This window comes from Harpegnathos saltator, unplaced genomic scaffold (assembly GCF_003227715.2).
Source record: "Harpegnathos saltator strain DR-91 unplaced genomic scaffold, Hsal_v8.6 scaffold347, whole genome shotgun sequence".
NCBI lineage: Eukaryota > Metazoa > Arthropoda > Insecta > Hymenoptera > Formicidae > Harpegnathos > Harpegnathos saltator.
Genome location: NW_020230147.1, coordinates 22,439 through 93,761, shown reverse-complemented (window position 1 = coordinate 93,761; position 71,323 = coordinate 22,439). Strand labels below are relative to the sequence as shown.

At 50.6% G+C, this 71,323-nt stretch overlaps 3 protein-coding genes and 1 pseudogene across 3 annotated transcripts; 3 read left to right on the top strand and 1 right to left on the bottom strand.

Annotated features, from left to right (window-relative positions):
* Positions 1-31,261: 31,261 nt before the first annotated feature.
* Positions 31,262-33,274, top strand: LOC112588923 (uncharacterized). Its single transcript, XM_025300286.1, has 5 exons — positions 31,262-31,280; positions 31,484-31,983; positions 32,067-32,108; positions 32,173-32,370; positions 33,209-33,274. The coding sequence occupies exons 2-4, from the start codon at positions 31,484-31,486 to the stop codon at positions 32,267-32,269; spliced, it is 639 nt and encodes a 212-aa protein (XP_025156071.1). The 5' UTR covers positions 31,262-31,280; the 3' UTR covers positions 32,270-32,370; positions 33,209-33,274.
* Positions 33,275-34,447: 1,173 nt separating this feature from the next.
* On the top strand, positions 34,448-41,233 carry LOC112588921 (uncharacterized; annotated as a pseudogene).
* On the bottom strand, positions 39,740-40,202 carry LOC112588920 (Kv channel-interacting protein 2-like; the record flags this gene model as incomplete). The annotated part of the gene is made up of 2 exons (XM_025300283.1): positions 39,740-39,864; positions 39,981-40,202. Coding segments are annotated over 2 exons (270 nt in total), but the record flags the coding sequence as incomplete, so codon positions are not given.
* Positions 41,234-64,291: 23,058 nt separating the features above from the next.
* LOC112588919 (uncharacterized) lies at positions 64,292-64,810 on the top strand. Its single transcript, XM_025300282.1, has one exon. It carries the CDS (start codon positions 64,292-64,294, stop codon positions 64,808-64,810), a length of 519 nt encoding a protein of 172 aa, XP_025156067.1.
* The last annotated feature ends 6,513 nt before the right edge of the window (positions 64,811-71,323 follow it).

Here is a 71,323-nt window from a genome sequence, read left to right as displayed (position 1 = left end):
GAGTGGAGGCAGCTCTACACACGGTAGTGGGAACTATCAGTAACCTCGGGCTTAAAGTGGCCCCCAGAAGACTCAGGCCATGTTATTTCACGGACGGGGTCAGGGGAGGCCGCGAGGGGCCCGGGTCCTGGTGGACGGTGTCCGCGTCCGCGTCAAGTCCACGATGAAATATCTGGGCTTGACGCTGGACAGCCGGTGGGAATTCGGGCCAGATTTCAGGTGCCTGGCCCCCCGGGTCCGCAAGGTAGGCACGGCCTTGGCCGGCCTGATGCGGATCCAGGGGGGCCTTGGATGGCGGGCACGCCGCCTGTACGTGGGCGTTGTGTTCTCGGTCACCCTGTACAGGGCGCCTATATGGGCGCCCCGACTCCTAACCACTCGCCGCAACAGTACCCTCCCTTATTTTTGACTTTTTGACTTTGAGAGACCACCAGCTTGTACCACTAGGTACAAGTAAACAAAGCCTCTCTCTGTAGTTGCCGTGCGCTCGGGATAGCACTAGAGATGTCACTTCTGGACGACATCTCTCAACGTTATCTAAGGAGAGGAGAGTGTCGTGAGCGTGGAGCGTCAGATAGCTCAGTGGTCTAGAGCAGTCGCCCGGCAAGCGAAAGACCCGGGTTCGATTCCCGGTCTAGCAACTACCGCGTTCTCGATACTTTTCTCTCTTCGGAACGAAAAATGAGATGCAGGTCCCAAACGCACGGCGTCCCGTCGCCACCTAGTAAGTCCTCCTTCTTTTATGGTACCCTCCGTGGCCTGCTGCGGTAGGTCACAGAGGGTACCTGCACCGAATAGGGAAAGAACTCACCACTGTGTGCCACTACTGCTCGGAGCCGGAGGACTCGGCGCGGCACACCCTCGCAGAATGCAAGGCGTGGAGCCAAGAGCGCCGAGTCCTAGCCCGGGCGATCGGGTGCCGTGTGGAGGATCTCTCGCTCCCGCGCATGGTCCGTGCCATGTGCGGGAGCGCGGAGGCATGGGGGGCGGCGGCCTCCTTTTGCAGAGATGTCATGTCCCAGAAGGACGCCGCCGAGTGGGTGCGTCGGCCCAACCCCGATCGCAAGGTGCGGCGGGGTAGAAGGCGGCTCTCCCCGGGAGATGGTAGCGGCCCCGAGGTGGCGCCGGCAGAGAGGGAACGGCGACCGATCCGCCGGAGACCGCCCCTTCGGCCGCCTCGGGGCCGACTTCGGACGCGCGGGGGAGGGATGCCGGGAGGGGGGTGAGAACCCCCGTCCGCGCTCCCTCGCTCGTCGGTAGAGGAAGGAAAGGGGGGAGCGAGGCCCTCTGGGAAAGGGCCACGCCGTGGCGGGGACGGTCTTTGCCGGCCCGTAGGTTAGGAGCGGTGGGTGACTACGAGTTCCGTGGTGGGGACGGTCTTCGCCGGCCCGTAGGTGAGGAGCAGTGGGCGACCACGAGTTCCGTGGCGGGGACGGTCTTCGCCGGCCCGTAGGTTAGGAGCGGTGAGTGACCACGTGTTCCATGGCGGGGACGGTCTTCGCCGACCCGTAGGTTAGGAGCGGTAAGGATCGGTAAGGGTATTGCGAACGGTGTCTCTTCGTCTCTTCGGTCTTCTCTCGAGGTGGCCCGGTGGTCGAGTAATCTCTTAGGCTGCTCGGTTGCCGGTATTTATACTCCCGGCCGGGTGGCTTCGGGTGCCTTCGGCGGCTTGCTCGGCTATTTTCGGCCGGAGGCTCGCGTGCCTGTGCGATGCTTCCATCGCTGTTCAGTCGTCTTCGTCGGCCTGCTCGGTTACCTTCGGCCGGAAGCTTACGTGTCCGCGCGAGGCTTCCGGTGCTTGCGGTGTTCGGGCGTCTTCGGCGGTGTTCGGCCGTTTTCGGCGGCGCCGAGCGTGTTCACCGGGTTGTCGGTATTCAGCAGCCGTGCCCCGTACGGCGGTTTGCCGCCTCTTCGGCGGTTGTGCGCTTTTGAGCGCGTAACGAGGGAGCCGCAGGCTTATTCGTTACGCCATCCCATTCTCGGCGGGGTCCATCCTGCCGGAAATGACTTGCTCCTTTCCCACCTTGTGGTGCATTTGGTCGGTGGAGCAGTGGTGGCGGAACGGAGACGCGGTCTGTCCCTGCGGCCGGTGACCACGGCGATAGAGGAGTCCCCTAGTAGTGTGGGCCCTGTTGTTTTGTCGGGGCAAGTGCAGGTGCCCTTGGGTGGCTGGTGCCTGCCTGCGCTAGCTCGTGCCGTATGTTCGATGCCGGTTGGTACCTGTCCGTGCTCGCGCGCAGTACGTGTTTGGTGCCGGTCGGTGCCTGTTCGTGCTAGCGCGTGCTGCGCGCTCGGATGTCCACATTGGCAGGTTTGCCGCAGCTGGTGGTGCGGCCCTTCTCCGGGTTCAATCCGGGATACTTTGGCCCTAGTGGCGGCGGTTGGTCGGCCTCGTTCGTCCTTGTGCGGCCGGGTACGGAAGTCGGCTTTGCTGTCGGTGGTTCTTGTCCTCGGTGTCGGCAGTGTCCGCAGGACCGCCTTACCCCTCCTCGGGCTGCCGAAGGTCGGTGCGTCGCACGGAACATAGGCTGCCGTCTCCGGAGAAGCGGAGGTCCCAGCGGTACTGCCCTTCTTTCACCCGATAGGAGCGGGCGTGTTGTATTTTATGCACCGGGTCCTCCAAGGTGACGGCCGGTGCGACTTCTACTGGTCAGGTCTTACCCGGTGGACGGGTAATGCGCAGGACTTACGTGGCGGCTGCGAGGGCGTCGTTGGTCTGCTGGCGTTTGTCCTCCAGTTTCGGGGAGGTCCCTGGCGTGGATGGCTTAGTGGCCAGCCCTGCCGGCTGGTGGTCGGTGGCGGGCTGGCTGACGGGGACCGCAGGTCCACCACTTGTGGTGGCGTGGTGTCCCTCCGGCTCTCGCTCTTTCGATTGGTGGGCCGACCCGCTTGCGCAGTATCGACCGCATCGCCGTTCTTTTCCCTGAGGTGGTGTACTAGGTTACAATCAACGCACGTATGCTTTGCCCTAAGACGTCAATGTTTACACGCTCCGTCGTTTATTGCCATGCTTTTTTGCTGAATACTTCGAGGTCAGACGTATCATTTCCCACTTAGTTATTCAGCCCGAATGTAGACTTTCGCTTGCCGTGGAGACCATCATTTGTGTGATGACTCCTTGCAAGCTCGTTCGAATATTTTTGGGTAGCATACCTTTGATTCAGAGCCTATTTTCTAAGTCCAATTGCGGCGTGTTGCTTTTCATTTCTAACGAGGCTCTTTGATAGGAATGTATTGCTCATGTATATTAGCTATATTTGATATGTACAAATTTACATACGAATTTCGTATGATATGGAAGGCAGGTACAGTTAAGTACCTGAATGGGAAACGTCATGGAACGTTAATACCATGGCGCTTGAGCTAGGTCGCGGGTTACCCCTCCGCTTCCTTGGCTACGAGCAGGCAAGCTCTTGCAGACCAGACCCCGCCTTCCTGTCTTTCTTCCTTGGATGCTATATAGCTTAGTTTTGCTTAGATTTGCGGTTTCCTTATAACATCTTCATTGTGAAGTGTTTGAGCAATTCCATTTGAGCAATCATATTTAAGCCTTTGTTTCGCCATGCTTTACAATTTGAGCCATTATTTTGCAACTTGTGCCATTGGTCGTTCAATTGTTCGAAGTTTACTCTTCCTCTATATGGGAATGATGGGTATAAATCTAGTTTATCCCTTTTGCGTCACTGATCAGATGACGCAAAAGGGATAGCATTTTGCAACCCGTGTGTTCTTTCTATCTGACACCTCTTCGCTTGTATACCACCGTTTCGTGCATTTCAAGTATTTCCCGACGCTAGTTCAACATTGCGACCAGCCACGTCGGGAAATCGTATTTCGTGTATCTCACGATACTTTGTCATGGATTTCAAGTCCATTGCGAGTGACGGGCGAGGCAATGCCTCTTTCCTCGATCACTCGACTCGACTCGTGAAGTAGATTCGGAACGCGCACCGCACCCCGACGGCTGCCAAATCCAGCGCGATCGGTTTTGCTGAGTGCGACTAACACCCTGAGGTGCTCGCCACATAGGAGCCAATTCGTCTAACGACACAAATTCGTGGCAATACTGTGATGAAAAATTACGTCGCGACAGAAGGAGGCCGCTTCTCCCCACACCTCCTCGCTCCCGCGCATGACTCACACCATGCACGGGAGCGAGAGCTCCTGCTCCCCGCTGCCCACTGCCCGGGCAGGGACACCGCGCTGCTGGCCCCATGCCTCGCATTCGGCCAGCATATGGTACACGGTGTCGTCCCGCGCCGGGCAGTGGTGGTACCCAGTAGTGGGTTCCTTCTTAATCCGGTGTAGGTAATGTCCGAAGCACCCATGCCCGGACATCACCTGCACCAGATGATATGTTAGTCCACGTCCCCTCCTGCCCAGCATCTCCGCCAAGCAGGAGCGGACAGCCTCCGTCGTCTGCTGTCCGAACTTTCGTGGGTCTAACATAGCGTCAGCCCATCGCTCAAGAGTCCGGGCGACCGCCTAGGACTTCAGGGCCGCCAATTACCTGGCCGTCGCCTCCTCACTTCCCACGCGGAGCTTCCGTATTCTCCAATAAAGAACACTACGCTCTTCAGCTAGGAGCTCCACAGGAGGGGAGCCGGCCAGGGTCGTCGCCGCCATGTACGACATGAGGCTGAACCCCCCCCCCCATATCGCCCTCACGACAACCGTCCTCAGCGTCTGGCGCATCAGCTTTCTGCCTTGGACGGTGACTATCAGCCGGGGCGCCCATATAGGCGCTCCGTAGAGGGCGAGAACCACTCCGACGTACAGGCGGCGAGCATGTCAACCCGGGCCCCCCTGGGTCTATATAATTTTGGCTAATGCCAGACCCGCTTTCCTCACCCGGGAAGCCAGGTCCTTAAAGTGGGCCCTGATATCCCATCGGCTGTCCAAGACAAGGATATTTTATCTTGGGCCAGACTTGGACGCGGACTCCGCCCACCGAGACCCAGGTCTCTTGTTGCGCCCCACGGCGGCCGTTGTGGAAAAAGACAGCCTTGTTTTCCTGGGGCGCCACCTTCAGACCCAGATCTTTGATGGTTCCCACCACCAAGGCCAGCGCCACCTTCGCCTGGAGAAAGGCTTCCCCCCAGTCCCTCCCCTCGGCCACCATTAGTGTGTCATTCGCGTAATAGATGACGTGGCCGCCGAGGGGGAAGGGCGTTGTGCACGCCCTGTCGAACGCGATGTCCCATAGCAGAGGACCCAATACCGACCCCTGCGGGACACCGCGTTCAATGCTCCGCCGCCCTTGGAGCCCGCCCTTCTTGGAGAAGGCGAGTTCCCTGTCCCCAAAGTACGCTGCCAAGATACGCCGGAGATAGGCGGGCACCCTATGGTGCTCGAGAGCCCGCCCAATCTCCGGCCAGGGCAGCGTGTTGAAGGCGTTCGTTATGTTCAGTGACACCGCCAACAACACCCCGCCCCTCCCCTCCACGACGGCACGGGTCAGGTCCTGGACGTGCTGTATCATGTCCAGCATCGACCTGAACTCGTCCGGGCCTGAACCCGTATTGCCTGTCGTGGAGGTCCGGCCCCTCTAAGGACAGGTGCTGGACGAGGCAATCGGCAATTATGCGTTCGAGCAGCTTGCCCGCCTCGTCCAGCAGGCAGATCGGCCTGTAGGCCGGCGGCCTACAGGGTGTCTTGCTCGCCTTTGGGAGGAGGACCAGTTTGGCCCTCCTCCATTATGGGGGGAGACCCCCTTTCTGATCTTCCCTCTTATGGCTGCGTCCATGTTCCCCTCGCCGAGGGCGAGAGTCCAGGCCCGGCTAGGAATGCCGTCGGGGCCTTTGCCCTTGGCCCCCAGCTTTCTCATGGCCCTGACGAACTCCCCGGTTCAACCTCCAGTTCCTCGCCTCAATCCCCTCCCTCCGAGGAGGGGGTCTGAGGAGGACGCCCCTCCACCCTCTGAAAGAAAGTGTCGTGGAGTCTCTCGAGCTTCTGGGGGTCCATCGACTCCGTGGGTGGGGGCGCCCATGGACGGATCTTACCGACCGTCCGCTTGTACGGGCGCCCCTACGGGTCGTCATCCAGGAAGCTCGTCAGCCGTTCCCAGGCTCTCCCCTTCGCCTCAGCTATGGCAGCCTTGAGGGCTTCTCTCGCTTGGCGATTGCTCTCCTTTTCTCTCGCGGCATCCCCGTCGCGCTGCCGGGCCCGGGTAAACTCCCGAATGGCGCAGATGCAGGCCCCGCGCAACTCGGCGATGGCCTCTGTCCACCAGTAGATAGCCCGGCGCCGACGGGGATGGGACCGGGCCATCGCGACGTTGCACATCGCCGTCATGATGCCCACCAACTGCCTAGTCCCCTTCTGCGGGCTAGTGTCCCACTCACCTGGCACCTTGTCCAAGTACCAGGTGGCCACAAGGGTGGCCGCCTGGAACACGTCTGCATTCAGCCGACTGAGGGCCCATCTGCTGGGAAGGGAGTCTCGCCTCCCTTTCCCTGGGCGGCGGTCCAGCACCTGCGGAGGGTTGGCGGGACAGAGGGCCCAGACTATGTATCTGTGATCAGATAACGTCTCGCCCTCGGTCACCACCGCCCACTCCCGGAAAATCCGGTCGGCCAACGGGGAGGCCCAGGTCAGATCAATGACCGACTCCACGTTCGGCCGCACACAGGTGCTGGCCGACCCCCTGTTCATCAACAAGAGGCCGAGTCCCGCCGCCCAGCCGATCACGGCGTCGTCCCTCCGGGGATCCCCCTGCCGGTGACCGCAACCCCACTCCATGGAGTGAGCGTTGAAGTCCCCGGTAACCACGATGGGTCGGGGGTGGCACTGATGCACCACATCCCCGACCTCGCCAAGGATTCCCACAACGCGGGGCAATTCGCCGAGACCAGCCTTGTTCCTGCGGAGGGGGAGATATTCCCCGCCACAGTGACAGGCCCCCAATCGACCGCCATGTACCAGGTCCCCTTCCTCCTAAGTTGGCAAGGAGGTGAGCCCGGTAAGGGGTTGACCACCATGGCCACCGAGTCGCCCCGGTTCCCGATCCACGCGGGATTGTTCACCGGGATGAAGTGCGGCTCGGTGACCAACCCTAGGCCAGTGCCCAGTTCCCTCAGTTCCTGTATCAACAGGTCCTGGGCCCGAGCGCCAACGCCAAGGTTGGCTTGGAGCACCCGGAGGAGGGTAGTGAAATCTAGGCTTTTGGCCCCTTCTCCGGGCTACCCACCTCTGCCCCCTCGGTTGAAGCCTCCAGCGACACTGGCGTCGCACCAGCTCCACCCGGGAGGGTCTCGGCCATGGTGACCTCTGCATCAACGGGTGCCTTCGCGGAGTCACAGTGAGTTCCTACCTGCGTGTCCCCCTCTTCTGGGGAGTATGAGGAGGGGTCCTCAATATGAGGAGACAGAGCGGGCGCTTCCTCTGACTCCCCTCCTTCTAGGGCTGTTGGAGGTGAGGCATCACCCTCCTTTTCACCCACCTTTTCGGTCTGTAAAGGTCTGGTCTCTCTTCCCAACTCCGGATCCACTGGTTCCACGATGTCCCCTTTGGCCGCTCCCCTCTTCCTGGTGATCCTCTGTTGGAGCGGCTCCTCTTGATCCGGGTCCCTGTGGACCATGACCTGGACCACCTCTGTCTACGGTTCCAGCTCCATGGAGGAGGGAGTGGAGTCTCGTCCCCCCCCCCCTCGCTCCTGTACCCGGTCCCTCGCTGGAAAGGAAGGGGGAGACCGGGGTTCCTTCGAGTGGTGGAGGAAGGGGCTCCAGCCCCCTCCCCACTCCTTCCTTTCTCTACAGTTCTCTTCTTTCCCCTCCTCCCCCGATTTCTCGAGGGTTTGCAGGGCGGCCCGCCGACCTTATGGTCGGCCGGGCTCCTCCTCTCGGCGTACACCGTGCACTTAGCTTAGGCCGCCCTGCATTCCTTGGCGCAGTGACTGGGGTTACCACAGCGATAGCAAGTATCGCAACGGTCGGCGGTGTTTTTGTACCGCTCATGGCGCGCACATGGCCGTGTTCCAGACACCTGAAACACAGCGATGCGCGATCGGGCAACACCACCACTCTGGCGCGGGTCCAGCCAACCTGGACCCGCTCCGCAGTGGCGACCTTAGCGGCCGCCGCCTGCGGACAGCCCCATAGATCTACTCCAATCTGCATAGGGCTGGTGAGGCCTGGCATGATATCAAAGTCGTGGATGTTCCTAGAGCCTCCTACCTGGATCGGTAACCGTACGGCCCTATTGATGCCGGTGACGGTCCCGTCGGCCAATCGTATCTGCCGCTTTCTGGAGACTTGGCGGCACTGGAACTGCCGGGCTATTTGGGTGGTGGCGGAGTCGATAAAGGACTGCTCTGATCCGGAATCCAGCAACGCTTGGAGAGGTTTATCGCGCAGGTGGACGGTAAGGTATGGTCGGGGTCGATACCTTACATCGAAGCCTCAGGCCGAGGTCATGCCGGTGCCTCGGCCCTTAGAGAGTTTCCCGGCCGGGGGTGGCAGTCCCGGGTCAACACGTCGTCCCGGCCGCACTGTGAACAAAATTTTTGGGCGGGCTGGCGACATTCCGCACGGGTGTGTCCTCGCTGCTTGCAGTGCGAGCAGCAGTTTGCTGGATCGTAAGCGACAGCGGCCTGAAGTGTCCGTCGGGCCGGTTGCCGAGAGGTGGGGTTGGTGTTGGTCCTGATGACGATGATGAACTCGTATGGAACAACCCGGGAGTGTGGGCTCGTTAGCCCTTGGGCGACCGCAACGGAGAGAAAACTCCGTTAAAACCGGGCGTTCGGGCTCGTGAGTCTGGCAGTCTAGACAACCGATACTAGGGGAAGAATAACCCCGAATACTATACCTGGGCGATCGGGTCCGTTAGCGTGATAAACCAGGCATCCGAACGAGGGCAAGGAAAACCCAGGGCAAAAACCCGGAGGGTCGGACTCGTTAGCCTAGTGAGGCAGCCGACTATGTATGGATGTATGGAACCCTTTTTTTTGATGACGCAGGGGAAACCCATCATGGGTACCCTCCACCCCCTGGGAGGGGTGGAGGGTTATGTGAGACTCTAACTCACTAAAACCCCTGCGGGGTGTCTACCAGTCGAACCGAGATGGGGGGAGTCAGGGGAACTACGCCAGTATTCCTTCCACGACACCCCGGCCCCAGGGCTCGTTGCCGAGCCCCACGCCCAGATGCCGCGCCCTCCTTCCCCATGAGGGGAAGGTTTGGGGCGCGGCTCCCCAGTCGGCAGAGCCGACCGGGTTGGCCTTCCGGTGATCATTCGGGAGGGGGGACACCCACCCCACCTCCCCGCCCACACCTCCCCTTGAGTTTTCACTCTAGGGGGGGAGGAGCGAGGCCCTTTCCCAGAAGGTCTCGCTCCCCCCTGTCCCTACCTAACCGACGCGCGGGGGAGTGCGGGAGGAGGTCATTTACCTGCCTCTCCGCGTCCCTCCTCCGCGCGTCCGAAGTCGACCTCGAGGCGGCCGGGGGGGCCGCGGAGCCCGAATTGCCGGTCTCCGCCGCCTCCTCCCGGCCGGCGCCACCTCGGAGTCACTGTCCTCGTCCCCCGGGGAGCGCCGTCTTCTCCGACCCCCTGCACTACGCAGTCCGGGTCGGGACGGCGCTCCCACTCGGCGGCCTCTTTCCGGCACATTACGTCCTTGCAGAAGGAGGCCGCCGCCCCCATACCTCCTCGCTCCCGCACATGGCTCGCACCATGCGCGGGAGCGAGAGGTCCCCCATCCCGCACCCCACCGCCCGAACCAGGGCACGACGCTGCTCGCTCCACGCCTCGCACTCGGCGAGGGTGTGCTGCGCCGTGTCGTTTGGCTCCGGGCAGTGGTGGCACTCGGTAGTGTTTTCCTTCCGTATCCGGTGCAGGTACCTCCCGAAACATCCGTGTCCGATCAGCACCTGCACCAGATGGAACGAGAGTCCGCGCCCCCTCCTGCCCACCATTTCCGGCAGGCAGGGGCGGACGGCCTCGGCCGTCTGGCGACCGAATCCCCGCGGATCGGCCAATTCTGCCTACCACTTATCGAGGACCCGGTCACCGGCCTGGTTCCTAAGGGCCCTCAGGTCCCTGGCCGATGGGCCCTCCCCCCTTTGGCGGAGCTCCTTTATACGCCAGTACAGGAGACATCTCTCCTCGGCAAGGAGCTCCACCGGGGGGGAGCCGGCCAGGGAGGCCGTCGCCATGTGGGAGATGGTACGGTACCCCTGGACCGCCCTGATCAGCACCGCCCGCGTGGCCTGCCTGAGCAGAGCCACGTTGCAGGCGGTAGCCAATAGCCGGGGCGCCCATATGGGCGCCCCGTACAAGGCGACCGAGTGCACCACTCCCACGTAAAGGCGGCGTGCCCGCCATCCAGGGCCCCCCTGGGTCTGCATCAGGCCGGCCAGTGCCGTGCCTATCTTGCGGATCCAGGGGGCCAGGCTCCTGAAGTGGGGCCCAAAGTTCCACTGGCCGTCCAACGTCAAGCCCAGATATTTCATCGTGGGCTTGACGCGGACGCGGACTCCGTCAACAAGGACCCGAGCTCTTCGCGGCCCCCCTCAACCCCGTCCGTGGAATAGCATAAACGGGGTCTTCTGGGGGGCCACTTTGAGCCCTAGGTCCTTGATGGTATTCACCACCGAGTGCAGAGCAGCTTCCACCCTGAGGTGAGCCTCCCCCCAATCCTCCCCCTCGGCTAACACCAGAGTGTCGTCTGCGTAGCAAACGACATGGCAGCCGGGGGGGAGGGGAGTACGCAGCACCCGGTCGAACGCGATGTTCCAGAGTAGGGGTCCCAATACGGACGCCTGCGGAACACCGCGTTCCATTGGCCTTGGACCCCGCCTCTCCCAGAGTAGGCGAGGTCCCTGTCCCCGAAGTAATTGACCAATATGCGCCGGAGATAGGCGGGAACACGGTGGTGTTCCAACGCCCGTCCTATCTCCGGCCAGGGCAGAGTGTTGAAAGCATTCGTTATATCCAACGAAACCGTCAACAACACCCCGCCCTCGACCTCCACGACAGCACGGGACAAGTCCCGGACGTGCAGGAGCGCGTCCAACGTTGATCGTCCGGGCCTGACCCGTACTGGTTGTCGTGGAGGTCCGGCTCCTCCAGGGACAGGTGCCGGACGAGACGGTCGGCAATGATGCGCTCGAGCATCTTGCCCGCCTCGTCCAGCAGACAAATCGGCCTGTAGGCCGGCGGCCCGCCGGTTACTTTGCTCTCCTTGAGGAGGAGGACCAATTTGGCCCTCCTCCACTCTTGGGGGAAGACTCCCTCTCTCAGGCACCCTTCTAAAGCCTCCCGCGTGGCGGCGGACAGGCTTCCGTCGCCAAGTGCGAGAGCCCACGTTCGGCCAGGAATTCCGTCTGGGCCTGGGGCTTTGCCCTTGGCCCCGAGTTTCTTCCTGACCCTGGTGAACTCCTCGGGCGAGATCCCCAGGTCCTCGTCCCAGTCCCTGTCCTGAATATCAGGAACGGGGATTCTGGGTGTCTCCCCTCGGCCCTCGGGAAGAGGGTGTCGAGGAGGTCCCTGAGGTCCCGGGGATCCATGGACTCCGTAGATGGGGGCGCCCATGGACGGATCTTCCCGACCGTCCGCTTGTATGGGCGCCCCCACGGGTCCTCGTCCAAGGAGTCCACCAGGCGCTCTCATGCTCTCGCCTGGGCGTCGTCTATGGCGACCTTAAGGGCCTTCCGCGCATTGCGGTAGCCCTCATGTGTCCTCGCGGCGTCCCTACCGGTCCGCCAGGCCCGGGCGTACGCCCGTCTGGCTTGGACGCAGGAGTCGCGGAGTTCCGCGAGCTCCCGCGTCCACCAGTATGCAGCCCGGCGCCGGCGGGGATGGGAACGGGGCATCGCGACGTCGCAGGCCGACGTCACGATGCCCACTACCTCCTTAGCCCCCTCAAGAGGGGGCAGAGGGTCCCTTGTACCTGGCTCCTGATCAAGGTGCCAGGTCGCCGCGAGGACGATCGCCTGAAACCTGTCCGCGTTCAGTTGACCCAAGGCCCATCTTTTGGGGAGGGGACAGTCCCCCTCCCCTGGGCGGCGGTCCAGCCTCCAGAGGGGGGTGGGTAGTCGGAGAGTCCAAGCCACGTATCTGTGGTCTGACAGTGTTTCCCTCTCCTTCTCCACCACCCACCACCGGAATAACCTGGCGGCCGAGGGGGAGGCCCATGTCAGGTCAATGACCGACTCGCCTCCCCCTCCTGGCCGCACAAAGGTGCTGGTGGACCCCGTATTTACCAATACGAGGCCCAAGCCCGCCGCCCAGTCGGCCACGGCGACGCCCCGAGGGTCCCGCTGCCGGGGACTGCACCCCCACTCCTCAGAGTGGGCGTTAAAGTCCCCGGCAACGATCACGGGCCGGGGGTGGCACCGACGTACCACATCCCCGACTCTGTCCAGGACCCTCGTGATGCGGGCAAGTTGGCAAAGGCTCGACTTGTTGGTCACGGGGGGTAAGTAAACCCCCACAACCGTGATGGGCCACAGGTCAACCGCCACGTACGAGTGTCCCCTCTTCCTGACTTTGCATGGGAGGACACCCGTTGCGGGTATAGCCACCATGGCCACGGAGCCACACTTGCTGTCCACCCAATTTTTATTACTGGGCGGAACGTAGTGCGGCTCCGTGACCAAACCCAGGCCGGCGCCCATTTCCGCTAACCTCTGGCACCAGAGGTTTTGCGCATGGGCGCCTCGGCCCAGGTTGGCCTGTGACACCCGGAGGAGCGTGAAAGCCAGGCTTTCACGCCTCCTCCAGGCGGTCCTCCTCGGTACCCCTCGCAGAGATTTCGGGCGACGGTGAAGCCGTCCCTGTCTCCTCCGAGGGGTCCTTGGCCATGGTGGTGGCTTCTTCTATGGGTGCCCGAACGGTGTCAGCCACCTGCTCTATTGGTACGATGGAGGTCTCTATTTGGGGGATTCCTACCTCCACCTCCCCTTCCTCTCGGGAGTACGAGGGGGGGAGGCTGTCCGGAAGAGCCGGGGATGGCGCTTCCTCCGACTCTTCATCTAGGGCAGTTGGGGGTGGGGTCTCGACGGCCTCCACCCTCCTCACCTTGTCCATCCTTTCCGGCGGCGTAGACTTCTCTCCGGTTGTCTCTTCCGCCAGTGAAGCCTTCGGGAGAGCCGCCTCCATCGCAGTCCTCCTTCTCTTGCCCCTTTGTTGCATCGGCTCCTCTTCCATGGGGATGGTGGGGTCCAGGCCGCGGCTGGTTGCACCATTACTTCTTCCCGCGTTGGGGGAGGAACCGGTTTGGTCTCCCCCTTTCCTCGCCCCCTGTCTTTCCCAGGTCAGTGGGGGTCTTGGTCGTCCCTGGTTCAGAAAGCTTCTTCTTCTTTTGGGCCTCTCTCTTCCTTTTTTGTTTGCCAGTTAAAAGCTTGCACGCTGGGCCCCCGGCTTTATGGCCGGCAGGTCTCCCCGCATCCGCGCACACGGGGCAGTGAACCGCGACCGTCGTGCAATATTTGGCGCGGTGGCCAGGGTTACCGCAGCGATAGCAATTATCGCTGCGGTCGACGGCGCTTCTGCACTGCTCGCGCACATGGCCCTGCTCCATATACCTGAAGCAGAGCGCCGCACAAGCAGGTAGCGCCGTCACCCCGGCTCGGGTCCAACCTACTAGGACCCGCCCCGCGGCGGCGACCTTGGAGGCCGCCGCCAGCGGGCACCGCACCACGGCTGTGGCTGTCCCGCGCTGGGTAAACTGCAGCTCACCCCCGGACACGTCCGTGGGTGGGCAGCCCCCAGCGAGGGCCACAGCGGCCGTCACGTCTTCGGTGTACAGGGCCGGTACAGCCCTGTACATCATTGGGACACGCAAGCTCCCCCACCACGACAAGGTGGCGTCCACGGGGGAGATGTATGGAGCCCTCACAGTTGAATTTGTGTGGTCTAAGTCCTCCACAGGAGAGTGACTAACGAGGCAACACCCGGTGGAGTGCGTCTGGGTCTCTGGGGGTTCTTAGCTTCATCGGAGAATGGATTGTCTCTTGATATCGGGGGGCGGTGGATAGTCGGCAACTGGGAGCGAGCAAGAAATTGCACCCCTTGATCCATCAGGCCAATGTCTGAGACCGTGGAGCCCGCTCATTGGTGCGATCGGAGGAGCCTTCCAGAGTCTCCAGTCGGACTCCTCAAGGGTGGGAGATGGCTAGTCTATCCGTAATGAATGTGATTGTGGCGGTAGGGCTTCCACAGGGGGGCTGGCGACGGCGCTCATCCTCAAAGGAATGGGGCTGTAGTGGTGGCGGCTGGAGCCATCCCCGCTCCAGTGCCAGAGAGGATACGTGCGTCGAATGAACTGGCCCAGGTCGCCTCTGAAGGAGAGTTTTTCTGGGCGCCGGGTGGGCAATTTCCTGCGGAAACTCAGGGGTGCACTCATCGGTGTCCCAATCTCACTCTCGACGTAGGACGGTGACATCGCGGCTGGCGTATGGGTCGCGGTGGCAGCGCCGCTGCGGCGGCTGCTGCTGCTGCCGGGGTTGTGACCGCCGCCATGGCGGCTCCTGTTGATTGTGCCCAGCGGGAAGTTGGTTGATGCCCTCAAGAGCGGTGGCGGGGGTTGTGGCCGCGGTGGTGGTGGCGGCGGCGGTGGCGGTGCGGCCGTGCTGAGGTGCGGGCCAGCTGGAACAGGTGACGCCCGTAGATGGAGGGCTATGCCAGACCCTGCACCTCGTCCGTGTTGCGGTCGGCCCGCATCTGGCTCGCGATACCGCATCGGACCACGGCTGAGTCGGTATGTCTGAGAGGCGCTTTTTGTCGGCGTAGTGGTTGATTGTGGGCCAGACGAGGTCTGGTTCTCAGACAACCATCGTGCAACACCCGCCGTTCGGCGATTCGGATTACGTACACGGTGATCCGTTTGGAGAGGGGAGCACCCCTGGCGTGTGGAGGCTGGCGATAGTCGGCAACGGTGAACACGCAGAGAGCGAGTTCACTGATCCGTCAGGCAAAGGCCGTCATGCGTCAGGGTCCCATCTCAATGACAATACCGCTGGTTGCGCCGAGGAATCGTTCGCCGGATGGGAAAGGGGACCACAAAAGCGTCCCCTTTTTTCCTCCTCGACGTAGTACCACCTTGTTGTGGTGAGGAGGCAAGGCCATCCGTCGATCCATCGGGGTAGTACCTCCGGTCCAACCGGAGGGATGGGGAGGATCGCTTGCAAAGAGCACTTCGGGTTCAGGGAAGGGTGGATATATACAGGGTGCGTGCGGTATTTGAGGACACTCATATATGTGAATGTAATTTCTGGAGAACAATTTTGTTTGTTTTTTTTCTTGTTAGATCATCAATGGAGGACTATAAAATAACGCAAGAAATGAAGAGACATGCAGTTATCGTCCCTATATGCGCGAAACATACCAATTTAGAAATTTCCAATTTTCTCAATTGCGCCCGATCATTCGTACATAAGGTTCGTCGTGAATCATCAGGAAGCATCAGCTGGCGATGTAGAAACTGTTGCAAAACGCAAAAAATATGAAGAATATTCGAACACTACTAGAAATACATAATTTGTCCAACAAGTGCAAGAGATCGTTGACGAAAGCCCTTCAAAGTCCATGAGGGCCATTGCGAGGAACCTGAATGTCTCTGAGAGCCTAATCCGTCGAGTTGCCCACGAAGACCTCCGTTATATGTCCTACGTTATGCGCAAAGGACAGTTTATATCAGCACAAACTCGGGAACAGAGACTTATCCGAAGAAAACGTCTTTTGAACAAGCTTAAGCACCCTGAAGTTCCTAACATGTTGTGGTTTCATTCTGACATAAAAAATTTCGACCAATACAAAAAATAAATCAGAGAAATGACAGGTGGTTATGCTCACATCCTACAGAGGTTCCCTGTGTTATGCACACGAAGTTTCCAGCAACTGTCATGGTTTTAGGAGTTGTGAGCAACGAAGGACATGTTATGCCACCTCACTTCTTTCGTCAGGGGCTTCGGGTGAATGCTGCCGCCTATATTAAGGTTTTAGAAACAGTTGTGAAACCCTGGATTGATAGTGTACGTGGGGACAGACCATACGTATTCCAGCAAGACTCTGCTTTTTCACACAAAGCCATGACGACACAAGATTGGATGACCGAAAATGTCTATGACCACATTACCCCAAACTTATAGCCACCTAGCTCCCCAGATCTGAATCCCCTAAATTATTACGTATGGGGCGTAGTTGAGCGGGAGACCAATAAACATCCTCATAATAATATTTCATCACTGAAGGATGCTATAACAACAACAATGATCAAGACGAACAAAGAACATTTGATTCGGGTATGCAATCGTTTCCGACCCTGGATTGAGTCCGTTATTGCCGCTAATGAGGATTTTATTGAGTAATTGTATAGTCTAGGAGTCAATTAACGTCGTGTAAAAATTTCATGAAATTATAATAAATTTTGAAAAAAATATGAACAAATTAGTTTTAATGTCAATTTGTCCTCAAATACCGTACGCATCCTCGAGATCCTGTATATTTCGGGGCGGGGGGATAGGGGTGAGTAGGGGGTGGGCGTCAGGGGCCAGGGTGTTTCCTGGTTGCATCCTGATACGGGAAATCTAAGTGACCCCGGCGTACCCGAGCCTACTACACCGTAAACACTAGGTCATGTCTCTGGGGCCCGGAGGTCTTGCTTTAACCGGCCGGAGGCGGGTCCTCTATAAAATACAATGTAATCCTACGGTGGGAATCCACGCTTAGAGGGTGAACGGCAGTGCGTGACCAGTCGCTAGTGGGCTCTAACCTGTGCGTACCTGGCGAACCACAGGGACATACTATCCTAGCCCTGGGTAAAGCGGGGGCTCTACCCAGGATAGTCGACCGTTTCCCGCCGCACTCGTAGGACCAACAATGATTGACCCAAAAATTAAAAAAAAAAAACTTTTTATTTTTTTACCACCGGATGCGGACGAGATGCCTCAGGGCATTGGTCCGCCGGCAGCTGCCATTCGAGGGCAGAATTTTTTGCTGAGTTGGATAGACGGACTCTCGCGGCGAAGGACCGTCTTCCGTCCCCGCGGAGGATTGAGTCAGCGGACTTCCTCGGGGAGGGGCCGCAATCTGAGGATATTCCATCGTCCTCCCCGGTAATGCATCGGAAGGGTCGCCTCCACCGGGTGGTTGACTAAGTGAGCTCTCGGGAAGAAGAAGAGCGGCCACACACCGCGGAATCAAAGACCTTGACCAAAAACTGCCAGAGGGGCCACCTCTACCAGAAGGCTGGCGAAGTGAGCCCTCGCGAAGAAGAGGGACAGCTATCCAACGTGGGATCGCCAAAGTTCCCGGGGACGGGAAGTAGTATTCCTGTCCAGGTCCCGGGGAATAGTAAGCCTAGCCCTCTCTCCAGTAAGAGGGGGGCGCAGCCCAAAAAGGAAACCACCACCGGGAAACCGGTGGTGGTTTCCAACATCTCTTTGCCTACAGGTTCCAGGCTACGGGTGGTGGGCCCAAGTGGGGCCACACAAGCGGCGGCAGTGGGGAAGAGACCGAGGGTTGAAAGCAGCAGCGGAGGCTCACGTTCGGTGATGGAGGCGCCGGTGCTGGAGTCGAGCAAGAGGCCGCGAGGACGACCGGCAACCACGGGCCTCGGCGTTGGAATGCGACAGCGGAAGGAAGAGGAGCAGAAAAGGGGGAAAGAGGAGGAGGTAGAGCGCCTGGAGCGGGAGGTGGAATATTTCCTCGGCAGGGGCCTTCTCCGGAGGGAGAAGGACAATCGCCGAGGAGGTGTTTAAGGACCCTGCGACCAGGCCCTCCTTAGAGAGGCGGGGTCAGCAGAGTTGGCCTCGGAGGTCGGCCGTGCGCTCGGTGCGGTGAGGCTAGTGGCATGAAGGTCGAAAACCTTGAAAGGGACTTTCGTGGCGTTGCTGAACTGCGCCGTGGCGACCTTCGAGGCCACGCTGTCGACCCTAATAGCAAGAATGGCGGCCCAGGAAGGGAGGAGACTCCTTGCCGGAAGTCAGAAGGGAAATGGGGGAGCTCCGAAAGAAGCTAAAGGGGCTGAGGGTGGAGAACAGGCGGCTCTAGGAGAAGCTCCAGGCCAGAGAGGCCAATGCCAGTTCTTCTGTCCTGGCCTCCGCCCCCATCTCCTGGAAGGAGGAAAACCTAGGTTTGGAGGTTGTCGGAGATAGCACTTTTGTGATGGAGGCCATATTAACGGAGCCGACGAGGGCCAAGAGGAAGATAACGAGGGCGAAAAGGAGAAGGATATTATTCTCTGCTTCTTCTAGCTCGTCAGAAGAGGACAAGAGGGGGAGCCCTCCGGCAGGATACCGTCGTTCAACGACAACCTGCCGGAAGAGGCCCCCCTCCCTACCCAACTTACAGGCCGGCGATAAAGGGAGTCTACAAGGCCCTAGACGACTCCCTGGCCGCCTTGAGGCTTCCCTCGCGCGAGGAGGCGGAGTATAAACGCATCTCAGAAGAGATCGGCCACCTCCTCGATGCAAGAGAGAGGTTCCGGGTGGCCAGGAGGATAGGGCCTGTAGCTCCAATCCAGGCGCCGCAGAACCCTCGTCTCCCTGCTCCGACTTCTCCTGTCGGGAAAGCGACAGCCAAACCGGCAGAGAGTGGAAGCTCGGGGGGATCACCGGCGCCATTATCGGCGGCGAAGAGGAAGCGGGAGAAGAAGAGGAGGAAGGAACGAAAACAGCAGCGGATGCAGCAGGCAGCTGCGAAAACTGCAACTGCAGCCATAACACCTAGCCAGCAGGGATCCTGACCCAAGCTGTTGCCAAGGCATCCGCTGGTGTCGGAGGAGGACATCGGACCAGAGGGGACCCAGCCCGGGCTCCCTCCCCACTGCGAATAGAAAGAAGAGGCCGACTCCATCTTCAGGCCAAGAGGGAACCAGGACGCCCCTTCCCGAGAAGGCCAAGGTGGCCTCCTGGCCTCTCCTGGCGCCCCCCAGCCTTCGCCTGCTCCGGCAGCAGAGACCTGGGCGAGGGTCGTGAGGAGGAAGGAGAAGAAGAGGAGGACAGAGGACAAGAGGAAAGAGAATCCCTCTCCCCCTCCACTAATCGCAGGACCCAGAGGTGGGGGACCGGCGGCAGCACGGCGAGTGGCGTTGAAGCCGCCTTGATCCGCAACCATCACTATCATATGCCCCCAGAATTCCTATAAGGAATTCATGCAGAAAGCCAAGCGCCTATTCAAACCTGGCGGACCTGGGGATCCCAGGATTCCTAAAGGTTCGCCAGGCCCTCACGAAGGCCATATTGGTTGAGGTGCCTGGCTCCAGCTCGGGGGCAGCCGTCGACGGGCTGGCGGAGAAACTCCGCTGGCTGGCGGCGGAGAAAGATCCCAGTTATAGGGTGCAGAGGCCGGTGAAGATTACTGTACTGCGGCTCACGAGCCTCGACCTAACGACCGGGGCCGAGCAGGTGGTGCCTACGATGTCCTAAGCTGGGGGATGCTCGCCGGCGGAAATCTCCAGCAGAGCAGAGAGTTGAGCGTTTCCCAGCGAGGGACGGTGGCTGTTGTGGTGCGGTGCCCGCAGGTAGCGGCCACTAAGGTCGCTGCCGCGGGGCGGATCCAGGTGGGCTGAACTCGCGCCGGGGTGACGGTGCTGCCCGCTCGCGCGACGATCTGTTTCAGATATCTGGAACAGGGTCACGTGCGTGAGCGGTGCACCAGCGCCGTCGACCATAGCGGTCAATGCTACCGCTGCGATAATCCCGGCTACCGCGTCAAGCAGTGTCAGGCGGCAACGGCCCACTGCGTCGTGTGCGCTGATGCGGGCAGGCCGGCCGGCCGGCCTGCAAATCTCCCTCTGGGCGGAAGAGGAAGAGAGGAGGAATAAGGAGACTAGGTGGACCGTGAACCTTCGAGAGAATCCGTGGAGCAAACGGGGGAGGCCAGGCTCGGAAGCGGCAACGAGGGAACCGGAGCAAATGGAGGCAGAGGCCCGAGACGCCGAAGTCGAGCTGACGGAGGAGCCAAAGATCCAAAGGAGCAAGAGGAAGGCGGGATAACGGGGGATCTCCCCTGTTGCGAGGGAGGAGAAGAACGCCTCATAATCTCCGCAAGAGGATACCCGGGAAATGATAAGGCGGGTTGAGACGAGCACTCCACCCCCAACAGCTCTAGGTAAAGAAGGGGAACCAGACGACGCGCCACCTCCGACTCCCCCATCGAGCGATCCCCCTCATATTCCCCAGAGGAGGGTGTCGCCGAAGTAGCGCCTTCCTGTGTCTCCGCGGAGGCGCTCGAAGTTACCATGGCTGAAGCCCCCTCAGGTGGGATCGGTGCGGCACTTGTGCCGCCTGAGGTCTCCCCTGAAAAGGTAGAGGTGAATCGTCCGGAGGAGGCGTGGAGGGCCTAGCCTTCGCCACGCCCCTCCGGGTCCTACAGGCTAACCTCGGCCGCGGCACTCAGACACAGGATCTCTGGGTTCAGAGACTTGTGGAGCTGGGCGCCGGGCTGGTGTTGGCCACTGAGCCACACTGGATCCCGATCAGCAACCTATGTTAGTTCGGGAGCCGGTGTGGTTTAGTGGCTGTGGCGGTCCGTCCCGCGACAGGGTTCCTGCCCTGTGAACTCAGAGCAATGGGGACTTCGTTTGTGGCGGTTGATTGGGGGCCCATCACTGTCGTGGGGGTATATATCCCCCACCGCAGAAACTAGGCCTCCTTGGGCGAACCCGCCCGGATTCAGAGGATCCTTGACAGGGTCGGGGATGTGGTACGACAGTGCCATCCACGGCCCGTCGTGATCGACGGGGACTTCAACGCCCACTCCACGGAGTGGGGTTGCAGTCCTCGGCAAGAGGATCCTCGGGACGGGGCCTTTGTCGACTGGGCGGCGCAACTCGACCTCCTGCTGATGAACAGAGGGTCGATCAGCACCTGTGTGTGGCTGAGGGGGGAGTCAGTCATAGACCTGATATGGGTTTCCCCTTCAGCCGCCCGGATCTTCCGGGAGTGGGTGGTGAAGGCGGGAGGGGAGATACTGTTGGACCATCGATATATAATGTGGTCCTTCCGTCTCCCTTCCCCTCAACAGGTGCTGTACCACTGCCCAGGGGAAGGGAACTTTCTACTCGGGGAGAGGCGGGGTTCAAGGCCGGCGCACAATGGAACGCGATATCCCGCAGGGGTCGGTTCTCTGCTGTGGGTCATCGCGTTCGACAGGGTGCTTCGCTCTCCCTTCCCCCCTGGCTGCTATGTTATATGCTATGCGGATAACACGTTAGTGGTGGCAGGGAGGCAGGACTGGGGGGAAGCCCGCGTCCGCGCGGAGGCGGCAATGGAATCGGTGGTGGGCACCATCCGAGACCTGGGGCTGAAGGTGGCATCCCAAAAAAACGGAAGCCGTGTATTTTCACGACGGCAGCCGTGGGGCGCCATCGAAGTCCCGCGTCCTGGTGGGTGGAGTCAGCGTCCACGTCGGGCCCACGATGAAATATCTGGGCCTGCCGTTGAACGGCCGATGGGACTTCGGGCCGCACTTTAAGCAGTTAGCCCCCCTCCCCGGGTACGCAAAGCGGGTCTAGCTCTCGACAGCCTGATACGGACCCAGGGGGACCCTGGATGGCGGATGTACATCGCCGCCTGTACATCGGTGTGGTGCTCTCGATGACCCACATATGGAGTGCTCATATGGGCGCCCCAGCTCAGGGTCACTTTTTTTTGGTCACGCAGGGGAAATCCTCATGGATACCTCCGCCCCTTGGGGAGGGCGGGGGTTATGTCGGACTTCTACCGACTAAAACCCCTGCGGGGTGCCTACCGCTCGGACCGTGGTGGAGGGAGTCAGGGGAACTACGCCTGCATTCCCTCCCCGACACCCCGGCCCCAGGGCTCTCATGGAGACCCACGCCTAAGTACTGCACCTCTCCCAGACTGAGAGTCAAGGGCGCGGTTGTCCGGCCGGGTTGGCCTTTCGGTGCTAATTAGGAGAGAAAGGACACCCGCCCTCTCTCCTCGCCCCCGCTTTCCCCCTTCCCTACTGGATGGATAGGGGGGCAGAGGTGCGAGTTCCGGCCCCAACCGATCCTCGCTCCTCTTCTCCCTGCCATCACCGACGCCCGGGGTGGGCGAGAGGACTTACCCCCTCTTCCATCCACCCTCATCGGTACGTTGAAGGCATGTCCGAGGCGGCCGAAGAGGCAGACTAGCCTGTGGCCTTTCCTCTTCAGCTGGCGCCACCTAGGGCCCACTTCCCACCCCTGGGAAGCGCCGCCCCCTCCGTCGCTCCCTGCCACGGAATCCTGGGCGGCGTTCCCGCTCGAGCTCAGGGCCACTGATCGCAGCAAACGCCTAATGCGCCAGGCGCTGCGGTCGGTGTCGTGAGGGCAATCCGGGGGTACCGCACCGTGTCTTACATGGCGGCGACTACCCTGGCCACCTCCCCGTGGAGCTCCTCGCCGAAGAGCGGTGCACCCTCTACTGAAGGATGCGGGAGCTCTGCGAGGAGGAGGAACTAACGGCAATGCTGGCCGACCCCTGTCTGCCCGAAGTGACGGATAGAAGGGGACGTGGACTTCTTTTTTTATAACGGTGGGGAAATCCATCATGGATACTCCCGCCTCTTGGGGGAGGCGGGGTTTATGTGAGACTCCTACTCACTGAAACTCCACCGAGGTGTCTACCGATCAGGCCGAAGTGGGGGGAGTTAGAGGAACCGCGCCTGCATTCCTTCCCCGACACCCTGGCCCCAGGGTTCGTACGAAGAGCCCCACGCCCGGTTACCGCAACCTTCCATCTCCCTTTTAGGGAGTCAGGGGCGCGGCACCCCGGCCGGTTTCCGACCGGGTTGGCTTTCCGGTTTCAATATTGGAGAGAGGGGAACACCCACCCTCCCTCCATGCCCCCTTCTCTCTTTGACCTGAGCCAAGGGTCAAGTGGAGCTGGGGAGTGAAACCCATCCCCAAACGGGCCTTCACTCCCCTTCTCCTGCCAGTACCGACGCGCGGGGTGATGGGAGGGCTCACGCCCCTCCCGTCATTCCTCCCCCGTGCTCCGAAGGCGGGCCCGAGGCGGCCGAGGAGGCTTTCGATAAATCGGGGGCGCATCCTCCTCGGCCGGCGCCACCTCGGGCCCGCTAATTCCGGGGAGCGCCGCCCCCTGCGTCGCTGTCTACAACAGCGTCCAAGGCGACGCTCCCATTCGGCGGCCTCCTTCTGGGACATTACGTCTCTGCAGAAGGAGGCCGCCGCCCCCCATGCCTCGTCGCTCCCACACATGGCACGAACCATGCGCGGGAGCGAGAGTGCCTCCACCTGGCACCCCACCGCCCGGGCTAGGACACGGCGCTGCTGACTCCATGCTGGGCACGAAGTCAGGGTGTGATGCGTCGTGTCCATCCGCTCCGGACAGTGGTGGCACTCGGTGGTGAGTTCCTTCCTTATCCGGTGCAGGTATTTTCCGAAACAGTCATGTCCGGTCAGCACCTGCACCAGGTGGAAGGAGAGTCCGCATCCCCTCCTATCCGCCATCTCTGGCAGACACGGGCGGACGGCCTCGGCCATCTGAAGCCCGGGTCCCCGGGGATCAGCCAACTTGGCTGACCACCGATCCAAGACTCGGGCTCTGGCCTGGGTCTTCAGGGCCGCCAGGCCCCTGGCCATTAGCTCACCCCGCCCGCGAAGCTCCTTCACCCTCCAGTACAGGAGGTGCCTCTTCTCGGCTAGGAATTCCATGGGAGGGAAGCCGCCCAGGGTGGTCGCCGCCATATATGAGACAGTGGCGTACCCCCGAATCGCCCTTAGCAACACCGCCCGCGTGGCCTGGAGGAGAGGGTGTGGACTCACCTTCTACCTGATGCTGATGCTGACCGGACATGGAAGTTTCGGTCGGTACCTGCACCGGATCAGGAAGGAACCTTCCATCCGATGTCACCACTGCCCGGTGCTCGAGGATACGGGGCACCATACGCTGGTCACATGCGAGGCATGGGACCAGTAGACCCGTGTCTTCGTCCGGGCGGTTGAGTGCCGAGTAGAGCACCTCTCGCTCCCGCATATGGTCAGGGTCATGTGTGGTAGCGAGGAGGCATGGGGGTGGCGGTCTCCTTCTACAAGGACATAATGTCCTAGAAGGAGGCCGCCGAGTGGGAACGCCGCCCTGGAACCCGTCGCAGGAAGCAATAGGGACGGAGGCAGCGCTCCCCGGATATAGGGAGTGGGCCCGAGGTGGCGCCGGCCGAGGAGCGACCCCCGATTTGTCGGGGGCCTCGGCCTGCTTCCGTCCGCGCGGGGGGTAACGGACGTAAGGCCTGCCCCCCCGAGCGACGGTGATGGTAGTTAGAAGGAGAGTGATGGCCCGTTTGGGGACGGGTCCCGCTCCCCCGCTCCTCTCGGTTAACGAGGGGGGTTTGGAGAGAGGATGGGTGTCCCCTCTCTCCAGTAATAGGAATCAGAAGGCTAACCCGGCCGGGCGACCGGCCGGGGCGCCGTACCACCAACTCCCTTCGTGAGAGGTGGTGCGTCACAGGGCCGTGGGGCTCCATACAGTCTCGGGGCCGAGGTGTCAGGGAGGGAATGCAGGAATAGTTACCCTGACTCCCCTCACTTCGGCCTGATTGGTAGACACCCCAGTGGAGTTTTAAATTGGGGCCGGTAAGAGTCCAGCATAATTCTCGCCCACCTCCAAGGGGCGGGAGTATCCATAAGGATTTCCCCACCGTTAACAAAACAAAAATAAAGGTGAAAGTCAACTTAATTTTTTCAAATGAAAACCTCCATTTTTTATTATATAATTCTTTCTACCAATTAATTTAAACAACTTTTGTTTAAAACTTCTTTTTACTTGCCCAATATTTTTTGAGTTATTGAAAAGATAACTTGATACTTTTAAACTTTTCTTGAAACTGAACTTTTTATGCATTATTTTGCGACCGCTCCTAGCACTTAGGAAGCGGGCAAAAATTCGCGGCGACCTGTCAGTCGCCCTCCGCCTCTTCGCAAAAATTTTCCTCAACCAAAGGTGTTGGACGCCAGGCACGATTATCGTGCCCACCAACACGAACGATAGCGGTAGCGGCGGCGAGACGACTCGATCGCCTACGAGACCGGTAGCTCCTGGGATTATAGTCAGAGTCGGGAGTGGGTTCTTTCTCTCAGGATCCTCGGGGTCCGGATGATATGAACTGAGAAATAAGTAGGACTCAAGCTGTCTAACATAGAACAACATATATTTCCTGCCGTGCAACCACGGAATTACAGTTCGGTATTCTCTTCCGGGCGACAACGGAATTCCGCCGGAATCGTGACTCAGCGATAACTTTTCGGTATAAGTGACGACTCGCGGATCACGGACAAAAATCTCGTGATTGACTCCTGACGGAGAAGCGATAACGACCTCGATATGTCCCCGCAGCGCACGACTCGTGCTTTCGATAGCTGCTAACACTCGCGTACGAGAGAGAGACGCCCCGCTCTCCGTGTGCCGTGGGAAGACCGTCAAACGGCTTCGGACATCAACCCGCAACACAAATTTTCGCTAAAGTCCGACAGCCGATCGGCCCCGCCGCGCAAGCGGTTCACGCAGACAAAGGCTACTACAGACAGATACTCTTACACTCTCGCACGCCTGCGGCAGCCTCTTTCGGTTGCGTCGCGCTCCTCCGCTGGTTCGATCCCTCGCTCTTCTCCTCGCCGCCTGCGCTCGCTCGATCTCTCTCTCTCTCTGTCTCTCTCTCTCTCTCTCTCTCTCTCTCTCTCTCTCTCTCTCTCTCTCTCTCTGGCTTGCTTCTCTCGCCCTCGCTATCTCTCCGGAATCCGCACACGCACGATTCCCTGCACTCGCGTGCACCCATGACACCAAATATGCGATAGCTGCTTAGGATCTTGAGATCTTTTTCGGTACCACCAATCTTGCGCTCGCTCTAGGTTCGCGTCTTCGCCAGAAGTGAGTCCTTCTCCTCCGATCTCGAGAGACGTTGCTCCAATTTTTTTCCTTCCGGGATCACGCGACAACGAGATGCTGCTCTTTATTTTCCCCTCTGTCGACGAGCATCTTCCGCGTGATCCAAGTTCCTCGCTGTCAGGTGTCGTGCCCCGATTTGTTTTGTTGGCTACGACAATATACAAAAATACATCGACAGCGGTGCGATATTAATGGCACAATCGTTCGGAAACAAAATTAGAAGCGGGCCAATGACATCACCTGAGAGATCCCTTAAGGTGCCAATACATGGGAGCGTCGATCGTCGAGCGTCAAAGCGTCCAACTAATCAAAGTTCCTTGTTTTTATCCGTGAAATAAGAAATGAAAAACTGATTGGTTGGACGCTTTGACGCTCGACGCTCGACGCTCCCATGTATTGGCACCTTTAGTGTTCGCGGCGGCTCCTCGATGCCTCCCTCCTTCCTCCTCGGTCCCACTTCCCTCGTCCGCTGCTCCTGCTGGAGGCTACCCGCGGCGAAGGGGCATACACTTTATAGGGACGCGGGAGTACCACCAAAAAGAAAAGAACAGCAATCTCGCACTCGTCGGTACGAGATCGCTCGCCACCACAAAATATATCCGCGACTATTCCTCAAAATTACTCAGCTCGTTTCATGATCGCGGCCGAGCGCGACAGCCCGGGGACCCCCTCGGAGGCCCTCCGCCTCTTGTAACGGGCGACCCCAAAATCGCCACGTCACAATTTATACATATATACAAGGTATATTTAATTTTTACAGGCAAAATTTCGAAAATGTGCAATTTTATAAAAAAACTTTTTAAATAAAAGTTGTATGATGTTGAGGAGGACGTACAATAGTGACCTTGGTTTAACCTTGGGACATCTACTTAAGGTCAGAGGATGGTCAACCTAATGTCATCTTGACCCGTCGGCCTAGTGTTTGCGAGGAGACCGAGTTATATGAACTTCTGAAAAGATACAGAAAGGAATCGCAGTCATTCTGACGAAGCTCCTATGTGAATATAAGGTGATGTTTAACTAAGAAGTTCCTATGTGAATATAGGGTGATGTTTAACTAAGAAGTTCCTATGTGAATACAGGGTGATGTTTAACTAAGAAGAAAACACAGAGTTCCGGTTTATCTAGAAAAGGCTTAAAGATGAGTAAGGGCTGAGACTTTCCGAACTTCGGAGATTTTGAGACATGTTGAGATTTTAATAATCGTAGAGTCTGATATGACTATATTGGAAAGTTTTATAGCTGCAAGTGTTTGCATTCTTTACGCCGTCGTGAGGACAAGAAGAATGGCTAGTTTTTTTCTGAAATGAGTTCAAGAGATAATGTCTTATAGGGATGCATCTTAGCGAGGTGATTGACGACCGGAGTTGGGTCCCAGATAAAGTCATATTGTGGTTGCATTGGATTTAACGCGGCGATTCCTTTGAAGAATCTCTTAATCAACGGATATGATCCCACGTCAGTTGAAGTGAGTCAGTTGAGATGAGAAAGATAGCTGAACGATAAGTGTTCAGAGTAGAATATGATCTCGTGTTTGTCAGGCAAGAAGATAGGAACTCTAGGACTGTGTTAATTGGTGGAGAAAGGAGGCAGACATTCCTTTCCCCACGGAATCGCCACCATAATCGAAGAGGTTTTGAGTATTGGGCGATTGTGGAGTCCGTGATTGATGCTATTGTCGGCTCAATCGCCGCCGTAGATATACCCTGTCTCAAAACATTTAATGAATAACCTCGCGGTCCCCAGGGAAATCTTGGTCCATTGTGGATGAAAATCTCTGAAAGGAGACGATAACATATCAAGTTTCTATATTATCAAGCTTCCAAGTTAAGATTCCACTCTGTTTTTTCCCAGATCACTCGCGATTCAGTGTCTGCTTCTAAGTTTTGAGAGGAAGGAATATACGCGGTATAGATAAATAAATCGCGAGTCTCACATCAGCGCTCGCTCTTGCGGGCAAGGGCAGACAGTTGAGGAAGCTTAATGGAGCCCATACGATTAACGTAAGCGAGCGCTGTAAAGTTGTCCACTCTTGAAAGAATACCACACCCTCACGAGTGGGAAGCAAAACATTTTAAGCTGTAAAAGATGGCTGGAAGCTCTAGATAATTTATATGGTGTTGTCTGTCCTCTGTCTGTCCTCCGGTCTGTCCTCCGTGGACCAAAAACCATGCATTTGTGTCTCATTGCAGACAGCGCCCCAACTTGTAAGTAAAGCTCCCGTGAATATTTCTAGCTCAAACGTCCTAATTTGATGATGTTATGCTGGGAATAATTAGAGAATATCTCTTTTCACCATAACAGATCCTCTCTCTAGATACTGTAGAAAGGGACATTTGAGCCTCAAAGTTGTCGTCTATCGCGGACAGGGCTAGAAACCTTTCTCTTTCCAGGGTTTTCGTATACAACATATCATATTTTACGGCTGAGCAGACGGAAACTAATGAACCGATAAAATTCACCAGGGAATGAATCTTTTTTACATGATCATTTTACATGATTTTTTGTTCAATATGATAAGAGTTTTATGTAACCACTTTATTAACAGCTCGTTTATCCGGGGAAATCGAAATCGAAAAGCTCTATGTATCGAAAATAAATTCCAGAAAGCGGTATGCTCTCGCTGGGGCAAGTACATTTTTTACTTTGTTAATAACGAAAACTAGAGTGAGTAAGAGGCTAAGGGTGAAAACTCATGGAGCGGAATCGCCGAAGGCGGAACGAGAGCGGAACCAATCACGAGCGTTCCGCAGTTTTTGTTGCGCGGTTCTCAAATGCCTTCCAAGGGAGGGAATAGCGGAAAGCGGAATTAGAGTGGAACCAATGACGAACGTTTTGCGTTTTTCAGCAGTTTCTCCATACATTTTAGCCGAATGTACAGAACACTTTTCGCAGACTGCGTTAAATATGCACTCTTCTGTACACCGGTACAGAATATATAACCTTAGAATTAATAATATGTACGCAGATAGCCAAATCTGTTCTGCCAAATAAAGCCAAAGATTTGCTTACAAGATTTGTTGGCAAATTTAGTACAAATTTGGAATAAACCTTGTTTTATGAAAGAATGTCCACAAATTGGTAGCATTTATGTAGCAAAGTTTGCGCACATAACATGATACCAAATTGACGCCAAGTAACGCCAAGTAACGCAGTTGACGCAACGCTTGCTACCAAAATTTACAGCAAATTGGCGTCAAATATCGAGCACACCTTGGGTACGCCGCTTGATGCCAAATTAATGCCAAATAACGAGCAAACTTTGGCGCCAAGATCCCAGCAAGGCTTGCGGACAAAACATCACACCAAATTGTCACCAAATACCGAGCAAACTTTGGCGACAATACTCCATAGCAAATTGACGCCAAATACCGAGCAAAGCTTGGCGATAAAACCCTACAGCAAATTGACGCCAAATACCGAGCAAAGCTTGGCGACAAAACCTTGCAGCAAGTTGACGTCAAATACCGAGCAAAGCTTACTGACAAAATTCCACAGCAAATTGGCGTCAAATATCGAGCAGATTCTGCCATATTCATTTATTACACCCCTCCCACTTCAACCAGGTAGGTTAGGTTCAAGTAAAGCAAGGATTTTGGCCAAGTGTATAATGTACAATGCAAAAGCAAATGAATTTATTAGAATCATTCATTGTTTACGTACAGCTGGAAATGACTTCTGATAATGCATTTGCTTGTCAATTATATATTATGCACGAATCTGTATTCCCCGCTTAATTATTAAGTAAAATCAAATATGTTAATAAATTTTTATTAATATTTTACAAATTTATTATACTTAATGATTTATTATTATTATTGTAACAATTTTTTTTAATTTGTTACAATGTCGAAAATACACTAAAATATAAGGCTAATATTACATTTGTCGTACGACAATCTTTTCGAATACGTTGATTAGTTAACAAACAGAATATTTCTAGGTTTCCTCCGCATACGCCAATCAATGTATCCGAAAAGCTTGTCGTACGATACATGTAATATTAGCCTAAGTTGGCACTAAAAAGTACCGATTCAGATATTGGCATTCAAAAATGCCTTTTATTGCACTAAGGTGTTTCCGTTATGTTTTAAAAATAGGCGCCGAAAGGACCGATTTACTTCTCTCTCTTCGAGAAGAGAACGTGTGGTATGTGCATGCGTGTGTATGTGTGTGTGTGTGTGCGTGCATGTTGCACCCTCCTCTCTCTCTCTCTCTCTCTCTCTCTCTCTCTCTCTCTCTCTCTCGACCTCCTGCGACCGTGAGTGTTGTCTTCGACCTCATCCTCGTCCCATGCATCTATATATTTAGAAATTTTTTATATTTTTTAATATATATGACGGACGCGATTAATAGATGAGGTCAAATAAAATACTGGGAACGAAAATGAAAAATTGAAGAACATATAACTTTACTACCAGTAATCAGTGAGGAATGATCCCTGCTGTAAATGCTTTGCTACATTTCTCTCTTACATGACTCTATTTCTGTATTATTTCATGAATGTAGTCATTTTTCAGTGATATATACATATTAAACAACATACCGTGAAATGTATTGAATATTACAGAAAACTGTATACATTGGCTGCGTTCAGAAGAACAAAATGATCAGTGAACGGTTAGTGATTCTCGCTCCTGATTGGCAAATACTTCTGGGCCTATGAAAAATATAAAAGAATGCTCCAGTCACAGACACAATAATCACTAAGCGCTCACTGATCACTTTGTTCTGCTGAACGCAGCCATTAACGAAATAATATTGAAATTGCGTCATATGTGAGGGAGAAATTCAGCTAAATATTTCCAGCAGATGTATCACTCCTCACTGTTCAGATACCACACAATATTTACAAGATATTTTAAAAACATAGATGTTGGATATATTATAAATATTCTAATGTCTGAGATTTTCAGCTATGGAAAAAATATGATAAATATCTAAATATATTTATGATATTGTTCATACATCTTTTATAAATCGAAATTCTTTTTATAAACATACGTATGACAAACATGTTTAGATATTTATCATACCCTTTTCATGCCTGAAAATGTCGGACATTAGAATATTTACGAAATATTCAACATCTATATTTTCACAATATCTTGCGTGTTTATTCAACAGTGCTATATACCTTATGTCAGGTCTTGCTGGTCCTGCTCCTCTTCCTCGTCTGCACGCTCGTCGCTTCATAAGTCGCGCTGTATCCTTGGGCCGGCTGCCGTTCTACGTTGATTACGTCCTCTGTGGCGGTGTCGTTCCTTCGCTGTCCGAAGAGCGTCTTGCATCTGTATTTGGAACTCGGGACGTTGAGGCCACTGAAATGTTCTCGAAAGCAATGTCGTTTTGCGGCTGGAATTTCTTTTTCGCAAAATTCATACACCTGTGTTTTGCTTTCCGGTATCTTGTGAAAAGTAATTTTGTATCCTCGTGTACAGATATTGTGTGTGTGAATAATATCTGTTTTACCTATTCATGTATTCATATTCTTAACCTCTTTTTCGCGACAAGTGTCAACAGCAAATGTAAAAAAGTCCTTTGAGAAGGACATATATAACCACCACTTTCTAAATAAAAGGGCAATGATAAGACAATTACATAAGATTATGTTGTTATCATTTGATACAGGCACATAGTTTTACTTACAGATGGAAGAACGACCAAAGCGTATAATTACAAAACCAACAAGCTACCAGACAACATCATCAGACGAGGCTCCTCCAGTATACAAACGGACTGCACCTGTGCCAAACATCACGGCAGGAAGCATCAAAGAGGACATCAAAGATATACGGCCCACCCTGGACAAGAATGCAAACAACGATATACATTTATTTACTAATAGTACACAAAACATATCATCGCGCACACACGCATATAATTCCACACACATTACTCCCACAGCATCTGTCCACCCAGCACAAGATACACCGAATCATACTTCTCACACTACATGTATACCTCACGAAAATGAACACCTGTACTACACTAATGATACATATACTGAGTTGCAGGGTACTTCGCGCCCATGGACAACGCAGAGGCACACGCAGCATCAGTTCCATCAGGAGCATCTATCTTACGAGCAGTACGAAGAGCGGCTACCTTATGGCCAACATGCACGAATAACACAGAAGGCGGACAATCGGTACGTCTTTGTGCGTATTTAAAAATATAACAGTAACGAAAATTGTAAAAGAACATTTACAAAAAAGTTATTTTTGTGCACAGGGAAAACAACGATCGTTGGGAGCGCATGGAAAAGAGACTTACGTGAGTATGTACTATATACTGACAAAATAATTTATAAAATTATCTTTTTACCCTTTCTTTACAGGAAGATGGCCTCAGTGGCCTCAAGGTCCCGAGTTCCAAATACAGATGCAAGACGCTCTTCGGACAGCGAAGGAACGACACCGCCACAGAGGACGTAATCAACGTAGAACGGCAGCCGGCCCAAGGATACAGCGCGACTTATGAAGCGACGAGCGTGCAGACGAGGAAGAGGAGCAGGACCAGCAAGACCTGACATAAGGTATATAGCACTGTTGAATAAACACGCAAGATATTGTGAAAATATAGATGTTGAATATTTCGTAAATATTCTAATGTCCGACATTTTCAGGCATGAAAAGGGTATGATAAATATCTAAACATGTTTGTCATACGTATGTTTATAAAAAGAATTTCGATTTATAAAAGATGTATGAACAATATCATAAATATATTTAGATATTTATCATATTTTTTCCATAGCTGAAAATCTCAGACATTAGAATATTTATAATATATCCAACATCTATGTTTTTAAAATATCTTGTAAATATTGTGTGGTATCTGAACAGTGAGGAGTGATACATCTGCTGGAAATATTTAGCTGAATTTCTCCCTCACATATGACGCAATTTCAATATTATTTCGTTAATGGCTGCGTTCAGCAGAACAAAGTGATCAGTGAGCGCTTAGTGATTATTGTGTCTGTGACTGGAGCATTCTTTTATATTTTTCATAGGCCCAGAAGTATTTGCCAATCAGGAGCGAGAATCACTAACCGTTCACTGATCATTTTGTTCTTCTGAACGCAGCCAATGTATACAGTTTTCTGTAATATTCAATACATTTCACGGTATGTTGTTTAATATGTATATATCACTGAAAAATGACTACATTCATGAAATAATACAGAAATAGAGTCATGTAAGAGAGAAATGTAGCAAAGCATTTACAGCAGGGATCATTCCTCACTGATTACTGGTAGTAAAGTTATATGTTCTTCAATTTTTCATTTTCGTTCCCAGTATTTTATTTGACCTCATCTATTAATCGCGTCCGTCATATATATTAAAAAATATAAAAAATTTCTAAATATATAGATGCATGGGACGAGGATGAGGTCGAAGACAACACTCACGGTCGCAGGAGGTCGAGAGAGAGAGAGAGAGAGAGAGAGAGAGAGAGAGAGAGAGAGAGGAGGGTGCAACATGCACGCACACACACACACACATACACACGCATGCACATACCACACGTTCTCTTCTCGAAGAGAGAGAAGTAAATCGGTCCTTTCGGCGCCTATTTTTAAAACATAACGGAAACACCTTAGTGCAATAAAAGGCATTTTTGAATGCCAATATCTGAATCGGTACTTTTTAGTGCCAACTTAGGCTAATATTACATGTATCGTACGACAAGCTTTTCGGATACATTGATTGGCGTATGCGGAGGAAACCTAGAAATATTCTGTTTGTTAACTAATCAACGTATTCGAAAAGATTGTCGTACGACAAATGTAATATTAGCCTTATATTTTAGTGTATTTTCGACATTGTAACAAATTAAAAAAAATTGTTACAATAATAATAATAAATCATTAAGTATAATAAATTTGTAAAATATTAATAAAAATTTATTAACATATTTGATTTTACTTAATAATTAAGCGGGGAATACAGATTCGTGCATAATATATAATTGACAAGCAAATGCATTATCAGAAGTCATTTCCAGCTGTACGTAAACAATGAATGATTCTAATAAATTCATTTGCTTTTGCATTGTACATTATACACTTGGCCAAAATCCTTGCTTTACTTGAACCTAACCTACCTGGTTGAAGTGGGAGGGGTGTAATAAATGAATATGGCAGAATCTGCTCGATATTTGACGCCAATTTGCTGTGGAATTTTGTCAGTAAGCTTTGCTCGGTATTTGACGTCAACTTGCTGCAAGGTTTTGTCGCCAAGCTTTGCTCGGTATTTGGCGTCAATTTGCTGTAGGGTTTTATCGCCAAGCTTTGCTCGGTATTTGGCGTCAATTTGCTATGGAGTATTGTCGCCAAAGTTTGCTCGGTATTTGGTGACAATTTGGTGTGATGTTTTGTCCGCAAGCCTTGCTGGGATCTTGGCGCCAATTTGCTGTGGAGTTTTGTCAGCCAGTCTTGCTCATTATTTGGCGCCAATTTTCTATATAGTTTTGTCAGCAAGCCTTGCTCACTATTTGTCCCCAATTTGGCATCAGAATATGTATACAAGCTTTGCTAGCAAATTCCGATGCTATTGAGGACACAGATGGCACCGGATTTGACAGCAAACTTTGTACAAGTTTGGTGACAATTTGGTACCAAATTGTTTGCTGGGGATATTGTGAAGGATCATCTTCAAGTGAACGCTTTAATACAAGTAAATATATGTATATACAGGATGGGTGGTTATAAGTTTACAATCTGAAGTGTACAGGTAGATTACATTAAGACAAACATAAAAGTCCCATACCGTTTACCGAGATTCGCAATAATTATCGAGTTATTAATGACAGAAATCTTGAAGAGTGGGAGCGCGCCGGCATAGATGATTGGAGAAACGTTGAAGCTGCTCAGGCTACGGCGCGGCCCACTCGGCCCAGCAACTGTGGGCGGCGTGCGGCGAGACGTAATTCCGACAAGATAAAACAACGAATAGCGGCGCGTTGTCCTTCCCCTCGTCTTCCCGCTATGTCGGCGCGCTTCTACTCCTCAGATTTCTGTCATTAATAACTCGATAATTATTGCGAATCTTGCAACATGGTATGGGACTTTTATGTTTATCTTAACCCAATCTACCTTCACACTTCGGGTTGGCAGCTTATAACCGGCCACCCTATAAATGCGCGTTTTCGTCACGCGTTCTCCTCGCGGAGATGATTATCGGTGCTATCCTTTCCACACCACCTAGCGGTAGATAGCATGGCGCGTTTTTTTATAGTGGTATCCCCAGGAGGCCTAATCCACTGTATATTAATGTATTAAAAACTGCTCGAAGTGCCGTCCTTCTTCTCGCATACAAAATTTGGCTCTTCGTTTAATATCGCGCGTTGCTCGGTGCGTCATTTCCGGCGTGATAGTATTGAAGGCCGCGACAATTGCCTCACGCACTTCTTGTTCTGTACCATCATGCCGCTGTTCAATTAAATTCTTAACGTGACCTCATAAGGAATAATCGAGCACATTAAGGTCAGGAGATCGCGGCGGCCAGGTGATCGGACCACCTCGACCTATCCACCTTTCCGGGAAACGCGTATCTAATATATCTCGCACTTGCCGGCTAAAGTGCGCAGGAGCTCCATCATGTTGAAAGATCAACTCCGCTCGTGCCTGTAGAGGGACGTCCTCGAGTAGCCCTGGGAGTTGATTTTTGATAAAATCGGCGTAAATCTCGCCATTAAGCCGAGGTGGCAAAAAGTATTGACCTATCTGAAAATTATGAAATATTAGAAAATCATTGCGGGAAACAAGTTTCTTCAATCGAATGATACTCACCACTCGGTCCGCAATTACTCCGGCCCAAACATTAATACTCCAGCGGTACTGGAACGCGCCTTCTCGAACGGCGTGTGGATTTTCCTCCTGCCACAATAGGAAATTCCGCGAATTAAACACGCCGTTCGGTGTAAAGGTCGACTCGTCCGTCCACAGGATGCGGTCGGGGAATGAAATATCCCGCCGACACTGCATGAGTAAACCTATGCATTTCAACGGTGATTAATAAAATCAATAAACTGGCAGCAAAAGAAATAACTTGTAAAGCCAATACCTTCACAGAAAAAGACGCGCTTCTGCTCATCTGCTGGGAGAAGTTGTTGCACGCGTTGGAAATGATACGGGCGCAGATTGTTCTCCCGTAATGTGCGCCGCACCAAATTGCGCGAGACATCTAATGCAGTCGCTACCTTTCGCGTGCTGTTGCCGGGGTCTCTCTCAAATTCGTGCAAAATGCGCTCTTCAGTATTTACATTCTGCACTCTTTCACCTTCTTCTCGTGTATGTCGCAGGACCGATCCCGTCGCCCTTAATCTCGCAAAACACGAGACAATTGTGTGTCGAGAGGGTTTGTCGCGCGCGGGAAATCTTTCTGCGTATAAACGTTCCGTTTATATGTGCCGTGAGATGTGATATGAGACACTCTCATATCACATCTCAACGGCGAATCTCTTTACGCCGTCTTCGTCGATCGTCAATTGTTTTAGGCAAACTCGTGGAATGCGGCTGCGGACATGGCCTCAGTGGACGATACAGTCCGAAGAAATAACTATTGGAAGAAACGTGTAAAGATGTTCACCGCGAGTGAATACGCCGATATGATTATAACGTACGATTTGGCGGGTGAGAACGCACTTGCCGCGGAACGTTTATACGCAGAAAGATTTCCCGCGCGCGACAAACCCTCTCGACACACAATTGTCTCGTGTTTTACGAGATTAAGGGCGACGGGATCGGTCCTGCGACATACACGAGAAGAAGGTGAAAGAGTGCAGAATGTAAATACTGAAGAACGCATTTTGCACGAATTTGAGAGAGATCCCGGCAACAGCACGCGAAAGGTAGCGACTGCATTGGATGTCTCGCGCAATTTGGTGCGGCGCACATTACGGGAGAACAATCTGCGCCCGTATCATTTCCAACGCGTGCAACAACTTCTCCCAGCAGATGAGCAGAAGCGCGTCTTTTTCTGTGAAGGTATTGGCTTTACAAGTTATTTCTTTTGCTGCCAGTTTATTGATTTTATTAATCACCGTTGAAATGCATAGGTTTACTCATGCAGTGTCGGCGGGATATTTCATTCCCCGACCGCATCCTGTGGACGGACGAGTCGACCTTTACACCGAACGGCGTGTTTAATTCGCGGAATTTCCTATTGTGGCAGGAGGAAAATCCACACGCCGTTCGAGAAGGCGCGTTCCAGTACCGCTGGAGTATTAATGTTTGGGCCGGAGTAATTGCGGACCGAGTGGTGAGTATCATTCGATTGAAGAAACTTGTTTCTCGCAATGATTTTCTAATATTTCATAATTTTCAGATAGGTCAATACTTTTTGCCACCTCGGCTTAATGGCGAGATTTACGCCGATTTTATCAAAAATCAACTCCCAGGGCTACTCGAGGACGTCCCTCTACAGGCACGAGCGGAGTTGATCTTTCAACATGATGGAGCTCCTGCGCACTTTAGCCGGCAAGTGCGAGATATATTAGATACGCGTTTCCCGGAAAGGTGGATAGGTCGAGGTGGTCCGATCACCTGGCCGCCGCGATCTCCTGACCTTAATGTGCTCGATTATTTCTTATGAGGTCACGTTAAGAATTTAATTGAACAGCGGCATGATGGTACAGAACAAGAAGTGAGTGAGGCAATTGTCGCGGCCTTCAATACTATCACGCCGGAAATGACGCACCGAGCAACGCGCGATATTAAACGAAGAGCCAAATTTTGTATGTGAGAAGAAGGACGGCACTTCGAGCAGTTTTTAATACATTAATGTACAGTGGATTAGGCCTCCTGGGGATACCACTATAAAAAAAACGCGCCATGCTATCTACCGCTAGGTGGTGTGGAAAGGATAGCACCGATAATCATCTCCGCGAGGAGAACGCGTGACGAAAACGCGCATTTATAGGGTGGCCGGTTATAAGCTGCCAACCCGAAGTGTGAAGGTAGATTGGGTTAAGATAAACATAAAAGTCCCATACCATATTGCAAGATTCGCAATAATTATCGAGTTATTAATGACAGAAATCTGAGGAGTAGAAGCGCGCCGACATAGCGGGAAGACGAGGGGAAGGACAACGCGCCGCTATTCGTTGTTTTATCTTGTCGGAATTACGTCTCGCCGCACGCCGCCCACAGTTGCTGGGCCGAGTGGGCCGCGCCGTAGCCTGAGCAGCTTCAACGTTTCTCCAATCATCTATGCCGGCGCGCTCCCACTCTTCAAGATTTCTGTCATTAATAACTCGATAATTATTGCGAATCTCGGTAAACGGTATGGGACTTTTATGTTTGTCTTAATGTAATCTACCTGTACACTTCAGATTGTAAACTTATAACCACCCACCCTGTATATGTGTGATTCTATCTCATAAATTATGAGATATAACCTCAATCTCAACTTTAGATTAACATCAATTCTGGAAACAGAAGAAGGAAAGAAGAAGAGAAAATTAACATCATGTTTTATAATAATAAATAGTAGTATCATATTTACAATAATAAATAATATGTTAGGAATTATATTCTGATAAGCCAAATAACAAATCACCATGTATTTTCTGTTAAGGACATATAACAATGCATTGGGCTGTTGAAAGCATTAGACGAATTCAATACCGAAGGTAGGACCAAAATTGCGGTGTTAGAATCCTCCATAGAGCGATTAGCGTCTGTTGCTGAGACCGAACCAAATGAGAAGAAGAAGATTGAGTTGTTGTCCATCGTTGAGAGCTATAAGGAGCAATTAAATATGTTCTTGGTGGTCTTTCGCAAAGCTAATGTCGTTAGCACTTGTGTCATAGATAAATTAGCTAGGGAGAATCTGCTCTCCTTGCCAGAGGAGTGGCAAAATGCTCTTCGTAAACGACGAGACAAATAAAGTTTGATAGATTCTTCTAGCCAAATCACAGACAAATTATTCAGCATCGTAAGGCATCTTGCTGAGACAACTCAGAGAAGTGCTGATATATTGGACATATTGTGTACGTACTATAGATTTGAATTATTTCATAAAAATATTGAATTTATTAGATATCTATCATGCAGAATGAAGCAGCTATTATCCTATCTTGAATATCTTGAACATATGAGATGTGAGAATAGAAAAATATTTAACAGAAAATACATGGTACTGAAACAATTGTCTTATAGTAGTAAAATTTTATTTTCTAAGTAAATTAAGCTTTAAAATCTAAATCCTTTATCATTTTTTCCTAAGTTATTTTTTAAATAAAATGTTTTAATTAAAAATGTAATAAAATTTATTAAAATGTTTTTTTGTATCATAACTGATTTTGAATCATTCTTTATTATAGGTGATTGTATTTCTTTTAATAACTGTTATCGAAAAATAAACTCAGAAACAGCATTCCATTAAAAAAAGCAAAGGTGACCTTTAAATCTTGAGAATCACCTGAAAAAAAGCGTTACCGCCGCAAGGATTACTTCTGCACCATGTAATTTCTCTTTTTGTTAGATAAATTATTATTTATTATTATCGTCTCACTATATATTGTCTGTTTAAGAATAATTATTACGATTCTACCGATTTTGCTGTTGTTTCAGTAACATCCTCTGACAAGGTTGATAACACGAGAAACGAGCTGGAGCATCAAGAGCAAGTGATAGTGCAATCGGGAAAGCTCTTAGGAAAATATAATAAATGCGAAGTCACTGATGAAGTATTACTTGCATTGGCCTTCGCGTTCTTCCTCGCCTGCGTGTTTTACATTTCACAAAAGAGACTGTTCTGAAAGCCCTTTGTATGTGATATTAATGAAATGGACTGATCATTTACGGTGATATTGCGATTGTAACATATTGCGCAGGAACCCTCACGATAAATGACATAGAGAATGTATGTACTACTTAAGAGGAGAAATCGGGTGAGTTTTTACAAGTATTTTAATGGCTTTACGCGTGTGTGGATAAATTGCTCGTTAATCTCTGAAGGACGTTTTCATTCGGTCACCAAATCTTATTAAATAAACTCAACTGGTTGTATATAATGGTATCCTGTAAGAAGATAAAATATTTATTAAATTTCAAAATGTATACACGTTTCTACTATTCATTATCACTAAAATAACGATGTCGCATCGCGAGACGCTATGGAAATTAATTGCTCGTACATTTTTACAACCGCTTATGAATTCCTCCCTGGTGACTATTCTGTCTCTGTCTGTGTCCATCTCCTTGAAGAACTTGTCCACTTGAATGTTAACTGCGGGCTGGATGGTCTGCGCGTCCTGCACCATCTCATAAATCGCGGATATTATGACCAACATTTCTCGCTTCGTGATGCAACCGTCTCCATAAAAATCGTAGAATCTAATGAAAAGTAGGTCCAGAGAGTATTTCGCATGTTATGACCTTCGAGATTATTGACTTCAATAAGTATCAGTGATCAAATATTTAATAAATATCCAATAATCAAGTATTTCTATTGCATTTCTATTGCGACTAATATTAACATTTTTAAATGTCACTTTTTAACTTTGAATATTATTCCGAGGAAAAATGATTATATATATAAATTTTCTCTGCACAGCCATCATTAAACAGCAAGAAAAAGGTAAAGTACAAAGTGGTCAGTCTGTGCCCGAAGAAGTTACAGAAAATCAAACCGAACTTCTTAACTGACACGAAATAAAAATCTTTCAGGTTGCGCTCGAAAATGAACCTGGAATCAGACAGTCCGTTACTAATCATTATTGCGATTACTGTTCATCCAAATATCTAAGAGAGCTGATCGACCATGCCGTTCACGATCGATGTTGTGAAAGACGAAGATCGCTGAAGCTGACGAAATCGTCACCGTCCTTATCAAAACTGTGGAAGACGATTTGCGTGTATCTGGTTGGGTCGCCCAATGGGAATAGTGTTTGGCGTATGCGGGTTTCAAATCGCTAGGCGTCGCACTGTTTGCGCAGCATCTCCGCCGGTGGACCGTATCGTCGTCAGTCCCAAAGACGGGACTCTTAGCTGAAAATATTTGAGCGAACGTTAATTTAGAACGCGATGTCGTGAACTTCTCGCGAAGAAATGAGAAAGAGATCTTTCCTTCTAAGTATTCTCTTGACGCGTGAAAAATTGGTCGCAGGTTTTGATACTTTTTTTGTAATCTTTTCTCGTAAGTTCTTGTAGTATGTAACGATTACCGTGCGCGTGTTAGCTCGTTTCATGCAGTGAAAAGTAAAAATAAGAATTCTGAATAGTTTTGTATACTAATATTTCTTTCGTAGTCATAACATAAAAACTTATGCAATGTGACTCAACCCTTTCGTGTCTGACTTTTTTCTAGAAATAATCTGCGTCTAATTCACGTCTTACTAAAGGTTTTTAGAATTGCTGATTATGAATTTGTAGTCAGAATTTCAAAATTCAGAATAGTACCTATAGTTGTAAAATATTTATATAGAAATTATATAGAATACACAAGTCAATATGTCCGCATATATTTCATTTCTCACCTTTCGTTTACATGTAAATAACGATAATTACGAATATCGTGATCTTATATGTATATATATTTATATAATAATTTACATTATTTACATTATTAAAAAATTACACAGTCTGTTTTGTCAAATATTTATTTCTATATACACCTTTCCCTTTTTAAATGCAGAATTGTAATTAAAATTTAGCAATATATAGGTTAGGAGCCATTTAAAACCCAACGTACGTCGCCACCATCTCAATCAGCTGATTGAGTGCAAGGCTTGCTGCGGATTTGCTGCCAATTTGCTCTCGTGTCTTGTGCGCAAGTATTGCTCAGTGTTTGGTGCCTATTTGGTGTTAAGTTATGCGCAGCAAAACTTGCGTTGTTTTTGCTGCAAATTTACTGCAAGTTGTCCCGCATCAAGTCTTGACGTCAAAACACAATCCTAAAGAGGACACAGTTGCATATGGTTTTGGCATCAAGTTTTGATCGAATTTGCTGCCAATTTGCGCTTAATTTGCACTCATTTTGCTCATTGGGTATATAGGTTAAATCACAATAAAAGAAATATGTTGCGTACAACTCTGTATAGGTTAAATCTCACTCAGGGGATCAGGAGTAAAACAATGTAAATTAAAATACTTAAATAAAGATTAGGTTATATCTTGTTTCACGAGGACAAGATTTTAGGCTTCTTCATTAGCTATATTTGACTTCATTAACTCAATCGCAATTTTTAAGGATAGTTAGATGTTTGAGAACTTACTCACTATTGACAGCCAAGACAAATGAAGAGCGAGAAATAAAAGAAATTCGAACTGTCACTCTTTGCCCCCTGTCACTACTTGCCCCACTCTCCTTTACAACAGTAAGGACCAATATCAAGCTCGAACGGCCTTATGTGCTCTCGGCGAAGCAATCTCAGGGCTTCTTAAACCTGAGATTCAACAATCGCTCGTTCCAAAAGCATGACCAGCAGTACGAAAAATTAACGAAGGGGCAAAAATTCTGGCAGATCTTTTCTTCCGACTCTCCCTATCTCGACGAGCACAGATCACGCCCATTCTTAATTTGCTCATGAAAAATACGGCGGAGCACATTCTATTTACTTTGATGATTTTGAAATTTCCAAAAATCGGTAAGTTAACAAAAGTCGAGGCGCTATTGTAACAATATATTCTTAAGACTAAATAAAGCAAGAAAGTCTAGTACTACTTTTTCTTTCGACAAATAAATAGCGAGATATCGTAAGTTAAATATTGAAAAAGTCAAGTTTTCCTTAAATATCTCAACAAATATTAGATAAATAAAAAAATGTTTTAGACAAAAGTTATTCAAATTCACTAGTAGAAAAAATAGTGTAATAAAAAATAAGGGTTCCCATTTAAAAAACGCAAGTTGACCTTCAAATGATTTTGAAAATAGAAGTCAAGATCAAAGTTAAGTTCATTATAAGGTAGCTCACTTAAGTTGCTACAACTTTTATTCAGATAATTTTCCTTGAAACTTCAATATTGAGTTATTTGGGGTGAGACTTTAAAATGGGACACCCTGTATACGGACGGTATATAACGGAACTAAAAAAATCATTCCATAATACTTACTACGCAAGTGAGTTTTATTTTTATCTATTTATATATATCTTGATATGTATTTTCCACTATCTCCCCGGCCCCCACGAAGGGGCCAGGGTCCCACTCACCTGGCTCCCCACCCAGGTGCCAGGTAGCCACGAGGACAGCCGCCCGAAACATATCCGCGTCTAATCGACTGAGGGCCCATCTTTTTGGGGAGGGGAAAGTTCCCCTCCCCTGAGCAGCGGGCTACCACCTGTGAGGACTTGGAAAGGCGGAGGGACCACACTATATGTCTATGATCAGACAGTGATTCGCCCTCCGCCTCCACCTTCCAGTCCTGGAGCATCCTGGCGGCCGAGGGGGTAGCCTATGTCAAATCAATGACCGACTCCCCCCTCGGCCGCACACAGGTGCTGGTTGAGCCCTTGTTCACCAACAATAGGCCCAACCCCGCCGCCTAGTTGATCACGGCCTCGCCCCGAGAGTCCCTCTGCCGGGGACTGCAACCCCACGCTTCCGAGTGGGCGTTGAAGTCCCTGGCGATTACGACAGGCCGGGGATGGCACTTTCGCGCCAGTTCCCCGACCCTGTCGAGGACCCTCATCACGCGGGCGAGGTCGCCAAGACCAGCTTTGTTCCTGCGGTGGGGGAGATAAACTCCCACCACAGTGACAGGCTCCCAGTCGACCGCCACATACGAGAACCCCCTTTTCCTGAATACACAGTGGAGGGTCTCCGGCGTAGGGTTTGCCACCATGGCCACCTGACCCGTCCGGGCTGCCGAACTAGTTTGCACTGCGTATCGGCACCCAGTACGGCTCGGTGACCACCCCCAGCCCGGCGCCCAGCTCAGTCATCCTCTGCATACAGAGGTCCTGAGCTTGGGCGCCGCGGTCGAGGTTGGCCTGTAGGGCCCGGAGTGTCGTGAAGGTTAAGCCTTTCACGCCTCCTCCGGTCTACTTACACTTACCTCCTCCTCGGAGACCACTGGCAGCTGAGCCGCCTCAGTCTCCTCGGAGGGGGTTTGCCCATGGTGGCTTCCATCGCGGGTGCCTCCGCGGAGACACGGGGGGTTCCTACCTGCGCGTCCTCCTCCTCTCGGGGGTATGAGGGGGAGTCGTCCTGCAGGGGAGTCGGGGGTAACACTCCCACAGACTCCCCTTCCTCTACGTCCGTTGGGAGTGGCCCCGGAGGTTCCACCCTCCTCACCTTTTTCACTTGGGTGTCCTCCGGTTCTTCTTCCTCCCTGTCCTCTCCTTCCGGGTGCCGGTCCTTGCCCCTCTTCCTTTGTGGCGTTGGCCGTTCCTCTCCCTGGGTCCATCTCATCCCACTCCATGAGGGGGCGGGAATCCTGCTCCTTCTCCTGCTCCTTCTCCAGGGGCTGTCCTGGGACCATAGAGTCTCTCGTTGGAGGAGAGACCGGATCGGTCTCCTCCCTAGGCGGTGCCGAATTCGGCGAGTCCCCGGAAATGCTTCGGGCCGACACCTCCTCTGGACTCACCTCTCCTAGTAGGGGGAGGCGCTCCCGGTCTCCCCCTTCTTCCGTTTTTTCTCCTTATTCCCCCCTTCTTTCTTTTTCCTTCTGGGAGGGGGGGGTCTGCAGGCAGGTCCCCCGACCTTATGGTCAGAGGGCCTGCCCGCCTCGGCACAAACGGGGCAGCGAGCCGCCGCTTGGCACCCCTTGGCACGGTGGCCGGTGGTTACAAAGACCACTGCGGTCGACGGCGCTTGTGCACCGCTCGCGCACGTGTCCCCGCTCTAAACATCGGAAACACAGAGCTGCGCGAGCGGGCAGCGCCGTCACCCCGGCGCGGGTCCACCCTACCGAGACCCGCTCCGCGGCGGCGACCTTAGCGGCCACCGCCAGCGGACACCGTACCACCACCGCGCCTATTCCCCGCTGGGAGACGCTCATTGCATCCGAGGAAACCTCCTCGGGTGTGTATCCCCCAGCGAGGGCTACCGCGGCCGCCACCTCTTCGGCCACAGTTGTCGTGTCCAGGCCGGCGATTCGTAGTGCTTCGTAACGCTGGCCTCCGTACGCGAAAACCGGGGCTTTTTTCCGCCGCTAGCTTGTGGAGCTCTTCCGCAAGCCGGTCGGCGGATGCCCCCGCATTGAAGCCAGGCACCTCCACGAGCATCGCTCCGTTCAGGGCCTGGCGGACCCTCAGGGACCCATTTATCACCAGGTCCGCCAGCCTGATGCGGCGCCTGGCCTCCACCATATATTCATGGTATCTGCCTTGGGGGCATGTAATGGTGACGGCCGCCGATCGTGGCGGCCTCAGCTTGCCCCGTCCGGCCTCCTGTCTCCCCCTCCCAGATCCCTTCTGTTTCTGGGGGGCTACTGTGCTCCCTTTGTTCCTCTCCTCGTTCTGCTTCCTCCTCTCCCTTCTTCCGACAACCTGGGACCACATTCCTTTTCCTTCCTTGGTTCCCTGTTGCCCTCATTTCCTCGACCCCTCTGTCGGTGTTCCTTCTCCAGGCTGGGGTCTGTCTTGCCCCATTTTCCTCCCTCCTTTCGCCGGCTCCTCCTTCTCCTTCTTCTCCCTCTCCAGCCTTGCCTTCTCCTTTCTTCTCCTTTTATTTTCCTTATTCCTCCGCTTTTTACCTTTCTTCCTCTCCTTGTCTCCACCGAGTTCCGCTGGTGTTCGCGGAATCAAGATCTTCCCTACTGGGGTCTCCTGCCTCCTCTTGTCTCCCTGTTCCTGGCCCGGAGTCAGCGGCGAGGTCCCGCCATCGCGGCCGCCCCGCTCTCCCCGCCCGCGGCCGCCAGGCGGTCCACCACGGCCTTCAGCCGGTGGAGTACCGCCCCGCAGTCGCAGGTAGGGACCATGGCAACCATGGCGGCGTCGAGCTCCTCTGCCGCTCCCTCTGGTCTCCATGTTGGGGGAGCGGGGTGGTCCGGAGGATTATCGTCGTACGACGGTATCCCCGTGACCCCCTCCTCCCTTCTCTTCCTTCCTTCCCTTCAGGAACTGAGTGTGGGGGTCGGGCGTCCACCTTTCTTCTCTTCTTCCTCTTCCTCATCTCCTTCTTCTCCGACCTTGCCTCTTCGTCCCCCGTGGACGCGGACATTGAGCTTCCCGATGCCTCCGCGTAGGTCATCTTCTTCTTCCCCCTCCGCTCCCTCAATGGAGGTGGAAGGGGGGTGAAGGAGGAAGGGGTAGAGAAGAAGGGGCAAGGGTGGAGACGGCGGAGGCCCTGCCGGCCTCTAGCTCTTCTTTGAGCCGCCTGTTCTCCACCCTTAGTTCCCTGAGCTCCTCCCTTAACTCCTCCGCCTCTCTCCTGGTCTCAGATTTCTCTCCGCCACTCTCGCCATGAGCGTTGCCAGGACGGCCTCGGAGGTGGCCACCGCGCGGTTCAACCCCGCCACGAACGTCCCCTTTAGCGTACGGGACCTTCGTGACACCAATCGAACCACGCCCAACGCGCGGCCCACTTCCGAGGCCAACTCGGGCATCCCGGCCTCCCTAAGTAAATTCAGGGAAGTGGGGTCCCTAAACACCCCCTCCATTGGGCGCTTATCCCTGAGTGAGCGCAGTATTCCCGCCCCCAGGAGGTCGCGGATCTCCGCCTCCAGCCCCTCGTTCTCCTCTCTCTTCCTCTCAGCCTCCCTCTCTCTCCTCTGTCGGATGCTGATCCCTTCTCCCGTTGTCACAGGCCTTCCTGGTCCCCTCTTCTCTGGCTCCAGTGCCGGCACCTCAGTAACGGAGGAGGAGCTGCCACTGGTGTTCGTGACCTCTCTGACCCTTTTTGTCTCTCCTTTGATGCCTTTTACCGCCTGCATTTTCCCCAGATCTCGGACTTGGTATTTCGATCCCTGCGACAGAAAGATGTCGGAACGGATCGTAGGACCTCCTATGACCCGCTCCGACGCTCCCCCAGGTCCTGCGGTCATTTCCTTCCCTTTCCCCTTGTCCATCCCCTTATTGGAGGTGGGTGGGGTTCTCCTCGGCACCACGGTGCCAGAGAGACCCGGTCCGTTGGCCCCTGGTATCGGGTTTTTATCCCCGGACCGCAGGGGCTTGCGCGTCCCTCGTTGGGTGGCCGCCCGTAGCATCCTAACCGACAGGGTCACCCTGCCTCCTCCGCGATCGGAGGGTCAGTATTGACTGTCCGCCAGTGAGGACGATGGTCGATCCTCAACCCCAGATGACCCTCCGGAGGCTAGTCCTCCGGAGTCCATCCGCTCTACCTCCCCGAGGGGTGGGGAGGAGGCGCCTGCCTTATGGATCCCTCCCATCTCTACTGCCCCCATCTTTACTTCGCAAAATAAAAAATCACCCACCTGGGTGGGTGGTAGGTCCTTGGACGGGCTGCTACGCCCATCTGTGGGACCGTGAGCCCGAAGACTCTGAACCCGAAAGCTCAGAGTTTTTGTTTAAAATTTGTGCAGAATCCATTTTGTTTCCACGAGTGCGGCAAGAAGTGGGCGTCGACCCCGGGTAGAGCCCCTGCATTACCCAGAGTAAAGTTAGCATGTCCCTGGTGTTCGCCAGGTGCCCCAAGTGAGGAACCACTAGCGACAGGTCACGCACCTGCCATTCATCTCATAGGCGCGGCATTCCTCAACCGTAGGATTATGTAGTATTTTATAGAGGATCCGCCTCGCGGTCTGGCCAATTAAGGCAAGACCCCCGGCCCCAGAGACATGACCTAGGGTTATGGTATTGTTACGTCCTAGAGGAGGAACGCAACCCTTTCGTTCGCGAGTAAGGCGAACCTCGTTCGTACACGCGTGTCAGTGAACGGGTCAGGGACCCGACGGGTCCCTTTACTCGGGCACCGACGTACGACGAGCGGTCCGTTTTTCGGTCAGGGACGCGAATCCCTTTACCGGGGATAGGACCATGAGTTGATTGTTGGAAGGGTATATGTGATTTTAAAATCAATTGGAAAAAAATGAAATATAAACAGATTTATTAAAATGAGTATAATAACAAAATGAATTACGGCGCGGTTTAATACAATTGATGAATGACTGTGTATGTGTATGTGTGTGTATGAGAAGTGAAAGAAGGAGGAAATAAAAAAAAAAAGGAAGGAATATGAGTAAAGAGTTAGTAAGCAAAGAAAATGTAACTTACTGGTGATTCCTGGGATGCGAGAAATGAACAAGATATAACGGTTGATAGGCGGCTCCTGCTCTGTAGGTTGGGATGGGTTGTGCGACTCCCTTCCAATTGTCCAATTATGGCACAATAGCACTGATTCAAAATTTTTATTTTTGTCCCCAAAAAAAAAATAAGACAGAGGACGTAAGAGTATGTGTAGTGCTGAAACAAAACCGAAGACGAATTTGAGTCTAAGGACGCGTTTTTACAGGTCTAACTTTTGGATCTAGAATCTAAGTGAATGTGAATTTGCTCCTTTTCCTGTCTCTCAGAATAGAAGTAATGGTAGAAGTAGAAGTAGTGTCGTGAAGGCGGATTACCGCGGTTTTTATAGTGATAATCGGAGGCAGAAGCTATCAGGGTGGGTAGAGAGATGGCCTTTGAGGAAGGGGTGGATTGGTCTTAGTGGGAAAAAGTCTCAGCCATTAGAAAAGTTAAAAGACATCGTGGGAGGAGACAGTTAGTTTTTGGAGATATGAATATGGAAGGGCTAAAGGGTGGAGCGTGGGTGTCTCATAGTTTTAGGTGGATATATGATTGGCTGAATGAGTTAGGCGCGACAAGCGTGGAGGTGGTGGGTTCTTGAGATAGAGAAATGTATACAAGTGGCCGGCTGGAAAAATCAAAATGCCGTAAATCAAAGGCTGGGATCAGATTTTACGACTATCAGTGAAGTAGGCTTTGTTGGTTGACTGATTGGGCACATATGGTTTTGGATTGGGAAGATATAAGTTTCAAGTTTTAGAGCAGGAATGTTCTGAGTTGCTTTGTTTCACTGAAAGTTTGTTAGCGCGGAGTTTCAAATTTTTATAGCTGGGACGACGGACACACTTGGCGAACACTATCCAGATATAGATTTTTACAACAGGGCACTGTTTCCTGTTATGGAATTTTCCCGAATCACCTTTCATTTGGCGCGACGGCTGTTCGCCAGATGGGTCTGTTTCCTAATTTATATTTATATATGTATATATTCCTATTATAGTTATATTAGGAGAATATAAATCCGCGAGAGGAAAGAATTTTTAGTAATTAAATCTACAGGACGTAACAGTATGATAGGCTAGGGTCTTCCGGAGTTTGCCTGGATCCCCTGTACCAGGGTGCCGAAACACCCTGGCCCCTCGTAATAGTGTAAGGTTGTACGTCCTCACAAGTACGGGTTTGCAATCAGGGTTTTCCTTCCACTAGAACGGTTGCCTTCACAAGGCTAACGAGTCCGTTCTGTCCGCGCTGTAAGGACTTTTGGGCCGCACCGAAGTGAGACCCTCCAGTTCCTAATAAAACCTGGAGGCAGCTGCCCATCCAGGAGTATTATGGACGCTCTTAGTCCAGTCCCTCCACTCGGACCTCCCCGGCATGGTAGAACCTTCCAGGGGTCGAAACCCCAGCCGGTACAGCTCCTCGCTTCATCGGGACCTTAAAGCTTCCCCACCACGACAAGGTGACGTCCACGGGGGAGTGTTGTTAGATTTGGCAATTAATCTCCATACTAGAGATAATATATTAAAATTGTAATCATTAACACACTACCAATTTTCATCGCCCAGATTTCAAAATTTATTTAAATATGCGTGGTTTAAAAGTGGATATGTACAAAATAAACCGGCGGAATTTTAAAAGTCAGTCGAATTTTGTTTCCAAACCGATTCAAAAGTAAAACTCGAAATTTGTGGTCAAACCGATATAATTATTTGTGCTTGGTGTAAAAAATCGCTCTGTATGAGCGAGCACATTTTTTCCATGAATACCATATTTGTGATGAATATGTAGCATAATTATAATATGTATTTACGATATATATTTACGTACTACCTAGACAATACAGTGTCCAAAACTGACTTGTGAGATATTACAGTTTCTTTTCTTAGACGTCTTTATGTCGTTTGTTACTCGTTTATACATATTGTATCGTTAAATAAATCTAATTACTTATAACATATATATGTACTTTAGAAAACCCGTACGTTGCGAAATCATCGATAAACAGCGAAGTACATACAGGACATCGTTGCTACGAGGTACATCCAGAAAGTAAGAATACAACAATTGTTTAAAATCGAAAAATGAATATATTTTATTAAAATTTACATGGTATATGTCAAAATATGTTATTATTTCTCCACATAATCGCCGTTGAAGTCAATGCACTTTTGAAGCCTGGGCACCAGCTTTTGTATACCCTCGTCGTATACCGTTCGCTCCACCTCCTGAAGCCACTTTGTCACAGTCTGCATGACCTCCTCATCGTTCGAAAAGCGCTGTCCACCCAAGAACTCCTTCAATTTATTGAAAAGATGGTAATCCAAGGGTGCCAGGTCAGGGGAGTAGGGTGGGTGAGTCACAATGTCCCATGCAAACGACACGAGCAGGTCTTGAGTGAGCCGGATGGTATGGGGTCTGGTGTTGTCCTGAAGGAGGGACACACCACGAGTCAGCATTCCCCTCCTTTTGTCTTTGATTTTTTTTCTCAACTTCTTTAGGATCTCACAATATGCAGTAGCATTGATGGTGGTTCCTTTGGGCATGAAATCGACCAACAAGAACCCTTTCCGGTCCCAAAACACGGACACCATAATTTTCCTCTCTGAAGATTGAACTTTGAATTTTTTGAAGGATAGAGAATGGATATGGCGTCACTGCAGAGACTGTCTTTTTGACTCAGGAGTATAGTGACACACCCACATTTCGTCCCCAGTCACAATTGAGTCGAAAAAGGATTCACCCTCAGTTTGAAAACGTTCAAGGAATTCGCGTGCAGCCGAAACGCGATTTTTGCGGTATTCCGGAGTCAACATTTTTGGCACCCACCGTGCACACAACTTCTTAAACCCAAGTCTTTCTGACACGATTTCATCCAGGAGACTTCGTGAAACGTGTGGAAAACTTTCTTTAAGGGTGTTAAGAATCGCACGACGATCATCGCGAACTTTTCTTCAACCTGCTGCACAAGCTCTTCTGAAATGACAGACGGTCTCCCACTCCTTTCTTCGTCGTGAGTGTCGGTGCGGCCTTCCTTAAACAACCTAACCCACTTGGTAACATTCTGATGATTAATTACTTCGGATCCGTAAGTTTCCACGAGCTGGTGATGGATACTGGCCGCCGATTCGTTACGCAAAGTGAGGAACCGAATGACTGAGCGAATCTCACACCTGCTCTAAGTGGAGCGAACGGAGGACGCACTGGTTGACGTATTAGGCTGCTGCGACGACATTTCGTAACTGACTGAGGCGCTCGATGGCTTATTTTGACCGTTACGAACCCCTCTACACATCACAGGTGCCAACTTTGCAACAAAAAAATTCCTACGTCTTACACAACCCTTGTATTCTTACTTTCTACTACTTTCTTCTACTTTCATATACCTCGTATATATGTAAAGTCGTATCTGCTTACGTCTATATCGTATGTAAAACGATGCATGTATCGTTAGAATTAAGTTTTCATTCGCTTGTAGATAAGATCATACTGTTATCAAGCACCACGATTGCAGCGCAAAGCCGAGTGTGTTTTAAACGTAAGTCCTTCAAAATGTAAAGAATGAGGTCGACCAGTATCAAATGATGTGCGTCAATAACCAAAGTGCACAATAACGTTTATCGCTCTGGGAAGCTGTACCAATTTTGTTTATGGACAGAATTCATAGACGAATCTTGACATTTAAGCCGCTCTTGAATTTACCCATTGAGTTCGTACTTGTTTTATTGGATATAAAATAACTGCATACGAACTCACGTTCATATGATATTTAATACGTTGTATATATCATTAGGAGTTTTTATCAGCTTGTACAAAAGAAAATACAGAGACGTCGAGTATAGCGTAAATAAGGAGCGCCTATCTATAGCGCAGCGTCTATAGCTCCATGTTATCATCTCTATATTAACCAAATTAAGCTTCCATTTTCTATTGTCATACATGAATGAATTTGACATTTGATTTACTTACTTACTTTTTATTTTTATTCTAACAAGAATTTAAAAATTTGCGAGGATAATGAGGAGGGGGAGGAGGTAAACAAAATTGTGCAATTTTGAAAAATCTGAGTATATAGTTGCAAAAAGTGTAAAATTCTCTACAACTTTTATATAAACCATTTTTTCATATGCCTCGTACTTTTCGACATATTCGCTAAAAATGAAAACCTCCCTTTTCTTCAAGGGATGGTTTTATCCCCTAAACCTCGAGATAAACACATACAAAAAAATGGGTCTAATATTATTTGATGCTTTATAACATATCCAAAGCCCATCCAAAGCGGTGAGGAACACCTCTGACCGTTCCCTTGTTAGATGAGCTCCTATTGGGCGAATTTTTCGGAGAAGAAATGGGAAAACTTCTCTAAAAAAGTCAGCCAAGGACTTAATCAGGGCACCTCTAGTCGTAGCGGAGAAGTGGATGCTGCTTAATGGGCACCAGCCCATTAAGCAGCATCCACACGTAGTCTCCTCTACATTCGTGACGGGAAACTCCCGAGCTCTTGCAACAGTGAAAATCTCGGTGACATGAGCTCAAGGGCACCGTCGAACAGTCGCCGAACACCACACCGCGCCAGGTCCCAATCGAGGTGACATTAACTTAAGAGCAGGTAAATATTGCTGGCAGGCTGGCATATTTTGTCTCTAAATGGAAAGAAATCTCCACAGACCAAGTGGTTCTGCAGACTGTCGCAAAGTTACAGGTTACCTTTTATCCGTCATTTACCTCGCCAGAGCAACAAGGTTCAATTATCTAGGAGAGAACAGAAGATCTGTGCCAAGGAAATCGACAGACTTTGCGAGAAGGAAGTTATCGAATCGGTTTTCGATTGCGAGAACCAATTTATATCTTCTTTTATCGTGAGAGAGAAATCCTCGAGAGGTTGGAGATTTATACAGGGTGCCCCATTTTAATGTCCCACCCCAAAAAACTTTTTCATTTTTTATTGTATAAAACAATGTTTCAAAGGAAAGTTGTATAGTTTTGAGAGGAGCATAAGATGATGTCATTATTTTGACATTGAATAGTTTCTTGAAGGTCACATGAAGGTCGTCTTTAATTTCTTAAATGGACTACCTACCTTTCATTACATATTCTTCTAGTTTATATCGAGAGCTTTTAAAAACCCTATAATTAAATACCTTTTCGTTAAATACTTTTTAAGTTATAAGGCAAAATCGAAAGCACAATCCGGCCAGTCAAGGCAAGATTGAAAGCACGATCCGGCCGGTCAAGGTAAGATCGGGGCATGTACAATTAATGTAGGTGTTCGAAAAGGCCGCCATTTACTTAGATACAAATGTCCAACCTACGGCGAAAATCATCCCGCTTTTTGAAGGACACCTGCGTTTATGTTCGTACATGTCTCTCAAATACGTTCCTTCATGTTTTCCGCGGTTGCAGGCTCTTCCGCATAAACTTTTTCTTTTACGTATCCACAAAAGTAAAAATCGAGAGGGGTTAAGTCAGGTGATCTTGGTGGCCATTCATAAGTCCAACTACCCATTCCAATCTATCTATTATTAAATCTATTATTTAAATAATTTGTAACATTTCGGGACATGTGAACTGGTGCTCCATCCTGCTAAAACCACATTTGGTTGAGCAAGTCATTATTGACATGTCGCAAAAGTTTGGGCAGATCATTCTGAAGAAATGCTAAATAGTATTGCGCGTTTAGATTCTGTTCAAAAAAGTATGGGCCTGTGATGTCATTTCCAAGAACACCTGCCTGCCCAAACGTTAATAGACTATTGTCTTTGAAGTTCTTGGTTCCTTTGCCAATGAGGATTTTGATCAGAGTAATAATGATAATTATGTCTATTAACGCCTCCTCTGTTACCGAACGCGGCTTCATCAGAAAAGAACATCTCTGCGATAAAATGAGGGTTTTTTCGAATTTGATTTAAGGCCTAGTTACAAAATTGCAAGCGTCGCTCGAAATCCTTCTGTTCTAATTTTTGGGTTAGATGGATATGGTAGGGGTGGAATCTATTTATTTTAAATATACGATTTGCTTTCGATTTCGATATGCCGTGTTGTCTCTCGATTTGTCTGATTGAAATTTTGGGATTCAATACAGCGGCACTCAAGACAACCAATGAATTTGCCTCACTTGACCCAGATTTTTGTCGTATCCTTTTTAAACTGCTCTACTATGCCCTGTCGGTGAGTTGTCTTATTGTCTTTCTACACAGATGACGTCTGTTAGGATACCTTTCAGCATACAACCTTTCCACTGCACTGTAATTATTTCTAACCTCACCCAAAATACGAATCATATCGACTATTTCATTTAGCAGATAATCAGCTATAATTACAGGACTACTAAAAAATTTCGTAACAATGCTCAAAATATTACATTCGCCAAGGAACTATCGATGCTTTTTAATGTGCGTATGGGATATATTTAAGTAATGGGTATACTTGGGTAATAGGGTATACTTAGGGTCGAAACGTGGTTGTCATAGTCAAAATTGGACCGAAAGTTAAAAAATCCAAGACATTGATTTTTTGAATTTTAGGCTGAAAATGACGCGTGCTTTCGATCTTGCCTTATAACTCAAAAAGTATTTAACGAAAAGGTACTTAATTACAGGATTTTGGAAAGCTCTCGATGTAAACTATTAGGTTGTTGCAGATGAAATGGCCGTTTTTCAAAATTCAAATTTCCCGGCCGAGTAGTTCAGCTCTTTTCATGCAGCTGTCGTTGCATGCGTGATATTTGAAAAGTACACAGTCTGTCCCAGATACGATGAGACTGATTCCATCGAAGTTCTTAGCGCAGCGACATCTATGAGTGAATGATGGTAGGTGAATGTTCTACCCTTCATCTACTTAACCTCAAAATTTGAGCGAATTCGGTTGATATTTCACTGTGGTTTGACATTTTATGTAAAGTCACTTTGTGTACGTCGGTCGAAAAATCAACATGGAACAAAGAGCGAATATTAAATTCTGTTTTAAATTGGGTAAAAGTGGTGTAGAAACGTACGAAACGCTAAAAAATGTGTACAGGGATGAATGCATGTCCTGTGCACAGGTTTTCCGTTGGTTTGGCCGATTCCGTGACGGTCGTGAGGACCTTGCAGACGACGACCGAGCACCGCCGCCAAAAACCACTCGCAATGAAGAAAACATCGAGAAAGTCAAAGAAATTCTTCGAAGCGACCGCTGTATGTCTGCGAGACTCATTGAAGAGGAAACTGGGATACCGAAAAGCACAGTCTATCGAATTTTGACCGAAGATTTGGGCAAACGGAAGGTCTGTGCGCGCTTCGTGCCACACACTCTGACAGACGACCAAAAAGATTGGAGAGTTCAGAAAGAAGACATGACTTGCAAAGACATGTTAAAAATGTCCCGAAGGAATCCGGCAAGCATGTCAGCCATTGTAATTGGTGATGAAACGTTGTGTTTTTAATACGAGCCAAAAACGAAACGTCAGAGTGCGGCATGGAAGTCACCAGAAGAGCCAAAAGAGAAAAAATTACGCTTTCAGAAGAACAAAATCAAAACAATGCTGACCGTTTTCTTCGATTCAAAGGGAATTGTTCGCAGTAAATTCGTCCCAGAAGGTCAGACGGTGAACGCAGAATATTATCTGGGAGTTCTACAACGATTGTGGGCCAGAATTCGACGAGTTCGACCGGAATATCGAGAGCCAGGCAGTTGGTTTTTGTTGCACGATAATGCACCATCGCACAAAGCCATCATGGTACGTGAATTCTTGACCAATAGAGGCATCATTGTTATCGATCATCCACCGTATTCACCTGATTTGGCTCCGTGCGACTTCTGGCTATTTCCCAAACTGAAATTGGCGATGAAAGGAAATCGTTTCGATACCATCACGGTCATCCAAAAGACTTCGACCACCATACTAAAGGCCATTCCGATGAGTATAAAAAATGTTTCGAAAAATTTGTTGAACGTTTCCAGCGCTGTATTGACTCAGAAGGATACTATTTTGAATAAACAAGAATAAAAAATCAAAATAATAAACGCTTTGTATCTTTTTTAGATCAGTCTCATTGGATCTGGGACAGACTGTGCATATGCCCCACACGTAAATTCGCACGTATAACCTTACTTTTATCACATTGTTTATATCGTTGAAAGTCGCTGTCTCTTCGACATGGAAAGTAAGGAAATGCGGATAATATTCTTGTACGAATACAAACTTGGTCATAGTGCGGCCGAGGCAACGCGAAACATAAACACTGCTTTTAGGGAAGGTTTTGTAAGTGATAGAACCATTAGACGTTGGTTTGAAAAGTTTCGGTCTGGTGATACAAATCTCGACAATTTGCCTCGCGGCCATGCGCCATCAGTGATTGATGACAATGTTTTGAAAGACATGGTTGAAGCAGACTCGCGTTTATCAGTTCGAGATAATGCACACAGCATCAACGTTCACTATTCCACTGTTTCCCGACACCTAAAGACCATGGGGAAAGTGAAAAAGCTTGACAAATGGGTACCACATGAACTGACTGAGAGAGACAAGCTTCGCCGTATGGAAATCAGCTCATCTTTACTTTCCCGACACAATAATGAAGGAATATTGAATCGAATAGTAACGTGTGATGAAAAGTGGGTTCTTTATGACAATCGTCGACATTCTGCCCAGTGCTTAGATGCTGATCAAGCTCCGAAACACATGCCGAAACCGAGCCTTCCTCCACGTAAAGTTATGGTATCTGTATGGTGGTCTGCCAAGGGTATTATGCATTTTTCGTTTTTGAAAAAAGGTAAAACTATAAATGTTGACAAATATTGCCAAGAAATTAACATTGTGATGGAAAAACTGCGTATTGAACAGCCGTCGTTATTAAATAGACGCGGTATGTTATTGCTCCATGATAATGCTAGACCGCATATTGCAAGAAAAACTGTAAAAACATTAACAGAATGCAAATGCAAAGTTCTCCCTCACCCTCCTTATTCTCCTGACCTTTCTCCAACTGATTACCATTTGTTTAAGCATCTGGATAACTTTTTAAGTGAAAAGGTGTTCCAAACAGAAAGCGACGTGAAAAATGCGTTCAACGAATTTCTTGCATCTCGCTCTTCTAATTTCTACGTGAAAGGCATTGATGCGCTTGTATCACGTTGGGGGAAGTGTACTGAGGTGGAGGGAGACTATTTCGATTGACGAGATGTGTATAAAGTGTGTCGAATAAAAATTTAAATTAAAAATTAAAAAATGGCCATTTCATCTGCAACTATCTAATAGAAGAATATGTAATGAAAAATAGGTAGTTTCATTTAAGAAATTGAAGATGACCTTCGTGTGACCTTCAAGAAACTATTCAATGTCAAACTAATGGCATCATTTTATGCTATCCTCAAAACTATACAACTTTTGTCTAAAACATTGTTTTCTACAATAAAAAATAAAAAAGTTATTTGGGATGGGACATTAAAATGGTACACCCTATATTAAATCTGAAACACCTTAACGAATTCATCTTTGCTTCAAAATCGAAGACTGGGAAACAGTCATTCGCCTGCTCTCACCAGGAGACACTGTTTCGCTCCGATTGATTTGGAGGATATATTAGGTGTACAACTTTACTTCCGCCGTTTTTTCCCGAAATTCGAAGCTTTATTGTAAAAAACTGGTTATACATTTATGATTCAAAGTATTGTCCATCGCTGGCCACTATTTTCTCCCATCTTTCGGGCAGCGTACGAATCCTGCGTTGAAAAAACTGGTCATCTTTTGAAGCGATCCACGAATCGATCCAATTTCTTACTTCTTCATAAGACCGGAAGCGCTGGTCAATCAAGCCGTGCGCCATTGATCGAAACAAGTGTTAAAGGGAGCAACGTCTGGAGAAAACGGCGGGTGGGGTAGGACTTCCCATTTCAACGTTTCCAAGTATATCTTGACCACTTGACTTTCGCAACATGGGGTCGCGCATTGTCATGCTGAAAAATCACTTTATCGTGTCTCTCGTTGTATTGCGGTCGTTTGTCTTTCAATGCTCGGCTCAAACGCATTAATTGCGTTCGATAACGGCCGCCTGTGATTGTTTCAGTCGGTTTTAACAGCTCATAATACACTACGCCGAGCTGGTCCCACCAAATACAGAGCATGACCTTGGAGCCATGAATATTCGGTTTGGCCGTCGACGTGGAAGCATGGCCGGGATATGCCCATGATTTTCTGTGCTTGGGGTTATCATAATGAACCCATTTTTCGTCCCCAGCCATAATGCAATGCAGAAATCCCTTCCGTCTTTGCCTTTCAAGCAACTGTTCACAAGAAAATAAACGCCATTCAACATCTTTCGGTTTCAACTCGTAAGGCACCCAATTTCCTTGCTTCTGAATCATTTCCATGTCTTTGATGCGTTTTGAAATTGCTTGTTGAGTCACTCCCAATGATCGTGCCGATTCTTCTTGACTGACACGAGTCTTCATTAAGTAATGCTTCCAATTCTACATCTTTGAAAACCTTCTCTCTTCCACCGCTATGCCGGTCTTCGACGTGAAAATCACCGTTTTTGAAGCGTTGAAACCACTCACGACACGTTCTTTCACTAATAGCGGCATCATCATAAGTATATGAGACCTTCGATGAGCCTTCGATGAGCCTTCGATGAGACATTCGATGAGCCTCAGCCGCAGATATCTTCATATTGAAGCAGAAAATTAAAACCTCCCGCGAATGACGAGAATTTGGCTCGTAAACTGACATTTTCAATCGAGAACAACTTTATGATGCAGACATAAATCGACTATTGTTTCTATGGGGTTATGTTGACAGATGCCCAAGTTTATTGCATAACGTCTATGATCTATTTATTTCGATCACTACTTACCGCTAAGGCGATCTATAGTAGAACGGCGGAAACAAAATTGTGCACCTAATATATATAAGAGATAATATATATAAGAGTATAACATATATAAGAGAGTGTCAGATTTAACAAATGATGTCCCATATATATATATATATGGGACATCATTTGTTAAATGACACTCTCTTTGTCCAAAAATTGAAGCAACAAAAAAAAACTGTACCCGGGCTCGGTTTGAAGCTATGTGTACTTTCATTTAAATCGTGGTCTTTTCAGAAAACCAATATGACGGTTCCAATATGGCGGCTTGATGTCGGAAAAATTAGTAGGAAATTTATTATTACCCGATTATATTTTTCATATCGAGTAAAATTCATGGAGTAAAATGGTTTCTGAGAGTTTTCGAAGGTGCTCTTTCTAAATCAATGATTGGATTACCATTTAACCTCTTTTAAGGGTTAAAAATAGGAGTTGGGTGTTAATTTTCCAAGTGAATGGAATAGGGCCAAGAGGAGAGAGTCCTCCTGAAGGAGGGTAAAGCGCCTGGCAGTCCGTCGACCTACAGGCCAATCTACCTGCTGGACGAGGCGAGCAAAATGCTCGATCACATCATTGCTGATCGCCTCGGCCAGCATCTATTCCTGGAGGGGCCGAATCTCCACGACCGGCAGTACGGATTCAGGCCCGGACGATCGACGCTGGACGTTATCCAGTACGTCCGGGACTTGACCCGTACAGTCGTGAAGGAGGAGGGTGAGGTGTTATTAGCGGTATCTTTGGATATGACAAATGCCTTCAACACCCTGCCCTGGCTGGAGGTTGGACGAACCCTCGAATACCACGGAGTACCCGTCTACCTGCGGCGCAACCTCGCGGCCTACTTCAGGGACAGGGACCTCGCCTACTCGATGAGAGGCGGGGTCCAAGGCTGGAGTGTGGTGTCCCACAGGGGTCGGTGCTCGGCCCCCTCCTATCGGACATCACCTTCGACCGGGTGCTTCGCTCAGCACTTCGTCCTAGCTGCCACGTTTTCTGCTACACAGATGACTCTCTAATGGAAGCCGGGGGAGAGGACTGAGAGATGCTCGCCTCCATGCGGAAGCTGGCACCGGTGATGGGTGCCATCAAAGACCTGGGGCTAAAGGTAGTGCCCCAAAAAACGAAGGCTGTTTTCTTTCATGACGGCAGCTGTGGGGCGCCACCAGAGTCCCGGGTCCTTGTGAACGGAGTCCGCATCCGCATCGGACCCACGATAAAATATCTGGGCCTAATGCTGGACGGCCGGTGGGACTTTGGACCGCATTTTCGCTGGTTGGCCCCCCGGGTTCGCAAAGCTGGCCTGGCTCTATCCGGGCTCATGCCAAGAGGATCCCGGGTGGCACGCTCGCCACCTTACGTAAACGTGGTGCTCTCGATCGCCCTCTATGGGACACCCATATGGGCGCCTTAGTTCATGGCCACCGGCCGGAATAAGCGTCTGATGCGTCGGCACTTCGATCGGTGGTGGTGAGGGCGATTCGGGGGTACCGCACTGTCTCATACATGGCAGCGACGACCCTGGCCGGCTACGCCGTGTAGCTCCTCGCCGAAGAGCGATGCAACCTCTATTGGAGGGTGCGGGAGCTCCACAAGGAGGGGGAGGAGGTAACCGACCAGGGGTCTGGCGGCCCTGAAGTCTCAGGCAAGAGCCCGGGTCATGGAGCCGTAGGATGCCATTTCGGCAGATCCCTGCGGACCCTGGCTTCGAACGGCCGAGGCCGTCCGCCCCTGTCTGTCCGTAATGGCAGACAGGAGGGGACGTGGACTTTCGTTCCATTTGCTGCAGATACTGACGGGCCATGGGTGTTTTGGCCGATACCTGCGTTAGATACAAAAGGAGCCCACCACTCGGTGCCACCACTGCCCGGTGCTGGAGGACACGGCGCATTATCTCGCTGGGCAAGGTTACGGGAATGGGACTCCGACAGCGGGAACAAGACCCCGGGAGCTGGATACCCCTACCCCTATGTGGTGCGCCCGGACGAGGGCCCTCTTGGCACCTCTGCAGCACCGTGCTGGGGGAGGTCCATCCGACTATCCTTAGGGCCACAAGGTGGATTTGGCGGCGGCCGTTGAGGGGTGAAATAGGAGCCGGTCCTGCCTGTCTAGGTCTAAGGATCTGTGGCGGGAAACGGGTCTGGCTGCGGCCGTAATGCCGAACAGGTCCCCTCCATGGGAGTGGGACCCCCGCAGTAAAGGAGAGCGGGGTAGCCTGGTACAGGGACGGGTCCCGTTCTCCCCTGCACTAACCTGCAGATTGGTGGAGATGGAGGAAAGGGTGAATGTCCCCTTTCCTCTTAGTAGTTAATACATGGATGGGGCCCTTCAAGTTAGTTAGGTGGGGGGGTTGGAGAAGTAATGATGGGCCAGTTCCTTCAGCTCCACAAAAGAACCTCGTGAGGACATTCCGGAGGGGTTTTAGTTGGTGCAACCCCCATATAACCGCCCGCTTCCCCTGAAAAAGAGCGGGGGTATCTGTTAGAGATTTTCCCCATCATTAACAAAAAAAGAAAGAAAAAGATTTTTGTGCCCTCCTCGAAGTGGTGCCACCTTGTCGTGGTGAGGAGGCACAGGCGATCCGTCGATCCATCGGGGTAGAACCTCTGGTCCAACTGGAGGGAGGGTAGGATGGGGAGGATCGTCTGCCAAAAGCACATATAGCACCTCGGGTTCAACAAACCGGAGGAGCCCAAGCCAACGAGGCCGAAGAGGAAGGTGAAGTCAGGGACTACGCTGGTAGCGAGGGAAGACGAGAGGTCCTCTTCTTCCCCATTAGAGGAAGCATCAGAGAAGGTGAGGCGGTTGGAGGCTAAAGTCTCACCCTTAACAACCCTAGAAGGAAATGGAGAGTCGGAAGGCGCGCCACCTCCGACTCCCCCGATGAAAGACCCCCTCATACTGCCCAGAGGAGGAGATCGCTGAGATAGGGCCTCCCAGCGCCTCCGCGGAGACACCAGAGATCGTGGCCACCATGGCCAAAACCTCCTCAGGAGGGATCGGTGCGGTATTAGTGCCATCTGAGGCCCCTCTTGAGGAGGCAGAGGTAGGCCGCCCGGAGGAGGCGTAGAAGGCCCAGCCTTCACGTCCCTACAGGCCAACCTCGACCGCGATGCCCGGGCCCAGGACCTGTGGACACACAGGATCAGGGAGCTGGGCGCCGGGCTGGGGTTGGGCACCGAGCCGCATTGGATCCCGATAAGTAGTCCATGCTGGTTCGGGAGCCGGTGCAGCTCGGTGGCCATGGTGGCTAGTCCCGCAACGGGGCCTCCCTGTACGCTTAAGGCAGGGGGCCTCGTTCATGGCAGTTGATTGAGGACCCGTCACTGTGGTAGGGGCATGTCTCTCCCAATGCAGAAATAAGGTCAGTCTTTGGAAACCCGCCCACATCCAGGGGATCCTCGACAGGGTCGGAGATGTGATATAGCAGTGCCACCCCTGGTCCATCGTGGTCGCCGGGGACTTCAACGATCACTCCACGGAGTGGAATTGCGGTCCCCGGCAGGAGGATCCCTGGAGCGGGATCCTGGTCGACTGGATGGCGGGACTCGGCCTCTTGTTGACGAATAAAAGGTCGACCACCACCTGAGTGCGGCCGGGTGGGAGTCCGTCATTGACTTGACGTGGGCTTCCATTTCGGCCGCCCGAATTTTCGAGAGTGGGTTGTGGAGGCTGAGGGTGAAACACTGTCGGATCATAGATACATAGTGTTATCCCTCGGTCTCCCTACTCCCTAGCGGGTGCTGGACCGCCGCCCGGGGAGGCGAACTTCCCCTCCCCAAAAGATGGGTCTCCAGTCAACTGGATGCGGACAAGCGGGTGGCCACCCTCGTGGCCACTTGGCATCTCGAGGGGCCAGGTTAGTGGGACCTTAGCCCTCAGGACGGGGTTAAGGAGGTGGTGCGTATCGTGGCGTGGCCACGATGCCCCGGTCCCACCCCCGCCAGCACCGGGCCGCCTACTGGTGGACGGAGGCCATCGCTGAGTTGCGAGAGGCCTCCATCCGAGCCAGACGGGCGTACGTCCAGGCCCGGCGGTGAGGCGTGGACGCGAAGGAAAAAAAGGGCTACCTCCTAGCGAGGGAAGCCCTCAAGGCCGCCATTACCGAGGCTAAGAATAAAGCCTGGAAGCAACTGATGAGCTCCCTGGATGATGACCCGTGGGAGCGCTCATATAAACGGACGATCGGGAAGATCCGCCCGTGGGCGCCCCCGCCGACGGAGTCTATGGAACCCCAGGACCTCGAAGGGCTTTTCGACACCCTCTTTCCGAGGGCGGAGGGGTGCCCCCCCAGATCCCCGTACCTGAAATACAGGACGGGGACTGGGACGAGGACCTGGGGGTCTCGCCAGAGGAGTTCGCTAGGGTCAGGAGAAAGCTTGGGGCCAAGGGCGTGGCCCCTGGCCCCGACGGAATTCCTGGCCGCGCCTGGGCTTTCTCCCTCGGGGAGGGAAACCTATTCGCCGCCACGCGGGAGGCACTCGAGGGGTGCCTCAGGGAGGGGGCTCCCAGAAGTGGAAGAGGGCCAAATTGGTCCTCCTCCCGAAGGAGAGCAAGACGCTCGGTGAGGCGCGGACCTACAGGCCTATATGCCTATTGGATGAGGCGGGCAAGATGCTTGAACGCATCATTGCCGGCCGCCTCGTCCAACATCTGCCCCTGAAGGGGCCATACCTCCACGGCAATCAGTACGGGTTCAGGCCCGGACGGTCGACGCTGGATGCGATCCAGCATTTCCGCGACCTGACCCGTACCGCCGTGGAAGAGGGTGGCCGGGTGTTACCCGCGGAGTCGTTAGACATCACAAATGCGTTTAACACCCTACCCTGACCGGAGATTGGACGGGCCCTCGTGCACCACGGGATGCCCGTCTATCTCCGGCGCATCCTGTCGGCGTATTTCAGGGACAGGAACCTCGCCTACTATGGGAGAGGTGGGGTCCAGGGCCGGCGCAAAATGGAGCACGGTGTTCCGCAGGGATCCGTTCTCGGCCCCCTGTTCTGGAACATCGCGTTCGATCGGGTGTTACGTTCTCCCCTTCCCTTCGGCAGCCACGTAATCTGCTATGCAGATGATACGTTGATGCTGGCCGAGGGAGAAAACTGGGGGAAGCCCGCCTCCGGATGGAGGTGATACTCTACTCGGTGGTTGGCACCATCAGAGACCTCGGGTTAAAGTGGTCCCCCAGAAGACCCAGGCCATGTTGTTTCATGGCCGGAGTCAAGGGAGGCCACGTAGGGCCCGGGTCCTGGTGGATGGAGTCCGCGTCCATGTCAAGCTCACGATTAAATATCTGGGCTTGACGTTGGACAGCCAATGGGGATTCGGGCCACACTTTAGGCAACTGGCCCCCCGGGTTCGCAAAGCAGGCACGGCGCTGGCCGGCCTCATGCAGACCCAGGGGGGCCCAGGTTGGCGGGCTCGCCGCCTGTACGTTGGTGTTGTGCTCTCGATCGCCCTGTACGGAGCGCCTATATGGGCCCCCCGACTTTTAGCCACCGACCGCAACAAGTGCCTGATGCGCCAGGCAACGCGGCCGGTGGTGGTGTAGGCGATCAGAGGGTACAGCACCGTCTCGTACATGCCGGCGATCACCTGGCCGGCTCTCCCACAGTGGAGCTCCTAGCTGAGGAGAGATATCTTCTCTACTGGCGCATAAAGGAGCTTCGCGAAGAGGGAGAGGGATTAGCGGCCAGAGACCTGAAGGCCTTGAAGATCCAGGCCAGAGCCCGGGTCCTGGACAAGTGGTCGGCCGAATTGGCTGACCCACGAGGATTTGGGCTCCAGACGGCCGAGGCTGTCCGCTCCTGCCTGCCGAAGATGGCAGACAGGAGGGGGCGAGGACTCTCCTTCCACCTGGTGCAGGTGCTGACCGGGCATGGTTGCTTCGGAAAGAACCTGCACCGGATAGGGAAGGAACCCACCACCGAGTGCCACCACTGCCCGGGGCCTGTGGACTCGGCGCACCATACGCTGACTGCATGCGAAGCATGAAGTCAACAACGCCATGTCCTAGCCCGGGCGGTGGGGTGCCAGGTGGAGGCATTCTCGCTCCTGCGCATGGTGCGTGTCATGTGCGGGAGCGAGGAAGCGTGGGGGGCAGCGGCATCCTTTTGTAGAGACGTTATGTCCCAGAAGGAGGCCGCCGAATGGGAGCGCCGCCCCGGCCCCCGTCGTAATAGATGGCGGAAGGGGCGGGGCTCCGCGGGATTAGGTAGCGGGTCCGAAGTGGCGCCGGCCGAGGAGCCGCCCCCGATTGATCGGGAGCCTCTTCGGCCGCCTCGGGCCCGACTTCGGACGCGTGGGGGGGGGGGGCGACGGGAGGGGTGTGAGCCCTCCCGCCTCTCCGCGCGTCAATAGTAGAAGGAAAGGGGGGAGTGAAAGCCCTCTGGGAAAGGGCCTCACTCCTCCGCCCCCCTAGAGTAGTAAAACTCGGGAGGGGAAGGAAGGGTAGGCATGTCCCCTCTCTCCCGAACTCCGCCGGAAGGCCAACCCGGTCAGATAGATCCGACTTGGGCACCGCGCCCCGACCTCCTTTGGAGAAAGGGAGCGCGGTAATTGGGCGTGGGGCTCTTAATATGAGCCCTGGAGCCGGGGTGTCGGGGAGGGAATGCAGGCGCTGTTCCCCTGACTCCCGCCATCTCGGCCCGATCGGTAAACGTCCCGCAGGGATTTTAATGAATAGGAGTCTCACATTACCCCCTGCCCCTCCGGGGGCGGGGGGTACCCATGATGGGTTTCCCCTGCGTTATGAAAAAAAAGGATCGTTTTCTGGGCAGACCTCTACAGCCAGCACGGTCCCCCTGCGCTTGTCATGAGTTTCCTATCGACTCGGGTATGTGACTAGCGGCGAAGTTGGGGAGTGGATCCGAAATGCCCTGACCTCTCTCTGCATCAGCGCATCGATTGAGCGTGCCAGCTTATTTTCGATGTTCACGAGGCTATCTCTGGAAGGCGGTCTTTCTCTTTCTTCGACTTGTGCGAAGATTTACCCATATTTGTTAGATGTTAGATGTTAACTGAAAAAAGTGCAGATGAGTAGAAGATGCTCACGAGGCTGTTGGAAAGCACAGCAACAGGAACACAATGAAGTTCCCGGCGCTCGCGGCGGCGCACAGTAGTTCAATTCGCAAATCTAGCAGGATAAAATTGTTTAAGGGAAGAAAAAGTTATATTTATAATTTATTGGGAGTACAAATTAGTTCGGCCCGTTTTCTTGTGTTAAAAGATGTACTTATTTCAAAACAAAATGAATGAACAGATCAATTAAATTATTTTCCATCGCTGGCTACTACTTTCTCCCATTTCTCAGGCAATTTTCGAATTCCATCTCGAAAAAATGATTCGTCTTTTGAGGCGATCCAAGTTTGGAGCCAATTTTCGATATTTGCAAAAGAAGTGAACCGGTGACCTGCCAAATCGTGCTGCATCCTTCGGAACCAGTAATCAGAAGGAGCAATGTCCGAAGAATACGGCGGGTGCGGTAAAACATCCCATTTGAGCGTTTCCAAATATTTTTTTACGACTTTTGCGACATGAGGCCGAGCGTTGTCATGAAGAATGCCTTTCAACGTCTCTCTGTTTCAGTTCATAAGGCACCCAATTTCCTTTGTTTTTGAATAATTCCCATGTCTCTCAATCGTACGGAAACGGCTTGTTGAGTCACTCCCAATGATTATGCAAGCTTCTCTTGCATTTGATTTTGATCATCTTCGAGTAATGCCTCTAATTCTTTGTCCTCGAATTTTTTGGCTGTCCAGAGCGAGGCTTGTCTTCGGCGCTGAAATCTCCGTCTTTGAAACGTCGAAACTATTCCCTACATGATTTATTAGTTGGAGCAGCGTCACCATAAACTTCAACAAGCAATCGATGGACTTCAGCTGCACTTTTCTTCCAATTAAAGCAGAAAACTAAAACCTTCCGCAAATGCTGCTTGGTTAACACAAAATTCGTCATTTTCAACATTGTAAAAAGCAAGGTTTTTGTATGAAACTCAAAGCGATATAAACTGAATATTATTGGCAGATGTCTAACCTTTCTGAAACCGCCAAAATCGGCAATCATTATGAACCATTCATAACAGCCGAAGTTATCTTTTGAAAACGGACCGAACTAATTTGTACACCCAATATATAATATTTTTTACAAACAATTTTTATATAATATTTTCAACGAACAAATGTATAACGAAAGGAAACATTGAAAAATTCAGACAACACACATCAACACACAAAAATCAATTTATTACGTTCTACATTTATATATAGCTAATCAGAGTCGAAAGTATCAGAATCACCATATTCCTCAAAAGATGTCTTCTATTATATTAGGAGCCTTAATTAAATTTAAAACGTCTTGACTAACTTTTTTTAAATTTAAATCCTTTCTTGGTTTAAGTGTTGTAATTACAGGATCGGAAGTTATTAGTAAATTGTGAATAATATCAATATTTGTGTCTTTTCTGGTCGTTTTTCTTGTAAATTCTAATCGTATCTTGCGAAATTCTTTATGTCTACTCTCTTGGACATCTTCTGATAGATAGCCTACAGGTACCAAAAATGATCTTATAACAGATGGTCCATGTATTAATATTTTGTGTAATGTGACTGGCATAGGATACCACTTATAGAGAGATACATACAACTGAGCTGTTTCATTGCAGTATTCTTCAAATTTATCATACTGTATTTCATAATCGCAGGTTATTGTTCTTAGAATAACTGAAAACTTATTAATTCTTTATTTATACCAGTTAAAACCTGTTTCGCTCTTAAATTTGTCAATAATGAATTTTTTTCTTACTTTTAATTTTGTTTTTTCCTCTTCTATATGAGTGTGCCATTTCTCAAAATAAAGTCTATATGCAATATAAAGTATACATTCCATTAGCCTTATTTGAGCATGAAGAGTAGATAAACCGAAAGAAATTGTTTCATTAATAGGTCGTTTCTTAACTTCTGTTAAATTATTCATATCATGAGCAGTAGCATGACATATGTAGCATCTCTGAGTGGATCTGTTTGAAGCTAAGGCATTGGCCACTTTTCCATCTATCATAGTTTCTTCAAAAAGTGTAGAAACCTCTATAAGTTGATTATTAATTTGGACCTGTGTTGTTATGAGGGTTTTAATTTGATCCTTAATAAATTTAAATTCACTCAGAATTTCCTTTTCAGTTTCTTTGACAAAGCGAAATCTAATCGGTCTACAATAGGATGTTGAGGACGTTTTTGGGTTGTTCCATAAAATATGAACTTTATTGTTTGCATCTGTTCCTTTTATTATTATAGGCACCAAAGACGAAGCGAGTACATATGAATTTGTCCACCGCTACCATCAGTAGCTACCCCATTTGAATAAAATTTTTAAATTATTAAGTTTGTAACAATCAGAGCCACAAAATTCCTTCAATACTTCGTGCTGTATAATACACAGACGTTTGATAGTTAATCTACTAAAGACTGCAATTTAATATTTGTTCCAACTTCGGTATATCGTCATATCTTCTTCAAGTGGATAACAAGATTTTTTTGCTGCCAATACCTTATGATATGAAGGATAGAGCTTTAAATATTTTTGTGTCGCAGCAGACCGAAAAATCTGGTATCCATTTTTTGTTAATTTGATAGCTATTATAAGTGCTAGAACTTCATCGGCAGTATATTCTGAGCATTTATTTGTTGACTGATAAACTTCCTTCATATGTGCCACTCGTTTTGGTGAATTTACTAAATGTTCTAATATATTGGCTGCATTTCCTTTTCCGGCTTCGATTAATTTACATTTGGTGGCAAAGTAAGTTCCGATAATGATTTTTCTTTGATCAATAGATTTAATTTTCTTCTTTTGGATTTGCACGATAAATCTTCAAATCTTTTTTTTGAACGTTCTACATTAGGAGTTTTCTGTACCTACGCAAACAAATTTCGAGTTTATTATAAATTTTTGATGGTAAAAAAGTAACAAATCTGGTATAAGATTTGTTCTATCTAATTATGTTGCTAAACTGCCGCCAGAAATGTGACTGAGATTGCTGACAAACAATCCGAAGAGATTTGTAGCAGAAACCGTGCAGAGCCTGTAGAGGACGGCAGATTGGTGGCAAAAACAGAACAGATCTTACTGAGTTACATGATCTGTGCGATTTTTTCTGCCAATTTGCTTGCATTCTGCGATCAATTTGCTTACTTGGTCAACGTTCGGGATGACAATAATGGTATTAATCCAAGTCGAATTTTTGTTCAAAAACACTTTTTTGTTACGAGCACATTTTTTCCAGCGCTGACTAATTGATATCACGTATGAGTGTATTAAACGACTTAATTCCTTTAACATAGCCTCGGAGCAATCATTTAAATTAAATTTATCTTTTAAATAATCTACAGTAGCGTGCAAAAGTTTCGATCCACATTGTTTTTTAAAAATACATGACAATATATTGATTTGCTCTAAAAATTAATTATATAAAATAGTTGACATAACATTCTTACAAATAATAGTTGTTCGGGGTCATAGCGTACATGATAGTTTTCTGGAAGAATCCAAAGATTCTTCTAGCTTCGATATCACGAAGCTCACGCGTGATCGATGCGTGCTCAGCGCTAGCGGAGATCTCGTCGCTGAACGTTGGACCACGAGATCCCCGGCGAGGAACGCTCCTCAAAACAATGTTTATTCCCGCGTTAGCCGTGTATACCGGGCAAACCCCAAACATGCGATCACGGCGTGAACGAGTTACAGCCAATCATTATCTGCCAGCTAGAGCTGCAAAAAGATATAAGTGAGACCGAAGATTCTCTTCTCACTCTGCTTATTTGTCTTTTCTTCCGAGCGGTCTTTTTCTTCCGATCTGAACGAGCGGGCGCGATCTTCACTAGTTTTCTGTTCGCACGATCGGTGCTATTACTTCGTCGTGGCTGCATCGTTGCACTCGGTTACGATTTCGTGAAGTGGCTCTCTGTTCTTCGCGCTTGGGTTACACGCCACTCTCCGACGCTTGATCGCGTATCCACTGGTACATCGAGCACTTGACGCGTTTAACGTGCATTACTTTTGTGTGTCTTATATTGTAAGATTTGCAATCATATCCATTTTCCGTGTGCCGTCGGCGAACGTCGCGTCCGCGAGCGCCGCTTGTCGCGAGATACCTTAGGTCCGCCGGTCTACAGTGAAGACCACGTCGCTCGGGCGTCAAGTCAAACGCTTCGCAAAATCTCCGCTTGTAAGTCCGCGTCTTACAAGCCGAACAAGGCGCCTCAAGATTTCCGCTCGATCGCCCGATTGTTCGCCGCCGTGTACGGTTATTTCGTTGTATTGGGTGAGTGCAAAAGTTCGTGCGGAGTTTGTGAGTAAAAGTCACACAGTGATTAGGCAAACAAAAATCTTTATTCAATCAATGATATATTCTCCATCGTTTTCTATAATCTTTTCCCAACGTTCTGGCAGCATACGGATGCCTCGATCATAAAAACTGCGTGGTTTAGATTCGAAGAACGAAGAGACGCCGTTTTTTAAGGCCTCCAAAGAGTCAAAGTTTTTTCCATTTAAATAATTTTGCAATGACCGGAACAAGTGATAGTCAGATGGTGCGATATCAGGAGAATACGGTGGATGCGTTAAGACATCCCATTTCAGGCTCTTCAGTTTGCGCAGCGTCTTTTTCGAAACGTGTGGTCTGGCGTTGTCGTGATGAAAGACGACTCCCTTGCGATTTGACAAAATCGGACGTTTCTCTTTTATTTCTCGATTCAGATTGGTTAATTGGCGACAGTACTTGTCCGAATCAATCGTTTCGCCAGCGGGGAGAAGCTCGAAATAGATTATGCCCTTGCAATCCCACCAAACAGAGAGCATCACCTTCATCGGGTGCAAACTGGCCTTTGGCATTGCGTCACCATGCTCACCTGATTGTTTCCATGTCCGTTTGCGCTGAACATTGTTGTAGAGGACCCATTTCTCATCGCCCGTCACTAGTCGATCCAAAAACGACTTGTTATTGAGCCGCCCGAGTAAAGAAACGGCTGCAGAAATTCGCTTGATTTTGTTCTTCTCGATCAGCAAATGGGGCACCCATATATCGAGCTTCAAATCGAATCCCATCTTTTTTAAACGCCGAAAAGCGGTTGATCGGTCAACGTTTAGTGAGTAGTAGCAACTTCTTCTGTTGAAATTCGCGGATTATTGAGCACTAAAGTACGCAAAACATCGTCATCAATGTCAGAAGGTCGTCCAGAGCGTGGCTCGTCTTCAAGGTTAAATTCTCCGCGCCGAAATTTAGCAAACCATTTTTCCACAGTTCGTTTAGCTGGTGCTTCATCCTGATAAACATCCTGAATGTTTTTTACAGCTGCGGCAACGTTTATTCCCTTCCGAAACTCGTAAAGCATAACATGCCGTAAATGCACCTTATCGATACTCATTTTTAAAGTGATATTTCTCGAAGCAGTTTGTATGAAAACAAATGATTTTTTTTTTAATAACAGCTGAAGACATCACCTTTCCAACGTT

What these genes read in the sequence shown, in the direction of transcription:
- LOC112588923 (XM_025300286.1), top strand. Translation starts at nt 31,484, where the DNA reads ATGGAAGAACGACCAAAGCGTATAATTACAAAACCAACAAGCTACCAG. An exon ending in ACACAGAAGGCGGACAATCG is followed by an intron (nt 31,984 to 32,066) that starts GTACGTCTTTGT and finishes TTTTGTGCACAG; the next exon opens with GGAAAACAACGATCGTTGGG. An exon ending in CGCATGGAAAAGAGACTTAC is followed by an intron (nt 32,109 to 32,172) that starts GTGAGTATGTAC and finishes CTTTCTTTACAG; the next exon opens with GAAGATGGCCTCAGTGGCCT.
- LOC112588919 (XM_025300282.1), top strand. Translation starts at nt 64,292, where the DNA reads ATGGGCCCCCCGACTTTTAGCCACCGACCGCAACAAGTGCCTGATGCG.